The 62,312-nt window shown below is 50.2% G+C and overlaps 4 protein-coding genes and 2 long non-coding RNA genes across 6 annotated transcripts; 5 read left to right on the top strand and 1 right to left on the bottom strand.

The window, feature by feature from the left end:
* Window positions 1-24,310: 24,310 nt before the first annotated feature.
* On the top strand, window positions 24,311-31,312 carry SLC46A1 (solute carrier family 46 member 1). Its single transcript, XM_060134282.1, has 5 exons — window positions 24,311-24,538; window positions 25,927-26,779; window positions 27,906-27,989; window positions 30,138-30,294; window positions 30,833-31,312. The coding sequence occupies exons 1-5, from the start codon at window positions 24,311-24,313 to the stop codon at window positions 30,888-30,890; spliced, it is 1,380 nt and encodes a 459-aa protein (XP_059990265.1). The 3' UTR covers window positions 30,891-31,312.
* Window positions 31,313-33,044: 1,732 nt separating this feature from the next.
* On the bottom strand, window positions 33,045-51,341 carry SARM1 (sterile alpha and TIR motif containing 1). Its single transcript, XM_060134297.1, has 9 exons — window positions 50,872-51,341; window positions 45,844-46,459; window positions 43,197-43,409; window positions 42,799-42,890; window positions 42,446-42,681; window positions 40,262-40,364; window positions 39,996-40,185; window positions 35,129-35,250; window positions 33,045-35,039 (listed from the first exon to the last, which is right to left on the bottom strand). Exons 1-9 carry the CDS (start codon window positions 51,339-51,341, stop codon window positions 34,910-34,912), a joined length of 2,172 nt encoding a protein of 723 aa, XP_059990280.1. The 3' UTR covers window positions 33,045-34,909.
* On the top strand, window positions 33,051-35,777 carry LOC132511258 (uncharacterized). The gene is made up of 3 exons (XR_009537569.1): window positions 33,051-33,369; window positions 33,534-33,758; window positions 35,231-35,777. It is a non-coding gene; the product is annotated as an uncharacterized LOC132511258 (long non-coding RNA).
* On the top strand, window positions 46,272-49,488 carry LOC132511259 (uncharacterized). The gene is made up of 3 exons (XR_009537570.1): window positions 46,272-46,419; window positions 48,265-48,870; window positions 49,329-49,488. It is a non-coding gene; the product is annotated as an uncharacterized LOC132511259 (long non-coding RNA).
* Window positions 51,342-52,891: 1,550 nt separating the features above from the next.
* VTN (vitronectin) lies at window positions 52,892-55,921 on the top strand. The gene is made up of 8 exons (XM_060133990.1): window positions 52,892-53,166; window positions 53,260-53,379; window positions 53,456-53,803; window positions 53,881-54,020; window positions 54,280-54,436; window positions 54,603-54,755; window positions 55,168-55,503; window positions 55,732-55,921. Exons 1-8 carry the CDS (start codon window positions 53,103-53,105, stop codon window positions 55,842-55,844), a joined length of 1,431 nt encoding a protein of 476 aa, XP_059989973.1. The 5' UTR covers window positions 52,892-53,102; the 3' UTR covers window positions 55,845-55,921.
* A 1,266-nt stretch (window positions 55,922-57,187) lies between these two features.
* SEBOX (SEBOX homeobox) lies at window positions 57,188-58,095 on the top strand. The gene is made up of 3 exons (XM_060134721.1): window positions 57,188-57,218; window positions 57,382-57,542; window positions 57,715-58,095. Exons 1-3 carry the CDS (start codon window positions 57,188-57,190, stop codon window positions 58,093-58,095), a joined length of 573 nt encoding a protein of 190 aa, XP_059990704.1.
* The last annotated feature ends 4,217 nt before the right edge of the window (window positions 58,096-62,312 follow it).

A 62,312-nucleotide genomic window follows, 5' to 3' on the forward strand; every position in this document is an offset into this window, starting at 1 on the left:
GGTTTATTCTAGGCATGCAAGACTGTTTCAGTATTTGAAAATTAAACAATGTAATGCATCATATTAACAGGCCAAAGAAGAAAAATCACATGATAATATCAATCATTGCGGAAAAAGCATTCGACAAAATTTAATATTTATTCATGATAAAAACTCTCAGAAAAATAGGAATAGAGAGGCACTTCCTCACCTTGATAAAGAACATCTACGGGGCTTCCCTGGTGGCGCAGTGGTTAAGAATCCACCTGCCAATGCAGGGGACACGGGTTCGAGCCCTGGTCCGGGAAGATCCCACATGCCGCGGAACAACTCAGCCTGTGTACCACAACTACTGAGCCTGCGCTCTAGGGCCCACGAGCCACAACTACTGAAGCCCATGAGCCACAATTACTGAAGCCCGCATGCCTAGAGCCTGTGCTTCACAACAAGAGAAGCCACCGCAATGAGAAGCCTGCACACTACAACGAAGAGTAGCCCCTGCTCATTGCAACCAGAGAAAAGCTCGCGTGCAGCAACGAACACCCAAAAGCAGCCAAAAATTAAAAAAAAAAAAAAATTAGGGATGGAAAAAGGTATTTCATGCAAATGGAAACCAAAAGAAAGCTAGAGTAGCAATTCTCATATCAGACAATATAGACTTTAAAACAAAGACTATTAGAAGAGACAAAGAAGGACACTACATAATGATCAAGGGATCGATCCAAGAGGAAGATATAACAATTGTAAATATTTATGCACCCAACATAGGTGCACCTCAATACATAAGGCAAATACTGACAACCATAAAAGGGGAAATCGACAGTAACACATTCATAGTAGGGGACTTTAACACCCCACTTTCACCAATGGACAGATCATCCAAAATGAAAATAAATAAGGAAACACAAGCTTTAAATGATACATTAAACGAGATGGAGTTAATTGATATTTATAGGACATTCCATCCAAAAACAACAGAATACACATTTTTCTCAAGTGCTCATGGAACATTCTCCAGGATAGATCATATCTTGGGCCACAAATCAAGCCTTGGTAAATTTAAGAAAATTGAAATTGTATCAAGTATCTTTTCTGACCACAACGCCATGAGACTAGATATCAATTACAGGAAAAGATCTGTAAAAAATACAAACACATGGAGGCTAAACAATACACTACTTAATAATGAAGTGATCACTGAAGAAATCAAAGAGGAAATCAAAAAATACCTAGAAACAAATGACAATGGAGACACAACGACCCAAAACCTGTGGGATGCAGCAAAAGCAGTTCTAAGGGGGAAGTTTATAGCAATACAAGCCCACCTTAAGAAGCAGGAAACATCTCGAATAAACAACCTAACCTTGCACCTCAAGCAACTGGAGAAAGAAGAACAGAAAAACCCCAAAGCTAGCAGAAGGAAAGAAATCATAAAAATCAGATCAGAAATAAATGAAAAAGAAATGAAGGAAACAATAGCAAAGATCAATAAAACTAAAAGCTGGTTCTTTGAGAAGATAAACAAAATAGATAAACCACTAGCCAGACTCATCAAGAAAAAAAGGGAGAAGACTCAAATCAATAGAATTAGAAATGAAAAAGGAGAGGTAACAACTGACACTGCAGAAATAAAAGAGATCATGAGAGATTACTACAAGCAACTCTATGCCAATAAAATGGACAATCTGGAAGAAATGGACAAATTCTTAGAAATGCACAACCTGCCAAGACTGAATCAGGAAGAAATAGAAAATATGAACAGACCAATCACAAGCACTGAAATTGAAACTGTGATTAAAAATCTTCCAACAAAGAAAAGCCCAGGACCAGATGGCTTCACAGGCGAATTCTATCAAACATTTAGAGAAGAGCTAACACCTATCCTTCTCAAACTCTTCCAAAATATAGCAGAGGGAGGAAAACTCCCAAACTCCTTCTACGAGGCCACCATCACCTTGATACCAAAACCAGACAAGGATGTCACAAAGAAAGAAAACTACAGGCCAATATCACTGATGAACATAGATGCAAAACTCCTCAACAAAATACTAGCAAACAGAATCCAACAGCACATTAAAAGGATCATACACCATGATCAAGTGGGGTTTATTCCAGGAATGCAAGGATTCTTCAATATACGCAAATCTATCAATGTGATAAACCATATTAACAAACTGAAGGAGAAAAACCATATGATCATCTCAATAGATGCAGAGAAAGCTTTTGACAAAATTCAACACCCATTTATGATAAAAACCCTGCAGAAAGTAGGCATAGAGGGAACTTTCCTCAACATAATAAAGGCCATATATGACAAGCCCACAGCAAACATCATCCTCAATGGTGAAAAACTGAAAGCATTTCCACTAAGATCAGGAACAAGACAAGGTTGCCCACTCTCACCACTCTTATTCAACATAGTTTTGGAAGTTTTAGCCACAGCAATCAGAGAAGAAAAGGAAATAAAAGGAATCCAAATCGGAAAAGAAGAAGTAAAGCTGTCACTGTTTGCAGATGACATGATCCTATACATAGAGAACCCTAAAGATGCTACCAGAAAACTACTAGAGCTAATCAATGAATTTGGTAAAGTGGCAGGATACAAAATTAATGCACAGAAATCTCTGGCATTCCTATATACTAATGATGAAAAATCTGAAAGTGAAATCAAGAAAACACTCCCATTTACCATTGCAACAAAAAGAATAAAATATCTAGGAATAAACCTACCTAAGGAGACAAAAGATCTGTATGCAGAAAATTATAAGACACTGATGAAAGAAATTAAAGATGATACAAATAGATGGAGAGATATACCATGTTCTTGGATTGGAAGAATCAACATTGTGAAAATGACTCTACTACCCAAAGCAATCTATAGATTCAATGCACTCCCTATCAAACTACCACTGGCATTTTTCACAGAACTAGAACAAAAAATTTCACAATTTGTATGGAAACACAAAAGACCCCGAATAGCCAAAGCAATCTTGAGAACGAAAGAAGGAACTGGAGGAATCAGGCTCCCAGACTTCAGACTATACTACAAAGCTACAGTTATCAAGACGGTATGGTACTGGCACAAAAACAGAAAGATAGATCAATGGAACAGGATAGAAAGCCCAGAGATAAACCCACACACATATGGTCACCTTATCTTTGACAAAGGAGGCAGAAATGTACAGTGGAGAAAGGACAGCCTATTCAATAAGTGGTGCTGGGAAAACTGGACAGCTACATGTAAAAGTATGAGATTAGATCACTCCCTAACACCATACACAAAAATAAGCTCAAAATGGATTAAAGACCTAAATGTAAGGCCAGAAACTATCAAACTCTTAGAGGAAAACATAGGCAGAACACTCTATGACATAAATCACAGCAAGGTCCTTTTTGACCCACCTCCTAGAGAAATGGAAATAAAAACAAAAGTAAACAAATGGGACCTAATGAAACTTCAAAGCTTTTGCACAGCAAAGGAAACCATAAAGAAGACCAAAAGACAACCCTCAGAATGGGAGAAAATATTTGCAAATGAAGCAACGGACAAAGGATTAATCTCCAAAATTTATAAGCAGCTCATGCAGCTTAATAACAAAAAAACAAACAACCCAATCCAAAAATGGGCAGAAGACCTAAATAGACATTTCTCCAAAGAAGATATACAGAGTGCCAACAAACACATGAAAGAATGCTCAACATCACTAATCATTAGAGAAATGCAAATCAAAACTACAATGAGATATCATCTCACACCAGTCAGAATGGCCATCATCAAAAAATCTAGAAACAATAAATGCTGGAGAGGGTGTGGAGAAAAGGGAACCCTCTTACACTGTTGGTGGGAATGTAAATTGATACAGCCACTGTGGAGAACAGTATGGAGGTTCCTTAAAAAGCTACAAATAGAACTACCATATGACCCAGCAATCCCACTACCGGGCATATACCCTGAGAAAACCATAATTCAAAAAGAGTCATGTACCAAAATGTTCATTGCAGCTCTATTTACAATAGCCCAGAGATGGAAACAACCTAAGTGTCCATCATCGGATGAATGGATAAAGAAGATGTGGCACATATATACAATGGAATATTACTCAGCCATAAAAAGAGACGAAATTGAGCTATTTGTAATGAGGTGGATAGACCTAGAGTCTGTCATACAGAGTGAAGTAAGTCAGAAAGAGAGAGACAAATACCGTATGCTAACACATATATATGGAATTTAAAAAAAAATGTCATGAAAAACCTAGGGGTGAAACAGGAATAAAGACAGACTTACTAGAGAATGGACTTGAGGCTATGGGGAGGGGGAAGGGTAAACAGTGACAAAGCGATAAAGAGGCATGGACATATATACACTACCAAAAGTAAGGTAGTTAGCTAGTGGGAAGCAGCCGCATAGCACAGGGAGATCAGCTCGGTGCTTTGTGACCGCCTGGAGGGGTGGGATAGGGAGGGTGGGAGGGAGGGAGACGCAAGAGAGAAGAGATATGGGAATATATGTATATACATAACTGATTCATTTTGTTGTGAAGCTGAAACTAACATACAATTGTAAAGCAATTATACTCCAATAAAGATGTTAAAAAAAATTTAAAAAATTAAAAAATAAATAAATAAAAATAAATAAATAAAAGTAAAATTACAAAAAAAAAAAGAACTTCTACAAAAACCCTATAGCAAACACACTTAATGCTGAAAGACAATATTTTTCTCCTAAGACTGGGAACAAGACAAAGACTCTCTACTCTCACCACTTTTATTCAACAAAGTACTGGAAGTGCTAGCCAGTTCAATAAGACACGACAAGGAGATGGAAGACATGCAGATCAGCAAGAAAGAGAAAACCGTCCCTATTTGCAGATAACATGATTGCCTGTGTAGAAAGAAATTTCAAAGGGATTCACAAAAAGAAAGAGAAAGAAAGGAAGAGAGAAAGAAAGGAAGAGAAAAAGGAAAAAAGAAACTCCTAGAACTAATGAATATGTATTCATTCGTACATTAGTACACTGAAATTTAAAATACAATACCATTTACAAGCACTCAAAAGAAAGAAAAAAAGAAATACTTAGGTATAAACCTAACAAAACGTATACATCATTTGTATGCTGAAAACTATAAAATGCTGAAGGAAGAAATCAGAGAAGATCTAAATGAATGGAGTACACAGAGTGTTTATATATTGGAAGGCTCAACATAGTAAAGATATCAATTCTCCCCAAATTAACGTACAGATTTAATACAGCCCCTATAAAATTATAGCAGGAGTTTTTGCAGATATACACAAGGTTATTCTAAAATTTATGTGGAAATACAAAGGAACTAGAATAGCTAAAAACAATTTTCAAACGAAAGATAAAGTGGCAAGGACAAGTCTACCCAACTTCAAGAGTTATAATATAGTAAGAGTAATCAAGACTGGTATTGGTGGGGAATTCCCTGGCGGTCCAGAGGTTAGGACTCTGCACTTTCACTGCTGAGAGCCAGGGTTCAATCCCTGGTCAGGGAATTGAGGTCCCACAAGCTCATGCAGTGAGGCCAAGAGAAAAAAAAAAGGTCGATGAACCCATAATCAATGGAACAGAATAGTGAACCCAGAAGTAGACCCACACAAATATGCTCAGCTGATTTTTTTTTTTTTTTTTTTTTTGGCTGCTCTGTGCCATTTATGGGATCTTAGTTCCCCAACCAGGGATTGAAACCCGGGACCTCAGTGAAAGCTCAGATTCCTGACTACTGGACCACTAGGGAATTCCCCCAACTGATTTTTTTATAAAGGAGCAAAAGTAATTCAGTGGAGGAAGAATAGCCTTTCGGCAAATGGTCCTGGAGCAGTTGGAGATACATAAGCAAAACAAACAAACAAACAAAAAACCTCAACCTAAACCTCACGTCTTATACAAAAATTAACTCAAAATGGATCATGTACTATGAAAATGAAAACCGTGCAACTTTTAGGGAAAAAATGGGACAAAAGTTCTTTGATCTGACACCAAAAACACAATTCATACAAGCAAAAATTGCTAAGTCGGACTTCACCAAAATGAAAACTTTTGGTCTGTGAAAGACCCTGTTAAGAGGATGAAAGATAAGCGATAGACTGAGAAAAAAATCATTTGCAAACCACATATCCAACAGAGGACTAATATCTAGGATATAAAGGAACTTTCAAGACTCTACATTGAAAAAAAATCTAATTAGAAAGTAGACAAAAGATATGAAGAGAAATCTAATTGAAGAGAATATACAGATAGAACATTTCTTACAACTGCACGTAAATCTACAATGATCTTAAAAAAGAGTTTAATTAAAAAAATTAACTCCTTCTCTACAGATTGCAAGCGTTTGCATGACAGAGGGAAGTAAAAATCCCTTTTTTAAAGACTGTTGGGAATTCCCTGGTGGTCCAGTGGTTAGGACTCCGCGCTTCCGCTGGGGGCACAGGTTTGATCCCTTGTAGAACCGGTTTGATCCCTGGTTGGGGAATTAAGATCCTGCAAGGCACGTGGCGTGGCCAAAAAAACAAAAAACAAAAACAACAAAAGACTTTGTTGGACTTCCCTGGTGGTGCAGTGGTTAAGAATCCGCCTGCCAATGCAGGGGACACGGGTTCGAGCCCTGGTCCGGGAAGATCCCACGTGCCGCAGAGCATCTAAGCCTGTGCGCCACAACTACTGATCCTGCGCTCTAGAGCCCATGAGCCTCAACTACTGAAGCCTGTGTGCCACAACTACTGAAGCCTGCGCGCCTAGAGCCCGTGCTCCACAACAAGTGAAGCCACGGCAGTGAGAAGCCTGCACACTAACGAAGAGTAGCCCCCGCTCACCGCAACTAGAGAAAGCCCACGTGCAGCAAGAAAGACCCAACATAGCCAAAAATTTAAAAAAAGAAAAAAAAAAGACTGTTAATATTCTTCTACACACACACACACACACACACACACACACACACACACACACACACACACGACTCCATTGATAAAACAGTCTGGTCAATGAATCCTTAATTAATGACCATTTGCAATGAGAATTCCCAGCCCCAAAGCCTTAACGTCTCAGAGGAATGACTCTCCCAGGGTAGGATTTCCAGCTCAAGGCCAGTTCAGGGGGTATGGCCATTTTGTCAGGAGTCTCCCACAGCCCCTAACCCCCACTTGTAAATGTCCCTGGCTCTTGATAGCTGTGGGGCCTCTGGGCCTGCCCCATCTGTAAAATGGGAATGTCTACAGGTCTCAATGAGATAATATTGTTAAGTGTTTAATACAGTGACTGCTCCTTCTGTTGGTTTGCAAACTGGTCCCTGAACACAGAGGGCAAAGAGAGTCCAAATAAAGAGACAGCCACTCCAGAGGGGTAGGTGACAGGTTTAAAATCACGGGAACTTACACATCAGGCTTGTTCTGGGTGATTGCAAGAGGAGTAGATCTCCACACCCACCAGCCAGCATCTCTAAACTTTATGTAGAGGACTTACCTGGGCTCAGTCGTATATGCCAACCAGATGGTCTCAAAACACTTGAGTATTTTAAGGCTGTGTCCTTGGGGCAGCTTCCTGGGGGGTGGGAGCAGGGAGAGGGAAGCTTCTAGAGGGGAAGGCAAGCTGAAGGCACATTCCAGGCACAGGGGAGCGTGTGAGGAGCTTCCGATTGCCCTGGTCTAGCTTGCGGGTCAGCTGGTGGTCCTGTCCTCTCAATTACCCCATCCTTCTCCTCCTCCGCCTCCTCTATTACCTCCTCTTCCTCCTTTTCTTTGAGAATAGGAACACCAATTACATGGCGATTGCAAATAGCAGTTCGTGGATTGAAGCCTGATGGGATCTGGTGAAGAAATGCTGGCAATCAAGTCTTGAGAGGATAAGAAGTCTTGTGATCAAGGAAGCCTGGGAAATGAGGTGTGTGTGCTGAGAAGGAAGTTCCTGGTAGAAGGGCATGTGATGTGTTGACAGACTAACATTTCAATAGTGTGTACTTTTCTCTCCAGTGAAAAGCCGCACAGAACCAAGAGGGCTAGTCTCTGGGAGGTCCACTGAGGCTATGGTCTGACATTTGCAAGATTCTAGGAGAGTCCTGGGGTCATGCACTTCTACTCTTTTCAATAGAGATGACTTAGAACTGGCTTGCTAGATGTAATTGTTCATATTCATACCTTTATAGGACCTGTCATTACATAAATCAACCCATTGAAAAGAATCTTCTCTCTTGACAATTATTTGTTTAGAAAATAACCTTGCTTAATCTGCTGGGTTCACTTTCAAGATGTAGAGTGAGGTCTCTATCTGCAGGTTGGGGACTTCTTTGGAGCTTGGAGAGCACCGTCATACCAGGTATGGCCACAAGGGGGCAAGCAAGAGAGCTTGGGTCAGGTCTAGAGAGAAAGTGCATTAGGAGCAGGATGCAAAGAGATAAGGAAGAGGACAGCTAAGGTTCCCAGTCACCAGGAAGCAGGGAACCTCCCAGGCCACGGAGATTGGAATTAGTCTGCTGCTGAAGCCTGGTCCCTGGTGTTACCTGTGGGGTGGTTGTCACTGAGCCTGTGCACGGTCCCTAAGTCCTAGTCTGGGCCTTGGTGGGGTCTGCTCTGAAAAGACTGGTGCCCTAGAACCATACTGACTGCCTGGCTGCTTTTAGGACCATCTGTCCCATTGCTGTGCTGTTCAGAAGAGAGCCTTGGGTAGACCCTGCTGGAGCTGGACCCAAGGTTACCCTTTGCAAACTGCACTTAATCTTTTCCATCGGGCTTCCTTTATCTCCGGAATCTATCCAAGTTGCAGCTGGGTAGAGATCAGGGTTTTCTCCTGACTGGCAATCAACTCACCTTCTGATAAGAACGTATTGCTCTGCACGCCCCACGCCTCACTGTGTGCAACCTTGGGAAAATCAGGATGCTTCTCCCATGCCAAAAGGGGCACACGTGACCCAGCCAGCCCAGCCAGCCTCTCCATTTCCTGGAAACTGGATTCTTGAGAGTAATGGAATAGGGTTACAGCTGCTTTCTCCTGACAACAGTGTCCAATAAAGTGTGTCTGATGGTTCCTGCTGCCTGGATTCCCAGAACTGTCCTGCATCTTGTCTTCATTGCGACCTGGCTGTTCGGCTTTCTTTGTATTCTGAGAGTTACCCTTCCAGGGCCTTTAAACAAATCCTTTTTAAAAGGGCAGCCAGAATATGTTTCTTTTCCTTGCAACTAGAGAATGCTAAGTGACACATGGGCTGAATCTCACGAGATGACATCAAGTGTAAGGGATACTTGAAAGGGCCTGCAAATGGGTCCCAAAACCCCTGCACGTGGGCCAAACGGTGGACACAGGAGCAGAGTGTGAGATGAAAGCTTGGGGATTCCCAGAATAACACAGCAGGAGCCAGCAAGGCAGTGAGAGTGCGCTTCCCACCCCCCCAATTATGGTTTAATTAATGAGATCAGGTAATGGGGACAAGCCAGGTGACGCTCACACGGCGTCCTGTAGAGTGATCTGTTCCTGCAAGACAGGTCACTATGGGGAGGAGTCTGGAAATCCCTTCAAAGGAGGAATAATTGGAGGAGCAGAGTTGTTCAGCCTGGAGCAGAGAAAGCACGCTATCTTAAACAATTACTTATTCGATCCTCTGACAATTATTCCTGGCATGTCAGACACGGCTAGATAAGGAGAGACACATAACTTACAGTTTAGTGCCCTGATTCGGGGGAGCAGAGCCTGCTCCAGATGGGGAGTGGGCTTCCTGGAGGAGGGGGGTATCTGAGGTGAGTCTAGAAGGATGTGTAGGAAGGAGTTATTCCAGGAAATAGGCAGGGAGGGAGTGGTGGGCATGGGAGAGGGACTTTTAGGCAAGGGCAGTAGCCGGGGCCAAGGGCTCTATGGGAAATGGGCAGAAAGTCTTGCATAGAGTGGGTGCTGAGTGTGAGGGAGCCGGCACCAGATCAGAAAGAGCCTCGGAGGTCAGGCCAAGGGAACTATTGAAGGTTTTTAAGTAGAGAAGTGACACAGTAAGATTTGCTTTGTATGTGTGTGTATATATATATATATATATATATATATATGTATATGTATATATATTTATTTATTTATTTTTGGCTGTGTTGGGTCTTTGTTGCTGTGCACGGGCTTTCTCTAGTTGCCTCGAGCGGGGGCTACTGTTCGTTGCAGTGTGCGGGCTTCTCATTGTGGTGACTTCTCTTGTTGCAGAGCACAGGCTGTACGCACGTGGGCTTCAGTAGTTGCGGCACACGGGCTCAGTGGTTGTGGCTCGCGGGCTTAGTTGCTCCGCGGCACGTGGGATCTTCCCAAACCAGGACTTGAACCCATGTCCCCTGCATTGGCAGGTGGATTCTTAACCACTGGGCCACCAGGGAAGTCCAAGATTTGCATTTTTAAAAATATCACTGTGGAGAAAGATTTGGAAGCAGATGAAGCCTAGAATGTATGAGACAAATTAGGAGTTAGTTGGAATAGTCCGAGGAGAGAAGGGGCCTGGGCTGGTGGAGTGGCAGTGAGGGCAGGGAAGAAATGGATGGGTGAGCTTATTAGGGTGGTAGAATAAGGGGGAGGAGAGGAAAAGAACAGGTCACGGAAGGCCTCGTCCACCAGGTAAGACATTAAGTGGTGAGGGTGGCAGCTGGTCTGAGAGCCATCCTGGCCATGGCAACAGAATCTTGGGCAGTCAAATGCCACTTTGTCAGGACAGCTAGACTGTATCTGGTTTTCAGAGGCTGACATGCAGTGACCAGGCCCATAAGGGACTGCCTCATAGTTCCAAATACCAATGTGTTAACTCTTCGTAGGGAATCAAACTTCGGAAAATCTAAAGAGATCTTTAAAGAGGGACGAGAGTACATGTGCCCATCAACAGGCACTTCTACCCCACTCATCAAGGGCCCTGGAGGCTGGAAGGGTCATCAGGGGTCACCAAGGGAGAAGGAGAATGATGGCGCGCGCGCGTGTGTGTGTGTGTGTGTGTGTGTGTGTGTGTGTGTGTGTATACACTGTAAGGCTATTTATGAAGACTCTGAGCAACTTGTTGGCAAGGACTGTCAACTGAGGTCTCCATGTTGCCTGTGAAGTGAAGGCTCATGTCTGCCCAGTTCAACGTCTCTCATCCTGGAGTGGATAAATTACCAACTTTCAATAAGAACCTATTGTATAGCACAGGGAACTACTCAGTACTCTGTAATGACCTATATGGGAAAAGAATCTAAAAAAGTGTGGATATATGTATAGGCATAATTGATTCACTTTGATGTACACATGAAACTAACAACAATGTAAATCAATTATACTCCGATAAAAATTAATTTAAAAAATTATCAAATTTCATCTTTCCCTTTGATCTCCATTTCCTGGATGTCTTCCTCGTCCTCTTTTGGTCCACTCTTTTCATATGACACATTTTTCCACTACAAGGAGTGCCTTATTTCTTACATCCTGCGGAAGTTAAGGATACAAAAGTTGATAAATAGATTTACATGTCATTTGGTAGAGTCCATTCGTAGAGCTCATGAATGCTATAAAATTCCATATTACATAAATGTTTATGAGTATTTTTTTACAACTCAGCATCGTTTAATTTATACACGATTTTTTTTTTTTTTTTTTTTTTTGTGGTACGCGGGCCTCTCACTGTTGTGGCCTCTCCCGTTGCGGAGCACAGGCTCCGGAACCGCAGGCTCAGCGGCCATGGCTCACGGGCCCAGCCGCTCTGCGGCATGTGGCGTCTTCCCGGACCGGGGCACGAACCTGTGTCCTCTGCATCGGCAGGCGGACTCTCAACCACTGCGCCACCAGGCAAGCCCAATTTATACATGATTTTTTTGGAGAAACATTAAAACATTGTTTTTGCAACAAGTTAATGACATGAAATAAAAGCAGACGCGGGGATGGTAGGGAACGGAGAGACTGTTCCAGAACAAAAGAGATTTAAGAGCCGTAAGGTGCCCTTAAAATGCATTGTGTGGGCTTGTTTGAAGTCTAATTCAAACACATCAGTCATAAAAAGACTTCTTTTGGAAACAGTTATTGAATACCCAGTATTAGATCATGGCAAAGAATTGTTGTTATATTTTAAGGTATGATAATAACATTGGGATTATGTGAGAAAATGTCTATATGTTTTAGAAATGTAAAACATGGGATGAAATGACAACAGAACACCATAATGTCTGGAATTTGTGTTAAAATACTTCAGCAAAGGACAAAAGTGAATGAATCTGCGGCAAGATTTTGGTAATTGCTGAATCTAAGTGATGAGTATATGGGGGGTTCATTGTGCTCCTCTGTTTTGTGTGCCTTTGAACATTTTCATAATCATAAAAAGTTAAAGATGGATTAAACAGTAGCAGCAATGAAAATTAAATTTCTAGGGTAATTTCTTATCACCCTGTTTTCATTCTCTCATCTTACTGAGGAGACACAGAAATTAATTTTAAGGTTGGGAATGAGGGCTTGCTGATGCTGATTTTTCAACAGGGATTTTGTAGAAGATTGAGTGGAAGATTGTGATGTGGATGTGTTTCAGTGACCTTTCTTGAAAATTTTCAAGAGGAAATATTAAACACTTCTTTGCTTGAGAAAGGACTCTAATGGGCTGGTTGCCTGCCAACAGTTTTGAAGATCCAGGAAGCAGCAGAGAGCAGGAGTGAGCAGTCTAGCTTTGGAAGCAGGCAGATAGGGTTCCAGTAACGTCTTTGATCCTTAATTACACAGGACTTTTTTTTTTTTTTTTTTTTTGCCGTACGGGGGCCTCTCACCGTTGTGGCCTCTCCCGTTGCGGAGCACAGGCTCCGGACGCGCAGGCTCAGCGGCCATGGCTCACGGGCCCAGCCGCTCCGCGGCATGTGGGATCTTCCCGGACCGGGGCACGAACCCGTGTCCCTTGCATCGGCAGGCGGACTCTCAACCACTGCGCCACCAGGGAAGCCCTACACAGACTTTTGATAAGTTACTCAATCGCTAAAAGCCTCAGTCTTCCCCTCTATAAACGAGAACCGTAATAACCACTGTGTAAGGTTTTATTAGGATTAGTTGAGATATTTCTGTGCTTGTCACATAGTGAGTAATCATTAACCATTAACTACTGTTATTATTCTTGCTGCATTTGGGTCACTGACATTTCTTTGTCGTTATTAATTTATTTTGTAATACGACTTTTTCAGTTTCCTAAGAAACATGCATATAGGAAAGAGTAGGGGAGATCCCACTCTCCGGAAGCAGGACGACTGCTCACATCAGTTTTTACAGGTTCTCTATTATTCATGGGAAACACCCAGGATCTCTCTGCACCACTGCTGCCTTTCCAGAAGTTGTTTTAGGATCCATAGTGGAGGGACATCTTTGCACTCGCAATTAACAGACTTAGAGTATATATGGAAAGCGATTCAGGTCCACACTTTGAAAACAGAGGAAATGGAAATAGAGTAAAGAAAAGAAAATACAGACTTAAAAAGAGATTCAGATGTACATTTTGAAAACAAGAGGAATTGTAGTACACAGGTAAAGAATTTATCTGAAAGGAGATTCAGATACATATTCAAAAAAAAAGGAGGGGGGTCACAGTATTTGCTCTGAGGAATTAGGAATTCCTGCAAGAACCCTATGTTGGTATTCACCATCTGTGTTCCAGTTCATACCAGTGATCCTAAGGTGATTTATCCTGTGCTCCAAAAAACATCTTTTTGATCTTAATCCATCCTTTTATTTTTTATTTATTTTTTGGCTGCATTAGTTCTTCATTGCTGCGCGCGGGCTTTCTCTAGCTGCAGAGAGCGGGGCCTACTCTTTGTTGCGGTGCGTGGGCCGCTCATGCTGTGGCTTCTCTTGTTGCGGAGCACGGGCTCCAGGCGCACAGGCTTCAGTAGTTGCAGCACGCAGGCTCAGTAGTTGTGGCATGCGGGCTCAGTAGCTGTGGCACACCGGCTTAGTTGCTCTGCGGCAGGTGGGATCTTCCCGGACCAGGGCTCGAACTGGTGTCCCCTGCATTGGCAGGGGGATTCTTAACCACTGCGCCACCAGGGAAGTTCCCCATCCTTTTAGAGACATCCCATTTCTTCATGTTTTAGATACACCCCTGGATACACAGTCCCATCATTTCACAGGCGTTCTTTATTTTTTTTCTCCCAGTTTTATTGAGATATAATTGACATACAGCACTGTATAAGTTTAAGGTGTACAGCATAGTGATTTGACTTACATACATCATACCATGATTATCACAATAAATTAGGTGAACATCCATCATCTCATATAGATACAAAATTAAAGAAATAGAAAAAAATTTTTTTCCTTGTGATGAGAACTTTTTGGATTTGCTCTCTTAACTTTCATATATAACATACAGCAGTGTTAATTATATGGCTCATGCTGTATGTTACATCCCTAGCACTTATTTACCTTACAACTGGGAGTTTGTACCTTTTGACTGCCTTCTTCCAATTCCCCCTCCCCCTACCTTTGGGAACCACAGATCTAATCTCTTTTCCTTTGTTTGTTTTTGAAGTAGAATTGACCTATAACACTATGTTAGTTCCTGTTACACAGCATAGTAATTTGATATTTCTGTCCATTTCAAAATGATCATCACAACAAATCTAGTTACCATATGTCACCATATAGAGATATTACATAGTTATTGACTATATTCCCTACACTGTACCCTCCATACCCGTGACGCATTTATTGATATTTTGCAACTGGAAGCTTATACCTCTTAATCGCCTCACCTATTTCTTCCTCCCTCGACTCCCTCTTCTCTCTGGCAACCACTGTTTGTTCTCTGTATCTATAACTCTGTTTCTGTTTTGTTAGGTTTGTTTGTTTGTTTTGGTTTTTAGATTCCACATATAAGTGAGATTATACAGCATCTGTCTTTCTCTGTCTGACATTTCATTTAGCATAATACCCTCTAGGTCTATCCATGTTGTTGCAGATGGCAAGATTTCATTCTTTTCATGGCTGAGTAATATTCCGTTGTATATATATACCACATCTTCTTTATCCATTCATCTATTGATGGGCACTTATGTTGCTTCTGAACATTGGCTAGTGCATATACGTTTTCTAATTAGTGTTTTTGTTCTTAGGATAAATACCCAGGAGTGGAATTGCTGGATTGTATGGTAGTTCTATTTTTAATTTTTTGAGGAACCTCCATACAGTTTTCCGTAGTGGCTGCACCAATCTACATTCCCATCAACAGCGCACGAGGATTCCCTTTTCTCCGTATCCTCACCAACGCTGGTTATTTGTTGTCTTTTTGATGACAGCCATCCTGACAGGCGTGAGGTGACAGCTCATTGTGGTTTTGATTTGCATTTCCCTGATGATTAGTGATGTTGAGCATCTTTCCATGTGCCTGCTGGCTGTCTGTATGTCTACCTTGGGTACATGTCTGTTCAGAGCTTCTGCCTATTTTTCAATCGGATTGTTTGTTTTTTTGATGTTGAGTTGTACGAGTCACAAGTCTTCTTTTAAAATATTTAATTAATTAATTTATTATTTGGTTGCGCCAGGTCTTAGCTGCGGCAGGCGGGCTCCTTAATTGTGGCATGTGGGCTCCCCAGTTGTGGCATGTGAACTCTTAGTTGCGGCATGCCTGTGGGATCTAGTTCCTTGACCAGGGATTGAACCTGGGCCCCCTGCATTGGGAGCGTGGAGTCTCAACCACTGTGCCACCAGGGAAGTCCCACAAGTCTTCTTTTAAATTTGCCCTTTTCTTTCACTGCTGAACACCTGTCACTCACTCTCAGGGCAATGAGCTCTCACCTTGGCCCAAACCCATTGCTCTCAGGTGCCTGGTGGCGTTCCGTCTTTTATCTGAAGTATATACTGCAACAGGGTCAGCTCAGGGTTTTCCCTTTTCCCATTCAGTCTTATAAAATAAGGGCAAATGTCAACCAAATGTCAAAATAACTGCATAGAAAAGCTAAGAATGGGGAAGGCTAGTGAGACAGCCTGAAGTGTTGGTTTGGGAGGGCTGTGAAGGTGTCCCAGATTAGCCTCTGACAGCCGACCTAGAAGCGTTGGAGTGTTTAAGTACGAAAGGGTCAGCGCTCGAACCGTGGCGGGCAGCTGTCTGCCTTGACAGGTTACGCTGTGGGGATGGGAGAGTGCGTCTGCTGCTGTCATGAGCGAGCCGGCCAGGGTTGGCTGGGGTTGCACCTTTTGCTTTCTCTCCCCCACTGACTGGGTTTCAGCCTCAGATATGCTTCCCTGAAATTACATCGCTCTCTGATATCAGGCCTGCCTGTCCCTAAAGCTTCAGTCCCACTTCTGAAAGAGGAGCTAATCTCACCCCAGATGTGTTGCATCTTGCTTGTTACATTCTCTAAGGGTGAGCTTATCAAGGGCCACGTTTGCTTCATTCCTTCGTATTAAATGCCCGGCCGACCTGTCCTTAACCCACTGTGATCTGACTTCTACCCTTCCTGTGGAGCCCAATATCCAGGGCACAGGACAAAAATCTCCAATAACCGAGGCCCCATAGCAACTGTTGCCATGGGCTCTCCTGACCTAAACCGGACAGCCCCCAACTCCATATTAGGTAAAATAGTCACCATGTAGCATCCTGACCAATCACCTAATGCCATCCTGCCAGCAGGAATTTTCTTTGTCTTGAGGCTCTGAAAGTTGGCTGCTGGCCCACAAAGGGGGTGGGCTCTCCTTTGTCTATCAGGAAGCTGGCCCGCTGTATTTGCAGCGCCCCTCACTAACACTGCTCTTTGCTCTCAATAAACTCTCTTCTAAAATACTTCATGTCTGGAAATTCTTCTTCCAACCCACGCACAGATCACAACACTTCCCTTCCCTTGTCTCACCTGCTGAAACTTCTGGGGCACCCAGCACTGACGTATCCCACATGTCACCAATGTCAGCTGCAAATTCTTCCCTCTTGGCTTCCTCAACATTCTCTTCTGCTTCTCCTCTTCCTCCCTCTCTACCTACTCCTTCTTCCTCTGTCCATCTGAACTCATTGTGCACCTCACTGCCTCCTGCCCAGGCTCCTTGTCACTTGTCCTGTCCTCTCAGGAGGGTCTGTCCACCCCCATGGCTCTCTCTATCAGAGGCGGCTGACTCCCAGCTCTGCCCTTCCTCACGAGCTCTGGGTGCACCTGCCCGTGGAAGCCCCCCTCCACCAGGATGTCACACACAGCCACCTCGAACTCAGTAAGATCCAAACTGAACTCCGCAAGGGCATCATCTGGCCCCTGCTGACTTCTCTGGCTTCACACTCTCTCCCCTTTGTCGTAAGGTGTAGCAATACCAGATTGTGGTGGCCTTACAGCTAATTAAATCAACAAAGTATGGGAGGAAACAATATTTTTCAGATCCTTGGAATAGCAGCTTGACATAGTATCACAGTGATTCCATCTGCCTTCTGTTCAGAACCCATCAATACAGGCCCCAGAGAGACTGGGATCCTGTTCCCAGACAACGGCAGAGCTCGGTAAAGGGGCTGCAACCTTGCTGGCCTACAAGGCCAGGTGTTCTTTCCGAGTGAAGGTGATGGCAGGGGAGTGGTGAACTGGTGAACACACACCCCACCTCAAAACAGGGGACAGTCTCTTTCTTTCTTTCTTTCTTTTTTTTTTTTGATGGGATATTAGTTCCCTGACCAGAGATCGAACCCGGGCCCACAGCAGTGAAAGCACCAAGTCTTAACCACTGGACCACCAGGAAATTCCCAAGAGATCATATTTGTTTAATGGGTAGCACAGAGCAGTTCCCGAAATGGAAGCCACTTATTACTGTATCATCACTATTGATACATCTATGAAAAGAGCATGTTTATATGGTCAGCCTAGGAAAACAGGGTACATGAACACCACCAAGGAAGGGAAGAGCGAGCCTGGTTGATGGTGCCACAATCACTTCAGTCCCCAGACAGCTGTTCTCAGTGGTGGCTTCCTTTGTGCAGGGAGAAGATAGCCTGCCCCCAACCCCTCAACCATCCTCCTTCCTTTGGCTCTGATTCCTGCTCACCCAGCACCTTTCTGATCAGTAATTCCATCACCCATTTCCCTGTACCGGGAACAGGCAGCCCTAGATGAGCAATGTGGCCAGTACAGTCCGTGAACAGCCTTCTGGTTGGCCCCCCAGTCTCGTGTGAGTTCATTCTCTGGTGCACTCAGAAAACCAGGTGCTTGAGACCATCACCGCTGGGGTTCTGAGCCCAGAACTGAGGAAGGGCCTGAGCAAAATTGTCCTTCCTCTGAACCCCTAGACATTACCCTCATGGTCACCCCCCCAACTGGGTCAGCCATGAGGAACTCCTGCAGGGCCTCCCAGAAATCAAGAAGCCTGGGTTCAGTTACCTTATTTGAGAATCCAGGGAAAATAAAAATGAACACTTGTCAAGACAGGTTTTTTGGTTTTTTTTTTTTAATAGCTTTATTTATTATTATTTTTATTTTTTTGGCCGTGCTGCACGGCTTGCGGGATCTTAGTTCCCCAGGCCCTCGGCAGTGAAAGCACAGAGCCCTAACCACTGGACCACCAAGGAATTCCTAAGACAGGATTTTTTTGTTTTTTGTTTTTTTTGCGGTATGCGGGCCTCTCACTGCCGCGGACTCTCCCGTTGCGGAGCACAGGCTCCGGACCTGTAGTCTCAGCGGCCATGGCTCACGGGCCCAGCCGCTCCGCGGCACGTGCAATCCTCCCGGACCGGGGCACGAACCCATGTCCCCCGCATCGGCAGGCGGACTCGCAACCACCGCGCCACCAGGGAAGCCCCTAAGACAGGTTTTTATAGTACATTTTTTTTTTTTTTTTTTTTTTTGCGGTACGCGGGCCTCTCACTGTTGTGGTCTCTCCGGTTGCGGAGCACAGACTCCGGATGCGCAGGCTCAGCGGCCATGGCTCACGGGCCCAGCCGCTCCGCGGCACGTGGGATCTTCCCGGACCGGGGCACGAACCCGTGTCCCCTGCATCGGCAGGCGGACTCTCAACCACTGCGCCACCAGGGAAGCCCCTATAGTACATTTTAAACATTTACATTGAATAAATTAACACATTTTAAGACACACAACAGAATGCTGTTTAACTGTGCTATTCACGGGATAATTGCATGGACCTGCCTTTCCCAGGGCGCAGAAAGCCCTTCTCTATTTCTTCTCTCTGTTCGCCTGGTGACTCCATTTCACCACCTCATGCTTCAAAATTCAGCTCCTCTGCTGTGAATCCTTCTTTGACTTCCTTGTGAGGACGTTCTCTGAACGGATTTATGCAACTGCATACTTTTCTTATTGTAATTTGGAAGTGGTAGTGCTGCCTCCCACTGGCCTGGGAATTCCCTGAGGGAAGGGATTGTGTAAACGCTAGTATGTAACCCCAGCACCTGGCAGTGAGCTTGGCAAGCAGTCGATGCTAAGTGAACCGGATGGAGGGATGGAAAGATGAGAAGGTCCTATCAGGGACAAAGTGTTTAAAATGAGACCAAGAGCAGGAGTCCCAAGACAGGAAGTGGTCTGGGGAAGCTCCCCAGTCGGGTAAGTGGCTGGGGAGCTGTGCCTGCAGCCCTGCACCTCTCTGGATCCTGGACAGCCTTCCTGTCTAAGGCTCAGCTGGTCCCCTCACCTGGGACAGCCTCACTTCTTTCTGGTAAAATCCCTGCCCATCTTCAAGCTCGATTCAACAGCAACCACCATCCGTGGCCCCTGGACCCAGTCACACAAAGTTCAGAGTTGGCATGTGAGAAGCAACAACTCGAAACAGGAAATGTCTTTACCCTATCTAAAAACAAGAACAGCTCTCCAGAAGCTGTGGTTGGCCACTTGTGAAAAGGAAGCAGAGACTTTGGGTGGAAGTCATGACAAGACTGCCATTTGGATGAGGAATCTTTGCTGCAATCATCTCTTTCACAGTGGTTGGTTGTAAGACAGTGCTCTACGGGCATGAACCAACTGGGAGTGAAGAAACCATTGTAGCTTCCACGGGCTTCCCCAAAGCTGGTCAACAAAACTTACTGAGCGCATGGCCCAGGGCTAGACAACACTGTCATTAGATACTTTTCATTCCTGAGGCCATGCAGACAGAACTAATGGATCACATGACTCCTTCCCACCAAGCCAGAGAAGTAGCCCATCTCAATGTTGCAATCCAGGCAGCTGCAATCAATTGACTGAGGTTGGTGCATGCCATCAAATCTATTTAACATTTCATTTTATCGCGTGCCAGGCCCATTGCTAGGAGATGCAGAGATGAATAAAACAATGTCTCTGGCCTCAAGTCTGGAGGCAGGATGTGGGTAGGGGTTGGGAAGAGACAATCCTGTGAACACGTACTTATAACCGGGTGAAGTCTAAAACCAGGATTAGATGTCTGAATACAGTCCTGTGGAAGCACATACTAAGCAATGATTAATTCTGCCGGGAAGTACGGTCCAGAGATGGGTCTTGAAGGATGAATAGGAGTTGACTAGGCCAAGCAAGGCGGGAAGGGTATTCCTGGCAAAAGGACTAACATATACTAAGGCTTGGGATCCAGAAAACACTGGAGTGGGTATAGGGAGAAGGAAACCTATACCCAGGGTGGGGAGGACTTTTCCCTGCATCTCTCTAAGCCACAGATATGACATCTGTGAAAATAATAGTACCTACCTCATAAAGTTGTGGTGAGGGTTGAATAAGATAATACGTAATGCCCCCACACAGTGCCTGGTTCAAGGAAAGTCAGCTCCTTTTTTTTTTTTTGGTGGTACGTGGGCCTCTCACTGTTGTGGCCTCTCCCGTTGCGGAGCACAGGCTTCCGACGTGCAGGCTCAGCGGCCATGGCTCACGGGCCCAGCCACTCCGCGGCATGTGGGATCTTCCCAGACCAGGGCACGAACCCGTGTCCCCCGCATCGGCAGGCGGACTCTCAACCACTGCGCCACCAGGGAAGCCCAAGTCAGCTCCTTTTGATGTCTCCAGAATACCAAGGGGCAGAATTCCCTGGCAGTCCAGTGGTTAGGACTCCACGCTTTCACTGCTGAGGTCCCAGGTTCGATCCCTGGTTGGGGAACTAAGATCCCACAAGCCTCCTGGCATGGCCAAAAAAAATAAACCAGAATACCAAGGGACATGAAGTTGATCTCTGCCAACAGAGCCAGGTCAGGTTTAAAGTAGGAGAACATCATATTTTTTTAATGTTATATTTTCCATGACGAAAATGCATGTTTATATTAGAAGAGTTGAAAATATTTTAAAAAGAGAAAGAAGAAAAAAAAAACCAGTCTGAGGATTGTAACCTGGGAGACAGTCTTTCAGAAAGCTCTGAGGACTGTTCTACCTGTTATAGAAGCTTTTGAGACAAAAGGTTCTACATCAAAGTAACATATTGACAGTTTCCATAGTCCAAGAAGGCGAGTAGTGGGTTATTTTGACCTCTTTACAGGATTGAGAAAGAAATGTCTCCTAAAGAGTTACCTTGCTTGTGCCAGGAGAAAACTGCTTTTTTTTTTCAGGGGGCGGGGGGTGACTAGGCATTGCTGTGTCTTCTCAGGGGATCTAGTTAATGTATCATACAGCTGCTCATTGCACACTAAAGGGAGGGGGTGGTGGCTCAAATGGGCAGAGAGAGAATTTTATGGTTAAAAATGGTCTTGTCCTGCCTTGCAAATATTCTTATTTTATTGGTTAGAAGGGGCTTCTCGCTACGTGGGCACCGCAGGCTCCAGCTCTGGGATGAGCCACACCCTGTCCCATTCCCAGAGATGGACCTTGGCCTTCCATCTCTCAGTCTTAGTTCTTTATCTAGGAAATGATTCTAAGATTTCAGCTGGGCACCCCTTCCTCACTGTAGCTGACCTAACTGGGCCAAGCTTTTGTACAGATAGGGGGGAGGGAGGGGAGGGAGCCAACCCAGGGGCTTGTACGTTTAATGTGCAATTTCCTGTCTCTAGGAAGACCACAGGGTGGTGATGGCTGTGGGGAGCTTGGGCATCCTTCAGTCCACTGGTATCTAGCCAGCATCTACCTAGTTTGAGGCTCGGACTCCTTTTGGCTCAGGGGAGGGGGGAGAGTCAATAAGCCAGCAACAAGCCCATGCACAGCCATGATGGCCAGAAATGGAGCTCTCACCACCCCAAGAATCAGGCCTGTGGGTCATGGCACAAGGCTTGCCTCCAGAAATCCACTCAGCTGCCCCCTTGTCAGGGAAGGCAGCCTTTCTTGGCTCTGCTCCTTCCAGACCAGGCCAGGCTTCTGAATTAGTACCCTCAGAGTCCCACACTCTTCTCCTTTAAAGGTCTTTCCGCAGTTGAAATCTTAGTAGGATTTTTTATTTTGCTGTACGTGGGCCTCTCACTGTGGCCTCTCCCACTGCGGAGCACAGGCTTCGGACACGCAGGCTCAGTGGCCATGGTTCACGGGCCCAGCCGCTCCGCGGCATGTGGGATCCTCCCGGACAGGGGCACGAACCCGTGTCCCCTCCATCGGCAGGCGGACCCTCAACCACTGCGCCACAAGGGAAGCCCTAATAGGATTCTTTGATGTCTCTCCCCGACCATTCTAGAAACTTCAGGGCTTGGTTGAGGGCTTTGTTTCCTCATTGCAGTCGACTTGAAAAAAATGCACAACATAAGAGCTGTGAGTTGAGTTTATTCAGTTTCTCACTGAGCTCTGAGAAACTGTTCCGAAGAGGTAACGGAGGAGCCGGGATATATATATATATAAATTTTTTTTGTATGTCTGGGACCATGCTGGGGGGGTGGGAGGGGCTCTGGAAACACAACAGTGTAAAGAAAGAAAATGTTGCCTGTCATTCCAGTTCTACAAGGATCAAGCCGTTAGCCACTGCAGTCGCCCACCCAATGGAAAGAAAAACACCTAGTCGAACATAACAAGATTACTGCTAACCACAAAGAACAGGCATCTTAAGTTAATGATTGAGTACTTTTCTATGTTTGGGAAGACACAGGAATCTGGGGTCATTGAATTTTTTCTTTAGATGTGTCTCTTAACTACCTAGGGGCGTTGTCCAAAGCACAGAATTTCCCTCAGGTGCACTGTGGGTGGATGGATGGCGGGGGGACCGCAGCGGCTAATGGCTGATTTCCAGAGCCTCCCCTAGGCATTGTCCCTGACATACAAGGAGCACTCAACAAATGCACTGATAAGGGAGAAAGCCAAGTAATACCATTCCCTTTTACCGGCAATAAAACTGGCCCAGACAGGAGATCCAACTGCTTTATGCCCCTATTTCTATAGTAGGAGGACCAGGGAGCACAAGCCCATACCTAAGGGCCTCCCAGGTCCTCCACCTTCTTCTCCTCCTCCTCTGCTCCTCCAAGGGCACTGCAGAGCCAGGCCCCAGCCCCAGAAACAAGACAAGCTTCCCAGGGAAAGATCCTGTGGCAGGAGGGGAGCAAGTGACAGCCTGTTTATAACAACAACAGCACTTACAATGTATCAGACACTTTTTCCACAGCAACTCTTTGAGGCAGGTTCTATTAGCACCACCATTTTAAAGGTGAAGAAGTGGAGGCACGAAGAGCTAAGTGGCATGTCCGAGACAGTAGCGGGGCCTAGGTGATGGAACTGAGGCAGTAGAGCTGGAGGCTGCACTCTTATCCACTGAGTCGCCCCTGTCACAGCGCAGAACATCAGCAGAGACATCGGAAGTCATGTGTTCTCGGGCTTCCCTGGTGGCGCACTGGATAAGAGTCTGCTTGCCAGTGAAGGGGACATAGGTTCAACCCCTGGTTCCAGGAAGATCCCACATGCTGCGGAGCAGCTAGGCCTGTGTGCCACAACTACTGAGCCTGTGCTTTAGAGCCCAAGTGCCACAACTACTGAAGCCCCCGCGCTTAGAGCCCGTGCTCCGCAACAAGAGAAGCCCCCGCTCTCCACAACTAGAGAAAGCCCTCGTGCAGCAACGAAGACCCAATGCAGCCGAAAATAAACAAACAAAAAATTTTTTTTTAATTAAAAAAAAAAAAGTCGTGTGTTCTTCTAGCTCAGCCTTGAGTGTCCGATGTCCTTGTTTCTTCATGAGTCAATTGAGATCCTTGATAACATCTAGCCAATAGAGTTGTTGGGACATTAATGCACTTAGAGTTTAGTACAGTGCCCAGCACATAATAAGCGATCAATGAATGTTAATTATTGATATTCTTGTTACTGTTATGGGTGTTCTGCGCCTGAGGAGTGCAGGGCTGCATCCTGGCACGGTCTGCAGTTGAGGTCACTCTGTAAACCAGGGGTACGGGGTCCCTCGCCTCCCCTCCCCAGCCCAGAGAGGGAGAGGCCGAGAGGAAGGGGGCCCACCACTCCTGGCCCCGCCCCACCAGGCTTAAAAAAAAAAAAAAAAAAAGACGCTGGGCGCAGGCGCAGAAAGCCGAGCTGTAAGCCTAGCGGCAGCTCAGCATGGAGCGGCGCGCGAACTCTCGGGGCGAGCCCCGCGCCTGGCCCGCCGGGCCCGTGCTGTGCCGCGGCTGCGTGGAGCCTCTCATCTTCCTTGCCAACTTCGCCTTGGTCCTGCAGGGCCCGGTCACCACGCAGTACCTGTGGCACCGCTTCAGTGCCGACCTTGGCTACAACGGCACTCGTGACAGGGGCAGCTGCACCAACCATAGCGTGGACCTCACCGCGCAGGTAAGGGCGGCGGGGAGAATCGAGGAGCGTGCCAGGGGCGGGCCCTGGGGGCAGCGGAATGGGCGGGGCCTGCGTAAAGGTTGGGGGCAGCCCAGTGGGTTAGGATATTAGGTGGTGGGCGGGGCCGGAGCAAAGTTGGGACTTGACTGAGAAATGCGTTGCGGGGATGCTTAAAGTTGATCTAGGTAAAGCGAGTTTGAGGGTTAACAAAAGAGGGTGTCCACTGAAAAAAAATGCATAAACTGAGGGACTTCCCTGGTGGCGCAGTGGTCGGGAATCTGCCTGCCAATGCAGGGGACACGGGTTCGAGCCCTGGCCCGGGAAGATCCCACATGCCGCGGAGCAGCTAAGCCCGTGCGCCACAACTACTGAGCCTGCGCTCTAGAGCCCGCGAAGCCTGCGAGCCACAACTACTGAGCCCACGTGCCACAACTACTAAAGCCCGCGCGCCTAGAGCCCGTGCTCCGCAACAAGAGAAGCCACCACAGTGAGAAGACCGTGCCATGCAACGAAGACCCAACACAACCAAAAATAAATTAAAAAAAAAAAAAAAAAAGCACAAACTGAAAGTTGAGAATTATGTTTTATTTGGCAGACTTTCTGAGGACTCAGGCCCGGGAGGCAGTCTCTGAGATAGCTCTGAGGGACTGTTCCCAAGAGGTAAGGGAGGCGCCAGGATATATAGGAGTTTTGCAATAAAAACCAGGTAGTTGGAACATCAAAAGATTACTGTTAATTGAGGAAAACCAGACATCTCAAGTTACTGGACTTTTTTTTTTTTTTTTTTTGGCTGCACCACCTGGCTTGTGGGCTCTTAGTTTTTTAACCAGGGATTGAACCCAGCCGTGAAAGCACCAAGTCCTAAAAATTGGACCACCAGGGAATTCCCACAAGTCAATGAATTTAGCACTTTTCTAAGTAAGGGAAGATGCAGGAGCCTGGGCTTATTGAAATCACTCCTCTGATATGCACCTTAGCTCTCTAGAGCCAGTATCCTCTTCTGTCCCATCCTGGGTCTGTACTTGGGGCTGGCTGCAGTGGCTGAGGGCTTGGCTGTCGGCAGCCTGTTGGTCTCCATCCTGAGTTACATCAGGGCTCAGCATCAGGGGCGGCAGTAGTGGCTGAGGGCTCGATGGCCGCAGCATCCTTTGTTTGCCGATGCGGCAGGCAACAGTTTTCATTCACAGTGCTAAAAGTAAGAGAACGGATCTTGCCCATTTCCCATACCCCTCCAGTGTCAGTTTTTAAGAGTTGTACTAAAATTCTCTGAGGTTTAGGGTTCCAAAGAAAGTCCTCATCCCTGTATCTCCCAGGTTGGTGATGGTGTGGGCGATGGGCAGCCCAGAGTGAGGAACGGCACCCTGGTAATAAGACTCTTGCCTCCGCAGAAAGTGGAGACGCTTACCTCCCACTGGACCCTCTACATGAACATGGGCGGCTTCCTGGTGGGACTCTTCTCGTCCACCCTGCTGGGTGCCTGGAGTGACTGTGTGGGCCGCCGCCCGCTGCTGGTGCTGGCCTCCCTCGGCCTGCTGCTCCAGACCGTGCTGTCCATCTTTGTGGTACAGCTGCAGCTCCACGTTGGCTACTTCGTGCTGGGCCGCATCCTTTGTGCCCTCCTCGGCGATTTCAGCGGCCTCCTGGCTGCTGGCTTTGCCTCCGTGGCAGATGTCAGCTCCAGCCGCACCCGTACCATCCGAATGGCCCTGCTGGAAGCGTGCATCGGGGTGGCAGGGATGCTGGCGAGTCTCGTTGGTGGCAACTGGCTCCAGGAGCAGGGTTATGCCAACCCTTTCTGGTTGGCCTTGGCCTTGCTGATTGCCATGACTCTCTATGCAGCATTCTGCTTTGGTGAGACAGTGAAAGAGGCGACACCCGCCCGGCTCTTCACACTCCGTCACCACCGATCCATCGTCCAGCTCTATGTGACCCAGGCCCCGGAGAAGTCCAGGAAGCACTTAGCCCTGTACTCGTTGGCCATCTTCGTGGTGATCACTGTGCACCTTGGGGCCCAGGACATCCTGACCCTCTATGAGCTGAGCACACCCCTCTGCTGGGACTCTAGGCTGATCGGCTACGGTTCTGCGGCTCAGCACCTCCCATACCTCACCAGCCTGCTGGGCCTGCGGCTTCTGCAGTACTGCCTGGCCGACACCTGGGTGGCTGAGATCGGTCTGGCCTTCAACATCATGGGGATGGTGGTCTTTGCATTTGCTACCATTACACCCCTCATGTTCACAGGTAAAGTGTGTGTGGGTTCAGGGACCGTTTGTCTCAGAATTGCTGGGTGAAAACTGGGGACTGGCCACCTGCTGCCGCCAAATGTAGTTCATGCCCATGTCTTCGGAAACATCACTGTGCCCAGACAGACAGACAGACAACTAAGAAACCTCATAAAAATGCCATCTTTGTTATACAGAAAATATAGACCTTCAATAGCCAAAGTAATTCATTCACATTACCAGCCATAAATATTGTTAGTAAGATAGAGCCAAAGACAAAAATATGGCTCTTACACTAATTGCTCCACTCCTTGGCCTCCCACAGCCTATATTCCTGGTGCTCTTAAGCAAAGTCCAAGCCATTAATGCCTTAATACTCACTTCTCTGATAAGAATCACAGGACCTATCTCAAATATCCTTGGTCAGCTTCTTTGGGTTTTTAAAAAAGCCAGTCTTCTCAGACCGCAGCTATCAAATTCCTGCTTGTGTTAGTTCTTCTTTTCTTTCTTTCCTTTTTTTTTTTTTGGTGGGAGGGGGCAGCTGCGAATGAGGAAGTTAACTTTCCTGAATGGACAGATTTATTTTAATAGAGCCCTAAAATGTGTACAGTCAGCCATTCTGTAATCACAGATTTCCTAATGTGGCCGCTCGCCTGGACAGTGCTGACGGGGACCAGGTACCTTTTTCTCCTGCCCACAGCATCTTCCATGGACTCGGTGCTGGGCTCAACGCCTTCGGGGGTGCAGAGATGATGAAGACACTGTCATTGCCCTGGGATTTGGGGGCCTTTCCCCTGAAGGGGCCCTGGGGGGCCTCATTGTGAATGCACTTCACAGGCACCACTGTTTTTTAGCAGTTTGCAGTTTTTGTTGAGGAGGTAACAGTTGCACAAGGGAGAGAAATGGTTACAAAGGAAACAGTGTAAGCCTGTGAGTAACTAAATGTCAAGGGAAAAGGAACTTGCATTTACTTTGTGCTTGCTGTCCCCCATCATTGTCTCCTTCCCCGTCAGGGAAGTTCTTCCTGTGTCCAATCCGAGTCCCTCATGGGGCAGATACATGGGGTAGATACAGCTCTGCTACATCTCACTTGGGCACCCCTCTCCCCAAGCCCATTTCCTTAATGATTGTTTCTTTCCTCACAGGGTACGGGCTCCTCTTCCTGTCGTTGGTCGTCACGCCTGTCATCCGGGCCAAACTCTCCAGGCTGGTGAGAGAGTCAGAGCAGGGTGAGTATCAGGGTGAGCCTGTGTCTGGCTCCTCATGCCCAGTGTTTCCTGAACTGCGCAGAGGGTAGCCACGGGCCAGGAGGCAGCTTACCTTCCTCCCTCCCACCCTGGAGAAATAAGTAGCCAAGACAACTGCATTGCTGTCACAGCGCCCAGGGCTGGCAGACAACCACAGCGATTTGGATTTTCAGACCACAGCGTTGGAATTTGCAGTCAGCAGCGTACGATTATGTTCTTTTGCATAAGCCAAGCAGAGGATTTACTCTTTCCAGACTTCAGCTTTTCCATCTGTAAAATGGATGTGACGATGCCAGAGTTCCCTGCTTCTCTGGGGTCAGAGTGTCCAACTTTGTGATGTAGGTTTCACTGTCTCCACATAGCAGATGAAGCAGAGGCCCAGAGGGTTAACTTCATCATCTGAGGTCACTCAGTAAGTGGTGGAACTAGGATGCACACCCAGGTCTCTTTCTAAGAGCAGCAGGTCTGGGAATCTGGGTTTTAGTCCTGCCTCTGTCACAGTGGCTCTGTGATCTGGGCCTGTTTCCTCATCTGTAACACATGTGAATTGCTCTGTTTTTGTGTGTGGGGCGGGGAGGGGTTCTTTTATAGTTTTGAAAATTTAATTAATTAATTTATTTATTTTTGGCTGCATTAGATCTTCGTTGCTGCACGTGGGCTTTCTCTAGTTGTGGCGAGCGGGGGCTACTCTTCGTTGCGGTGTTCAGGCTTCTCATTGCGGTGGCTTCTCTTGTTACAGAGCACAGACTCTAGGTGCACAGGCTTCAGTAGTTGTGGCACGAGGGCTCAGTAGTTGTGGCTCGCAGGCTCTTGAGTGCAGGCTCAGTAGTTGCGGTGCGCAGGCTTAGTTGCTCTGCAGCATGTGGGATCTTCCCGGACCAGGGCTTGAACCCGTGTCCCCTGCATTGGCAGGTGGATTCTTAACCACTGCGCCACCAGGGAAGTCCCGTGAATAGCTCTTGATGACATCTGTAGGCCCTTTGAGCTCTGACAGTCTGATAGTTTAATCTCAACTTCCGTCGGGCTGTTGATTATTTTGCAAAATTTGTGTTCTGCTGGCATATCGATTCTATTTATTTTAAAATTTTTGGCTGCGTTGGGTCTTCCTTGCTGCGCACAGGCTTTTCTCTAGTTGCAGTGAGCGAGGTCTACTCTTTGTTGCCGTGTGCGGGCTTCTTATTGCAGTGGCTTCTCTTGTTGCGGAGCACGGGCTCTGGGCGAGTGGGCTTCAGTAGTTGTGGCTCGCGGGCTTAGTTGCTCCGTGGCATGTGGGATCTTCCCGACCAGGGTTCGAACCCATGTCTCCTGCATTGGCAGGCGGATTCTTAAGCACTGTGACAGCAGGGAAGTCCCATGCTGTCATATCTATAAAGAATAGCTTCTCAGGCCTCTTGGTCTTTAGATCCCAATCTGGAAACATGTGGCTCATCCACTTTTTCCCATTTGCCCTGGAAGTAGGATCTGGTGATGGCAGAGACTCTGGTGCCATGTTTAGCCCACCATGGGTTCTGTTATCCTCAGAACCCATGTGCCTTCATTCATTCACTCAATAAGCATTTTTCTAGCACCTTCACTGTGCCCAGAGATGCCAAGGGGAACAGGAGAAAAGAACAGCTCTTACTAACTGACTGCCTTCAGGAGGCCAGGCCCTGTGATAGGTGCATTACATGCGATTATAGTGTCACCAACAATCTATGAAAGGTATTATCCTTATTTAACAGAAGGGGGACAGAAACCCAGAAAGATAAGCGTCTTATTCGGTGATCACACAGCTGATAAGTGTTGAAACTGAGAATTAGCCCAGAAATTTATCCTAAACAGGAGATGATTCCAAAGGGGTAAACCTAAAACCATTTTATCAGACTTTATCAGACTTTTGCTAGGAGATATCACATGTACTTGTAATATAGAGATTTAATAACAGCCATTTGTTTTTGTAGCACAGGTGCTTTCCATGCATGACCTCATCGAAGCCTTATCACAACACATGATGTAGGAGTCATAGCTGAGGAAGGTGACACTCAGAGAGGTTAAGTGACTTGCTCCAGGTCACACAGCTGCGAGGTAGTGGTGTCAGGATTTGCATTTGGGTCTTTCAAATTCCTGAGTGTGCTATTTATTTCTTCACAGGTGCTCTCTTTTCTGCTGTGGCCTGTGTGAATGGCTTGGCCATGCTGACAGCCTCCGGCATCTTCAACTCGCTCTACCCAGCCACCCTGAACTTCATGAAGGGCTTCCCTTTCCTCCTGGGAGCTGGCCTCCTCTTCATCCCGGCCGTCCTGATTGGGTAATGCAGGGCCCTGACCCAGGCTCAAAATGGACCCCTTCACCCTAAAATGTATCCTCTTCTTCCTCCTCCTTCCAACCTCCTCAGTCCTGGAGCTCTTCCCCTGTGGGTGTCTCAGTCCCAGCCTGACTCTCGCCTTGCAGCTGGTTGCCTAATCGTCTGGGAGCGATTCCCCGGTAGCAGGGCAGAGGCTGGTAGGGGAAGGGTCAGGCTCACAGTGCTTCTTGGCAAGGCTATGTTCTCGCACCCAGTTCCCCTCATCCGCCTCCATTCCCATTTTACAGATGGAACTACGGTGGCAGAAATGTGCTAAAGGGAAGCCTGGAGAGCTTCCTCGGCTAGCTGTGACCGGGCCACATGCTAACCTGACCCACTTGTTTCTTCCCCCAGAGCCCTCTGTCTCTGGACATTGTCTTCCACCTCTCAGCTTGGGGAGGGGGATACCTGGACCAGCCCATCCGATAAAGCCTGTGTCACTTCTCCAGGAGTTGAGGGTCCCCCCGTGTTAAATCTGAACTCTCTCTCTGGTCTCTCACAGGATACTGGAAAGGGCTAATCATTGCCCTGAATTCCAGCAGTTTTCCCAGAGCCCCTGATCTGCCTGGACCAGAGGGCAGGGGGCGAGAGGAGCAACGTGAACGCCAACCAGCTGGAAGTACACGCCTCTGGGTCCCAGTCCTCAGCAGCAGCGGCAGCTCCCCTCAAAGGGCAGTGTTCACCTTGGACCAGGTGGTCAAGCTAGACCAAGGCCCCCACCTCATCCACGCCGTGCCTGCCTGTGATTCTAGGATCTGGAATTGTAACCCAGACAGTCCCACTCAGGGCGGGCGGTGTGGGAGCCATTTGGAACAGGCATCTGTTAACCCTTTAGTCCATCAATCACGTAGAACCCTCCAGGGGAGAGGAGAGGTCCTGATGGAGGGACCAGTTGAAGCATGAGGGCAGCACCTCTGCTTCCAACCCAAACTGTGCAGCCCACCGTGCTGAGTTCACGGCCAAGCAGCTACCAGTCACTCCTTAGTGATGAATACGGTACCACTGGTCAGTGCCAGCTCTGGGGGAAGGGAGGGTTGTGGGAGGGACTTGGTACCACCTGGAGGGAGAGTGCTGCTATCTCTGCGTGGGAATCAATCCCCTGGGCTTAGCAGTGCCAATCATAATAAGAAATCTGTATAATCACCCTGGAATGAACCTTCCGGCCCCCAAGGCATTGGGCTGTGGGGCCTTCTGTTTTCCTGTTCCTAGTTTGCCCACTGTAGGTCAGATAGCAGTGGCTACTGGAAGGGACAGGGGCCCCTGAGTTGCCATGGGATTGGTACTGGGCGTGGCCAGCTCAGTCCTCATCTGACTGCCCATTCTCTTCTCCGGAGCTGCTGGGAGGCGAAGGGCTGCCACGCTTGCATCAGGTCAGCAGAGAAGCTCCGGGCAGAGCCCTGGACGCTCATTCCTCAGGGTCAGAGATCTCCCTGAAGACACCTTGCTCTGGTCTTCCTGGCTACACCAAACCAAGCAGAATCAGTTTTTGTTACCACTCAGCCCTCTAACACCTCCCATTGCTGGGCATTTCAGCAGGGCCATGTGCTGACACCATCCCTCGAGCATCTGTAGCTCAACAGGAACCTGGAGATGGGCCCGACTCCCCAGAGAATGAGGGGCCCATTTCTAGGGCGTTAGGAAAGCCTGGACCTGAAGTTGAAAGGCAGAATGGGATTTGGTATTAAGGCACTGGCTTTGATGAGGGCCATAAGCCCCCAAACAAATCAGATGACACTTGACTCTTCAAAACAGAATTGGCCACAGGGCATGGCCCCCTGCTGGTATTTTTACCCTCATTCTCTCTCACCTGCCCTGCTAGCCAGTTTTCTGGCTAGAAATCACGCAGGTAAAACGTGGCCCAGGGCAAACTAGGGTCAGCTGTGGCCCTCTGTAGCCTGGGCCTGTTTCCAGATTACCATCTCACTGTCCCCTGTCATTGGGAGATCAAGCAAGGAGAGACCCCCTCCACTGACTGTCCCAGCAGTGAGGGTGGTAGGAAAAAGGCTCCGGGCTGGCCTCAGGCCCAGGCTCTACTCCGGGCATTGCCTCTGGTTCGTGTGTGGCCTTGAGCAAGGCCCTCTATGAAGGGTTAGATCAGCAATGCCTCTAATTGTCTGATCATGGTTGGACAAGTTAGGAAACACTAGATTAAATACTGTTTTAAGATCCTTCCTGTCTCATACATTCTAGAATGGAATGCATGCCTCTATTCATGGACCTAGGGGAAGGATAAATGAGTTGGAGCTGGACTTTTGACTTTTGAGTGTTTCTTGGTCGGTCATGAGCAATTCTTGGTCTTGGCGAGGGGTGGGGTGAGGCTGACTCAGCCCCGACCTGGGAGCAGCAGCTACAGCCCAGCCAAGCAGAAAACCCTGACCCCGCAGACCAGGCTGCAGTGCCAGACCGGCTGGGGGGCGGGTGGTGAAAGGCTGTCTCTCAGCCCTTTGTCTCAGGACCGGCCCTGTGAGACCACGCCTAGGTGGAAGGTGCGGGCCAGGGTGCCTGCCCTGGCTGCGATCTGGGCAGTGTTTGTTACGGCTGGGGAGGCTCGTCACTTCAGCTGCTCCGGTGGGGCCCGGAGGCTGGGCTGTGATTCCCCAGAGAGACAGGAGGCAGGCAGCAGTAGAGAGTATGCCAAACAGAAAAAGAAACAGTGCTGGGCAACCTCTCTGAGTACTGCCCATGAGGGACCTCAGGAGGAAGTGGGACTGATTGGGGACAAAAAGACAGAAGGCTTCCCCTGGAGGAGACTCATCACACTGTATTGTTATTGTCTCTGCTCTTGAGGGCAACATCCAGTCTGCCTCAGTCACCGTCGTATCCAGGACACCGGTGGGCATTCGTGCAGCAAGAAGGAAAAGGGTCAAGTGCAGTCAGAGGACCGGCTAGAGGCAGTATCTTTGACAGGGAGGCGAGTGGAAGGAAGGAGTTCCAAGCCTGGAGTGAGACCTTTGACTTTCTGACGATGTGGCCCAAGAGCTCCGAGGGGCCTGGCCAGCACCTGCAGGAGGTGGCTCTGGGAGCTGAGCCAGCCTTCAGGTGTGAACCCACTGCCCTCAGGAAGGGAGGGGAGGGGCAGGGCAGGTGCCCGCTGAGCCCATTAGCTGGAGCCTGCATTTATTGGAAGGAGGATGCTTTCTTGCTCTCCTACCCCGGTGGAGGAAGGGGCCGAGGGACACTCCTGCTCGGTTATTTCTTTACAGCCCCTGAGTCAGCCTTCTGTTGTGAAAGCCTGTCCCCCCACGGCTAGATTCTTTGGGGCAAGAGGGAAGCCAGCCGTCTGTGGAGCAAGCTGTCTGATTCTCAGTCCCCCCCGGCAGTGGACTGAGCGCCAGGAGGCCAGGTCTGCATCCTGGGGCTGCCACTGGTGACTTGGGAAACTGGGCACGACATTCAGTTCCTTCTCTGTAAGATGGAGATAATACCAGGTAAGGCTGCTCTGATGATTAGAGACCATGGAGTGAAGGGTCAGGGAAATGGCAAACGTTTGTGAGGCATTTGTGTTTCAGTCTTGCTTCCTAAGGTATCATTCCTTGAGCACCAGCTTCAGCCCAGGTGGGAGTTTGTGAGAAATGCAGGAACTCGGGCCCCACCCCAGGTGTCCTGAATGGGATTTTAACAAAATTCCCAGGTGATTCGAATGCACCCCATGCCCTTCCTCAGGATCTTGCCTCTTCCCAGGGAACTACAGGTTCTGCCCAGGCTACTGCTGCTGCCACAGGGGGGCTGCCTCGCCCCAGCTCCCCCTGAGCCAGTTCGGGGGCAGCCTTGGACGTGTGAGGGGCTGAGGAAGGGAGCTGGGCCATGATGGGCAGAGGCGTGGCACACAGCACCAAGGCCAGGTAGGGTGGCTAGCTGCTCTTCGAGAGGCAGCGTCCCCTGCTCAGCCTCAAGCAGGGGGCTCCCGTGCACCGGTGAGCGCAGGCCGCGGCTGCAGACCAGCCAGAGCGAGGGCCGGCTCAGTCTCACCCTGACCCCAGATGTGGCAAAGGAGGATGCACATCAGGAAGGCTGGGAGTGGACCTGGGACCAGGCCAGGCCAGCTAAGGGCACTGAGTGGTTACAGGGCAAGGCCACAGGATGGCAGGAAGTGGTGAGCCCAGGGGCCAGGCGCAGTCTCGGTGGAGAGCCGTGGCTAGCCTCTCATCCCTAGCTGGCTCCCGGGCCCAAGCCCTTGCTTGGTGGTGAGGGTTGGCCATTGCACTGAGCCCTGCTCGAGGCTGCCTGCCTTCACTCTACTCAGCCTGGCTGTTGGCAGGGCAGCAGAGGGGTTAGCGTGCAGTGCACCCTCATTCTCCAGTCTCCAGAGCTGAGCAGTGACCCTCCCACGCCCGAGACAGGACCTGGGGGCAGGGGCTAGGGGAGGTCTTAGCACCCCCAATGCCTGGCTTCCCTTCCCTTTCCAGATACTGAGGAAGCTGGGTTTGAGGTGGACAGTGAGGGTCGGGGGAGGCAGAGAGCCATTTCCTGAGAAGAGCCCAGGCTGTCTCAGCCCAGGGAAGCCGGTTTGAGGAGCTGTTCCATTGGGGGGGATGATGGAAATGGGGAGTCACGGCAGGGCTTGGGAATTAGGGACTGGTTAAGCGGGGCCCAGGGGTGCAGCACCCTCCAAACTGGTGTCAGAGCCCGCAGATGAGTCCCGGGAGGCGCGGCCCTGCAGGAAGCGGATGATCTTCTCGATGGTGGCCTCCTGGTACTCGTGGGACCACCTGTGGGTGCAGAGGCTGGTGGGTCAGAGGGCTGGGCAGAGGGAGCTGCTGGCTGGGGGCCTGTGTAACCCGCCCTGCCCCCTCCTCACTTGATGCCATTGAAGGCGAGCACAGCCTGCATGTCCTCGGGCAGGGCCTGGGGCTCTGGCCACTGGAATCCATCAATGACTGGCACGATGTTCTTGCCACAGTTCAAAGCAGTCACAATCTCCTAGAGGAAGAAGAGGGGAAGAGGAGGACACGTGGAGCCCCATCCAGGGACCTCGGGGCCAGGCTGAGCCCAAGGGGGGATGTTGGCCGTGAAGTCCACGTTGACTTCTCCCTCATCCCCTGTGGTATGATAAATCTACATTTGCCCTTTGTTCCAGGTTCTCGGTACAGAGCTCCTAAAGCCCTCTCGCATGACCTGGCGGGGTGGGGCTGTGCCGAATAGCTTCAGGATGGGGGCTGGTGGCCAGGAAGACTAAGCTGTGATTAGAGGGTTGGAACTTTCAGTGCCCCCCTCACCTCCAGGGAGGGGAGAAGGGCTGGAGACTGAGTTCCCTCACCAGTGACTTAATCACGCCTACATAATGAGACCTCCATAAAACCCCTAAGGACTGGTAGGTTGGTGAACACATCTAGGTGTGGAGAGGGTGGCCCGGAGAGGGCATGGAAGCCCCGCCCACGCTCCCACCCACCCTTATTTTGCCCTGTGCATCTCTTCCATTTGGATGTTCCTGAGTTGTATCTTTTAAAACGAACCAGTAATAGTTAAGTAAAGTGCTTTCCTGAATTCTGCATGTCATTCTAGCAAATTATTGAACCTGAGGGGGGTGGTCATAGGAACCCCTGCATTTGTAGCTGAGTCAGACAGCAGTGCAGGTGGCCTGGGCCTTGCGACTGGGTCTGAAGTGAGGGCCGACTTGTGAGACTGATCCCTTAAACCACGGAGTCTGACACTGGCTCCCGCTGGGTAGTTAGTGTCAGAACTGAACTGAATTGTGGGACAGCCAGTTGGCGCTGGTGAAATGGAGAACTGGTTGTTGGTATGGGAAAAAGCCCGCACAAATTTGGTGTCAAGAAGTACATCGCACCCCCTGCATCCAAACTGATCCACCCTGAGCCCTGCCAGTTGTAGTCCTTATTTATTTCTCAAATCCTCTCATTTTTCTCCACCTCCACTCCCACCAGTGCCCTGCTCCAACCCCGTATTACCACTAGCCCCTACCGGGTCTCTTCTCATCCATTCTTGCTTCCTCTAATTCATTCTCCATGTTGCCCCTTCACCTAGCTACTCTTTGCAAAATGCAAATCTGATCATGTCACCCCCCCCTACTTAAAACTTCACGACTCTACATGGCTCTTTGAATAAAGTTCAAGGCTCTGTGCGGTTGGCCACAGCTCACTTCTCAAACTCTATCCCTGCGCTGTCCTCCCAGCCACACAGACCTTGCAGTCCCTTAGATTTGCTACCTCCCTCCCCCCACAGGGCCGTTGCACATGCTGCTTCCTCTGACTAGAACACTCTTCCCTGCCGTTTCACCTAGCTAATACCAACTCATTTTTCTGACCTGAGCTCCGTCAACTTTCCTAGGGAAGTCTTCCCTCACTTCCTGACCAGGTCAGATCCCCTGTTACAGGTTCTCATAGGCTCCACATCACATGCTACACTTACAAATTTAAATTCACTAATGAGTAATTTACTTAATATCTGCTTCCCCACCAGACATAAAGGTGGGAACCATGTCCAGGTTTCACTCACCTTGTATCTCAGGATCTTTCACAAAGCCTTGCCCGTAGTCTGCCTTTGCTAAATACTTAACGGCGGACAGGCTGAATGAATGAATGAGACAGCATAGCATTTAGGGGTTACGCTCTGGAATCATCAGATCTGGGTTCACATCAAGTCTCTGACACAGGCTCTGTCATTTGAGGCAAAAACAACAGGCTCTCAAAGCCTCTGTTTTCTAATTTCTAAAATAGAGTTAATGATAGTCCCTATCTTGCAGGATTGCTGGGAGAAATAACTGTGCTATCCCATGGCAAGTGGTTAGGCTAGCGACTAGCATGCAGTGTATGCTTTAAATAAATAACAAGTGTTATTACTTCCTCCTCTGTAAAGTGGGGATAATAAAACTTACCTCACTAGGTTGTTCTGAGGATATTCCTATTAATGGGTGCTCTGGTAAGTGCTTATTGAATGTTTTTTTCCTTTCAAGGGGGTACCACAAGGACTGGATTTTTTGAGTGCAGTTCACTTGTGGTTTTCCATATTGATTACCCACTAAATGTGGCTTTGAGGAAAGCAGTTTTAAAACCAGAGGCAATTCAGTACTAAAAACAACCAAGGAGGAATGATGGAGCCTTTGGGACAGGTCCAAGGCAAAGGCTCCCACCACCTGCCCGCTCCTCCCTCCTTGCAGTTGGCTGGGACAGTGATGGACGTCAGGCACCCTCGTGGAGCAGAGCCTTCCTGGGGAAGGAATCTGCATAACTTCAACCCTGATTGGCTTCTGGGGCACCTCTCCATTTTACAACTGAGAAGAAGGAAGCCCAGCGAAGGGGAGGGACTTGCTCCCAAGTCACATACATGCCCAGCCCAGGAGGGGGCCAGGTCTCTGACTCAAGCATTCAGATTCCAAGTCCAAGGCTATTTCAACCAAGCCCTCTGCCTCTCTGCTGAGCACTTGGATGAATTCTGGCCCTGCAGCAACTTATGTGGGAACCTTTAGACATTTGTTTCATCCAGAATTACACAGAAGCAAGACAGCACACTGCTCACTGTACCGATTCAGAGGCTGGCCAGTCTGACCTAGTAAACCTAGTAGATACGTATGTTTCTCCCAGTCATCTCAGCTTCATCAGAATCACTCATCTATTTAATCATTGATTCAATTATTCTAAAAACTCTTCAAGAGCCTACTTTGTACCATGCATGGTTTTAGGCATCAGGGATGCAGCATGAACAAGGCAAGGTCTGAGCTCTCACGGAGCTCACAGACACTCCTCCCTTTCTCTCAGAAGGCCGCCTGCCACCTGCTCTAAGCCATGATCCTCCAGGGTGTTTCTCTGACCCAGCATCCCCTCCCCAAACCAAAACCAGTATTCAGACCCTCCTATATGGCCTCTGGGGCCTGACCCTCTTCCCCACTGTCAATCTGGGCTGCACCCTAGTGTGAAGCCTTCTCCCTAAAACCCACTGGTATGACATCACTGCCCTCATGGGATCCCTTTTGCCAGTGCTTTCAGCACAGGTCTTCTCCCTGCCTTTAGGAACCCCATAACCTGGTTTCTTAGTTCTTATCCAGCCAGTGGTGTGCTGGTACCTGTTTAACAACTAGCTCTCCAGAGGGGGAAAAAAACAACCAAACAAATAAAATCCTGATTTGTAGTTTTTACAAATTTCTTTAGTGTAACTACTCCCACCATGGCTGATTTCAAGCTACTGGCGTGACATCACTGAACTCGGAGTTGGGAAAAGATGCAGTCACTCTGGTGGCAGCTGATTCCAATCCTATCTTACCACCTCCCCTCCCACCCTTCAGATCTGAGACATAGGACAAAGCTGGATCTTAAGAAAGTGCATGGGCTTTGGAGTCAGACAGGAGGAGTTCAAAGCCCAGTTCTGATTTCTGCCCAGGCAGTGTGGCCATGGGAAGAATTATTCTACTTCTCCGAGCCTTGGTTGCTTCATCTGTAAAATGGAGAAGGCAATACCAGTGATAATGCAGGTTTCTGGCACCCTTCTCATGCCTACTTTTTTTTTTTTTGTGGTACGCGGGCCTCTCACTGTTGTGGCCTCTCCCGTTGCGGAGCACAGGCTCCGGACGCGCAGGCTCAGCGGCCATGGCTCACGGGCCTAGCCACTCCGCGGCATGTGGGATCTTCCCGGACCGGGGCACGAACCCGCCTCCCCCGCATTGGCAGGTGGACTCTCAACCACTGCGCCACCAGGGAAGCCCCTCATGCCTACTTTTCTTCTTTGCTCCTGCTGTTGCCCTGCCTGAGATGCCTTCTCTTCCACTGGCCTAAATTCTTAAGACTCTTCTCAAGTTCTGCTTCCTTCACGAAGCCTCCCCGGATTATTCCAGCCCTTGATGTTTTTTTCCTTTCTCCATATTCTTATAGCAAGTAAGAGGTTCGCCTACCCGGCTTTACGTTGACACCAATTTATGTATGATCTAGTCATTCTGGGCATATCCTTGTCTCCTTAGGTGCTTTAGGACAAGGGCCCTATCCATATGACAACTGCTTCCCTTTGCCCTGGCCCCAGTTCCTGCTGACTAACGAGTAATGATTAATAACCTACAGATGTGATATATATCCATCCATCCATTCTACAAGTTCCCAATGAGTTTTTACTATGCGTTAGGCACTCAGGATACAATGGGGAATTAAACAGTGGTAGTACTCACAAAAATTCTATTAATAATCGTAATTGCTGCCATCATACAGCAGTTCTTATGTGCCAGGCATTCTGCTAAGCACTTCACAAATTTTACCGCTTTTAATCTTCCTAACACTATCCTAGGGAGTTAGGTACTATAACTATCCCACTTTCCAGTGGTAAACATGAAGCTCATTAGGGTTAAGTAACTTGCCCAAAGCCAGAGCCAGGATTTAAACTCACAGCTTTGTGCTCTTAACCATTCCACTGTGCCTGTCACTATGCTCTCCTGCCCCCCTTCCCTCACAGAGGTTATTTTTCAAAGCATGTTCATCCTTCTCTGACCCTCACAACAATTCTACGAGGTGAACAGGACAGGTAAGTTACCCCCTTTTTGTAGATGAGAAAACTGGGGCTCGGAGAACCTAAGTAAGTTGCTCAAGTCCTATTACAGTCAGAGCCATGGCTCCTGACTTCCAGCTGGGCTATGGAGGTTGCTGGAGTATATGCAGGTGAGAAAGAATGAAACGGGGACCTTGTGCCCTGGGCCACAGGCCAATGCTGGGACCACAGAGGCCAGCACTTACCTTGTGCACCCAGTCCTTGCAGTCGTGGTCCTGCATGCACTTGTCCAGAGCCCCAGCCGACAAAACCAGCACAAAATTGCGGGCACCCATGATACTCTGAATGAGCTTGTCCTCGAACTTGCCCGCTTCCAGCTTCTCCACATCAATGAAGACACTGAAGCCGTGCAGCTGCAGGTGCACCTTCAGGAGGCTGCAAAGAGGTCCTGTGTCACTGCCGTGGTCTCCCCACAAGGCCCCAGGCAGCCTGCCTGTCCGCCCCTCCTCACCTGGCGAGCTGGGAGCCTGAGTTCCGGCGGTAGCTGATGAAGACGTCTGGAGTGTCCCCGCAGGGCTTGCAGCCCGTGCAGGGCAGCGGGGAGTGTAGCATTTCTGAAGCAGACAAGAGACGGTTTGGTGAGGGTGGGCCTTCCCCATCATTCACCACGAGGTACATCATCTCCTGCATACCCAGCCCTCTCAGCCCAGCCCAGGCAGGGTGGCTTGCTCCATAAAGGGTCAGAGAGGTGGAGAGATGGGGCCTACACTAGAGCTCCAGACCTGCACAGCCAGCTGCCCACAGGTACTCCAAACCCAACCCATCCCAAATCCTCCCCAGACCCCACTTCTTCCTAGTCTCCCACCAAAGCCAGAAACCTGGGTATCAGCCTCAACTCCTGCCTCTCATTCATTCATTCAACAAATATTTACTAAGTGCTTTCTGTGTGCCAGGCAGTATTCTAAGTGCTTGGGATACAGCAATGAACAAAACAAACCCTGCCCTCATGGAGCTGACATTCAATGCTCAGGGTCAGGCACCATGCTCTGTGGATTCTGCCTACCAACATCCTGGACTCCAGCCTCAGGGCCGTCCCTGTGTCCAGGCCCTCAACTCCAGCGTCCTCAGTGGTCTCTCCAGATCCACACCTGCCCAGTCTAATCTTTTTGCCGCAGGCACCAGAGAGCTCTGCTTAAAATCCAAATCTGAGTGTGTCATTGCCCCCACTTCAAAGCTGTGCATGGCTCCCTACTCCCTACAGGAGGTGTTTGTAAGCTATTTTTGCTGTAGCACCCTCTTGTTTTTAAAAAATTAAATCTTGGGGATTTATTGGGAGCTGCAATGTAAAAATGATAGAAGTTAATCTGCTTTGGTTGAAGCAAAAGAATGGGGCCAAAGCCCAGTCCCTTGTCCCCTGTGGGAGCTTAGTACATACTTATTGAATGCATGCATGCATGAAAAGAACCCATCTTATAATATTCAGACAACAGTCACAGACAACGTTTGTCTCTTTACGAGGTATAAAGGCAGAGGGTGAGATCCCAGTTCTGTCATTTAATGACTTATAACCTTACAAAATGAATTTAAATCTCAGTTTCATCATCTGTAAAATTAACACCCATGATGGAACTGTCCTTTATCTTTGATTATGATGGTGGTTACACAGGGGTGTATGTTCAAAACTGTTCAAACTGGACACTTTTAAGTTAAATTATACCACTTTTATTCTTTAAAAAGTTTTAAAAGCTGACTTTAAAAAAACAAACACTCGGGCTTCCCTGGTGGCGCAGTGGTTGAGAGTCCGACTGCCGATGCAGGGGACGCGGGTTCGTGTCCCGGTCCGGGAGGATCCCACATGCCGCGGAGCGGCTGGGCCCGTGAGCCATGGCCGCTGAGCCTGCACGTCCGGAGCCTGCGCTCCGCAGCGGGAGAGCCACAGCAGTGAGAGGCCCGCGTACTACAAAAACAAAAAAAAAAACAAACACCCACTGCACAGAATGGATGTAGAGATTAATGAGATAATATCTCATTAATCATAATATCTCATAATCAGAACCTGGCCTCTAGTAATTGACAATAAATGTCAGTCAAATAGTAAATTAGTAAATTAAATTAATAAATCAAGAGGGCTGCTAGAGCCCTAGGATCCACTCTGCTCTCACGACCTCCCTAAAGCACCCATACTTTGTCAGCTGTGGACTAACAGGATAAGCCCTCTGTCTTCCCGCCCACATCCCCTGTACCCAGCCCCCATGCTGTCTCACCTCCACACTTGCATGTACGGCTCCCTCTGCCTGGGCTGCTCTTCCTGCTGCCACCACTCTTTTCCCCACCCCCAACACATCCTTCAAGACCTGGTCAGGCATCCTCCCCTCTCCAAAGCCTAGGCCTGAGTGGACAGGGTAGGTGGTGCTTCCTCTAGGCTCCCACTGGAGTCCTGGGCATGCCAGCTCCTGCAGCCACGTGCCTGTTTATACATCTGCCTTCCTCCCACCCTCCTACCCACCTCAGACTGGGAACTTCTTGAGGGCAAAGTGCAACATATTCATCTGCATCCTCAGAGCCCAGTGCAGCACAGCCTATGTGCTCAATCAACCCGCAGTGAGGCTCTGAGCGCCCCCCCCCCATGTGTCTCCCCTCACCCCTCCAGGGCAGGGGCAGGGGCAGGGGTAGGGGCCCAGGTGGGCAGGCTGACCTCTGGCGGCCGTGAGGATGCGGGCGCGGTGTACGCCCAGGTGGATGCCGCAGTCCTCCAGGAGCTGCTGCTCCGACACTCGGTGCAGCAGGGAGCGGTCCAGGCCGCAGCTGACCAGGCCATATGTGTATTGACGGAAGCGCGGGTCCAGGCTGCCCAGCCAGTCAGCCAGGTTGCTGCGGTCGCATGTAGCGTAGTTGGCGAAGGTCTTGAGCTCCGTGAGCTCCCTAAAGAATCTGCACCCAAGGGAGGAGAGGATGCTGACATCTTGACTGGGCACTGGCTAGAGGCGGAGGGGGCGTTTAGTTAGACGTGCCCGGGGCGGGGGAGTATGCGGGCTGGAGGCTCCGTACCTCTTGCGGGTGAGGCCTGACTTCATGCCCAGGTCGGTCTGGAGTTCCTCATCCGTGAGCCGCAGAAGCAGGTCTCCATCCACCTGCTGCTCCTGGAGGAGGGGTCAGATGTAAGGAAAGGCTCCCATCCTCAGCATTTGCACCCCACCCAGCACAAGATCAAGAGCAGGGACGTGGAGATGGCGGTAGGGGAGGCGGATGGGACCCAGATGAGAACCGAATGACCCCGAAAAACACTGAGTACAGGCTCCCCACCCCCAAAAGTCCACCCTGGTGCCGCTGGCGTGCTGCGCCGGGATGGGGCGCGGTCGCCTGTGTGCAGGGCGCCCCTAGCGGCCACGCGGCCCTCTGGGATGCGGCTGCTCCGACCGCCGGCCGGCGACCCCGTGCGGCTCTACCCGGAAGCTCTCGCAGTACTGGGAGAAGCCGATCTGCTGCAGCCATGTCTGGACCTCGGCTTCCTTCCAGCTGGCCACGCTGGGCAGGATGGGCCGCGGCACCTCCTCGCCTAGCAGGCGCAGCGCGCGCTTCGCCAGCGCCGCCGTGGTACCGTTAGTGGAGTAGGAGACGAGGCGTTTCAGGCTCTGGATAGCACCTATGTCGCTGAATACCTGGGGAAGTGCGGAGAGCATGTCTTGGACCCACCAATTCACCAGCCGCCCCCAAACGTGCATGGTCCCTTCCCTCGCCTCTTCTCACCGCTGAAAACCCCACCGTCTGCCCTTGCCCTGCCTTTATCCAATAAATCACCAGGTCCTGTGGATTCCCCCTCCAGAAGCTCCTTCAACTCTTGACCAGGTAAGTCCCTCTCATGCCTCCCCTCTACAGCTTCCATCTGCCCTGAAATCAAGTCAAGTTCTCAGTATGGCTGCCAGGCCTGGCACAGTGCAGCCCCTGCCCACCAATCCCCGCTCTACTCCCCCTTCACCAAGCCACCCACCCATGGAGGCTCTCCCACCTCTGGGCCTCACTCAACCTGTGGTGTTTCCAGACGCTTAGTTCTTCTAGCCTGCTTGTGGGAATCCTGCTCATCCATTGGATCCAAATTGATTGGCACCTCCAACATGCAGCCTGCTTTGATTGCCCCACAGCTTGGCCCATACCTCCAGTTAGGCCTTGTGCTACACTCTGGATGCTACTGTTGTTAATTGATAGTGCAATTCCTACTGGACTGTAAGCTGAGGTCATGTCTTAGTCACCCCTGGAGTCCCATAAGTGGCACACTGCAGGGCACAGAGTGAGGGCTCACCATGTCTACATTGAACTGCGCTCACTTGGCCTTGCTGGGAAAGAGGTGCCAGAGCTGGTGGTCATGGCTGCTGCCAAGACCCACTCCAAGGGGTCCTCACTCCCTACTTCCCTTTAAATCCCTCCTCCCAAAACAGAATGGCCTGTTTTGTAAAGCCAGTCCTCCCATGGCCCAACTCTGGGGTGCAGAGAGGAGAATCAAAAGCTCCTAGAACACTGGACCTTGGAAGAGGCCTCAGAGACCCCCTAACACAACAGTCTCTTCTGCATCTATGGGGACACACGTGATGGGTGACAATCACCTGTGAGACACGCTCCTCTGATGACCCCTGTCCAGCCCCAGATGACCACTGTCGCACAGATAGGGTGGTCCATGCAGTGTGTACCGCTCCTTGTGCACCAGCGGTCACTAACCCCCCAAACCTCCAGAGGAATACAAAGGAGGGAGAGTGACATTATTGGATAATCTTAATTCTGTAATATTTAAAAAACTAACACCAGAAACTTTCGATAATTTAACTATTACTAGTCTCACATCCAGGGTAAGAACTGCTGCTGTGGTCCACTCCTTCAGTTTTCCAGAGGTCAAAAGTGAGGCATATAGGGACTTCCCTGGTGGCACAGAGGATAAGACTCCGCGTTCCCAATGCAGGGGGCCACGGTTTGATCCCTGGTCAGTGAACTAGAACCCACATGCATGCCGCAACTGAGAGTTTGCATGCCACAACTAAGGAGCTCACAAGCCGCAACTAAGGAGCCTGCCTGCTGCAACTAACACCCAGCGCAACCAAATAAATAAATAAATAGTAAAAAAGAAAAAAAAGAATATCCCACATTAAAAAAAAAAAAAAGTGAGGCACATAAAGGCCCAGAGAGGGGAAGCCAGGTACCCACAGTCACACAGCAATTTAAAGCAGAGGGCAAAGGCTGCATATCAGGTCCTGAGATTGGGGACCCTTTGGGACTTGGGTGGGAGTTATCTAGCTGACACATGGATGTCTTGCCTCTGTTTACTCCATCTCCTTTTTGGACTCCAGACCCAAATGACAGAATGGCCCACTGGAGCACCCCAGGTTGTCATCCCTCAGGCACTTCAAACTCCATCTGTCCCATTGAACTCACTTTCTCTCCACCCTCAAACTATCTCACCCAGTTCACCTTATCTCAGTAGCACTGTCACCAACCACTGGGTTGTCCAAAGCCAGGAGTATCCTCAGCTGCTCATCTTCCTTCACCCAGCCACCCACCAAGTTCTAACTCTGTCTCTTCAGTACCTCTGGAATCTGCTTCTCTCTGCCTCTGCTGTCATGCCCTGGTCCTCACCTCCACCATCCCAGCTGCTCCCTGCCATGGCCTTCTATCTGACCCCCCTGCCTGCAGCCTCACCCTTGCCTACCCCATCTCCACGCAGCAGTCAGGGTGATCTTTGTAGAACACAGAGATCATGCAGAGATGTATGTCCCCTACATAAAACCTTGGTCTTGCCTTCAAGGCCAGAATGATGGGTCCCTCATCTTTCTCCTTGTTTCACCTTTCATGTGTATTTCAAGTCCTAGTTTTTTGTTTGTTTTTGTTTTGTTTGTTGTTTTGTTTTGTTTTTGGCTGTGCCACCGGCATGCGGGATCTTAGTTCCCTGACCCGAGATCAAACCCGTGTCCCCTACAGTGGAAGCGTGGAGTCTTAACGAATGGACCGCCAGAGAAGTTCCTCAAGTCCCAGCTGAATGTCATTTCCTCTGGGGCGCCTTCCCAGTTTCTCTTTAACCCCCTCCCCACCCAACCCCACACCCGCACCCACCTTGGTCTTGCCCTGCAGACTCTTGATGGCAGCCTCGGCACAGAGGTAGAAAGCCCCGATGCACTGCGCCTCCAAGCGCGACGAGTCAAGCAGCGGCACAAGGCGCTGCAGGTCGTCAGGCCCGCGGCCCTGGCTGGTGTCACTGGCGTCCACCAGGCAGCGGGCGAAGCGGCCAGGGTCCAGTGAGGCCACTAGCGGCTCCACGAGGGCCAGCGTGCCCGAGCGCTCCACCTCGCGCTCCACCTCCTTGTTGGTGGCCAGCACCGCCACGGCGAGGCAGGCGTGCAGTCGCAGCATCTCGTCCTCGGAGAAGGCGAGCGGGAAGAGCCACTCGGCGGCGCGCTTCTCCACCATGCGCCTCTGCGCCGCCTGGCCCCCGTGCAGCGCGCAGTTGGCCAGCGCCAGCGCGCAGTGGCGGAGCAGCGGTGGGTCGGTGCGGCGGCACCAGTACAGCACCGCGTCCAGACCGCCGGCCGCCACCAGCCGCTGGCACGTCTCCTCCGAGTGCTTGAACATGTGCTCCAAAATGCCGGCCACGCTCCGCGCCAGCTCCACCGGCTCCCGCTCTTTTGCCAGGTTCAGGATCACGCCCAGTCCGATGCGCGCCACTCGGTCTCTGCCGAAGGAAAGCGGGAGGGAGGAAGTGGAGGTGCCGCAGCCCGGGGTGCTTATCTTAACCCAGGGCCTCGTTACTTATGCTTTCTGGGCCTCGCTAGCGTCAAATAGTACGAGTCTGGTCCTTCCTGCCTCCTCCACCTCCCTCATCTCCTGCCCTGGGACAACCAGACTTCTCTGATTATAAGGGTGCTCCATCCTGGCCACACCCATTTCTTCCCAGACACCCTTCCCTGGAGAAACAGCATGTGTAGTGGTTAAGAATTCTAGCTCTAGAGCAGATCTCCTGGGTCCTGGTTTCTTCTCTACCATTTTCTAGCTGTGGGACCTTGGGTACCTTCCTTTATCTTTATTGGTTTCCTCATCTCATAAATAGGATAAAGTGCATACCCACCCCATAGAGTTATTACGAGAACTAATGTAAAAATGCATTTAAAGTGCTTGGCACAGTTCCTGGCACATAGGAAAGACTCAATAAATGTTCATTTCATCAAAATTCTCTGCACTCTATGCTGTGTGACTGGGGTGTATTTATTCATTCATTCAAAACACCATTTATTGAGGCCTTACTGTGTGCCAGGCACTGCAGTAGGGGCTGAAGATAAACAGTGCCTAAGAGAGACTGGAGCTAATAACAGCTAATATGGAGACAAACAGTAAGCAAGTAAACAGCGAATGAACAGGATAATAGTTATCTGACCAAAACGATAGCAAAACCAGGTGCTGCGATGGAGAGTGCCTGGGTGGAGGGATATGTCTGAGGCAGTGACATCTGCGAGTTAAATGTCCAGAGACCCCTGCTTGCCAGTATCTGGAAGGAGAGCATAATAGGCAGAGAGAACAGCAAGGACAAAAGCCCCGAGGGCTGATGAGCTTGGCACGTTCCAGGAAAAGAAAGAAAGCCAGAGATGTTTGCAATGTCTAAAACAAACAAGGAAAAGTATAAAATCAACGAGGGACTCATATATAGAATATATAAATACATATTCAAATGAACAAGCAAAAGGCAGTAAATCCAACAGAAAAGGGGTGAAGGACACAAATGGGCAATTTACCAAAGGAAATTCAAAACGTTAATAAGCAAATAGAGATACTCTAATTCATTAGTAATCAGAGAAATAAAAATTAAACCAGCTATCACTTTACACCCATTAAATGGGCAAAAAGCAGAAGCTACTTCAAGTGGTTGAGGTGGAAGTTTCAAGGGAAGAGTGAGGAAAGAGTTCCTGGGGGCCGTTTGAGCCATCTCAAAGCATTTGGACTTCATCTTGTTGGCAAATGGGGAGTCACTGAAGGGCTTCAGGAAGGGGAGTGACCTGGTTAACACATAGGTTTTAGGAAACTCGCTCTGGCTGCTGTGGGGAGGACAGGTCAAAGGGAGAGAGCTTGGAGGCCAAGAGAGGAGACAGGAGAGCTGCCACACTCCAGGCAGAGGTGAAAGTGTCCTGTCTTCCTGACCTCCACCAGTGATGTCCCTCAAAGACTTATAGGCCCAGCCAGCTATGGAGTCCTTGCCCAGTGAGCACCACAGTGACCACAGTGCTTATGACTTTGTGTCCACTGCAGGGCCCAGCTGAGCCCAGAACATGGCCTGAGGCCAGGACAGCTTTGCTGAGCTGATCACTGAACTTCTCTGTAGCCCAAAGGAACAGATGGGTTCTAATCATCCACTCGGGCAGACGGCACTGCAATTGTTCCTTTAACCAAGGAGAAAGCCAAGGCTCAGAGAGGTTACGTGGCATGCCCAGGTTACACAGCTGGTGAGAGGCATAGCTGGGATTTGAACTCACATCTGTCTGTCTCCAGGGCTCAAGATCCTTCGTCTGCACTTTGTGTGTCCAGAACAATCTGACTATATATACTCCAAGAAGATCAGAACCAGGAAGTGCTTAAGAAGTCATCTAATCCAACAACACCCCGCCTGAGGCTCAGTGAAGGGAAGGGCATGTTCAGGAACATCAATTCAGAAAGAGGACTTTATTCACATTTCTTTTTTTTTTTTTTTTTTTTGGCCGCGAGGCTTGCAGGATCTCAGTTTCCCGACCAGGGATCAAACCCAGGCCATGGCGGTGAAAGCCCGGAATCCTAACCACTAGGCCACCAGGGAACTGTGCAATTGTGCATTTCTTGAACCCCAGCCCTCACCTTTCCCTATACACTTGGCACCTTTATAGAGTTGAACTCTGTGCTAGTTGTGACATTTATTCACTCAATTCTACAGTCTGAGAGGCTGTGGGTCTGGGATCAAATCACAGCTCCGAAAGAGGGGTAAATTGTCCATATATAAGCCTGTATATGTAATATACACATATATGCACGTGCTTGTTATATGCAGAGACTCTCTCTTGGAAAGATGTACAAGAAACTTGTTTCACCGGTTTGCCTCCAGTGAACAGAAAGAAGAACGTTTAAGTGTGTATCACTTTTGTACTTTGCACTTGAATTTATGTGCAATGGTTGTTTCTTTTTTTTCCTTTTCCTTTCTTTCTTTTAAAAACCTGTCGCCTCCACTTATTCACTGTGTATTCTTGGGAAAGCCTTTTAACCTCATTATGGTCTCCTGAAGGGGGCAGGCTGTGACTTTAGAGGGCTAGCAGTAAGAGTGTGGTGGGACCAGGCTCAGAGCGCCCTACCCTGTTGGGCTTCTCCTGGTATTCGAGGGTCAGTGGAGCTGTGACCTAGGCTCCCGGGCAGTGAGTGTGGCAGCACCCAGGGAAGAAGAGAGCTGCAGGAAAGGGAATGGCAAAAGGAGAGGGTGCACTGATGGAAGAACCTTCTTTATGAGGAAGTTGGTTGGTGGAGGAAGGAAAAAATTTCATAGACACAAATTCTCAGTGTGTCATCACCCTCTTCCCTTCTTGCCCTCCCAGCCTCCTCTCGGAGCAGTGCAGAGGTGTGGGGAGATCATGCCTTTCTCTGGAAGGATTTTGATCGGGACCTGGCTCGCTGGGTTCTGTCCTTGGTCCTGAAGTGATGCCAACACCAGCACGTTGTTTCTTGGGACCAGAGACACCGGTTAGTGCGCCTCCTTTCTCAGTAGTTCTGAACCAGGTGAGGATTGTTATTTTCAACATTGAAAAGTATCAGTTCTATTTGCATCTTGCAGCCCTCCTCTTCTTAGGGTGCTGGCTGCACCCATTCTCCAGGAGTTCTAGTTATAGCTGCCCTATCCCACATACCAGGCCTACAGGACACGCCCTTCAATGCTAGCCCACCACATCCAGTGAGCACCCACTCCATTTGCTAGCCCTCCACATTCACAGCCCATCCCCAACAGGACACCTGTTGTTAGATAGAAGATTAATGACTTACTGAACAAGCAGAATCCTAACTGGGCCTCCCAACTTAAATTGCTTCATTCATGCACTTTTGAAAGTTGTATCATTTCCACCATCCACAAGCTTATCTTTACTTTTTGAAAAGGGCAAGGAAAACGCCCCTAATCCATGCCCATCACACCTTTGAGAGCTTCATAAATGGAAAGTGGCCCTTCCAAAACCCTTCTAAACCTGAAGGGCCCGAGAATTCAGCATGAGACTGGAGTGTGACAGCCTGGTCTCCTCCGGCATTAGAGGGGCAAGGAAGTGGGTCAGTGGTCCTCATATTCCAGGGGAGATCCCAAGAGGCAGGGAAGCATAGCAACCAGCCTTCAGTTGGACCCCACCTACTGTATCTTGGCACGTGTGGGGAAGATGTAGGGAACACATACTCTGGCCCCTGCCTAGCTCCACACCTCAGTTTTCTCTTCCCCCACCATCCATCCCAACTGAAAACACCCATCGTGTTTCCCATGAGCAGGCACAGCATGAGATCATGTCTGTCCTGTTACATGAAGCAAAATGAAAAAGGAGGAAGCAGGAAGTGGACTGCTGGGGGTGGCATGAAGGCAGCAGGTAACCTTAGGTAAGCACTCATTTCAGCCTGGGGGAAGAGGAAAGGGGTCCCCCCTCCTATTTTCTGAGCAATGTGTTCTCTTTCTCTTTTAGTGGGAGTGAGACGGTATGGCAGAGAGAAGGTAGCACGGAAGGATATCCAGGCCCATCGGGAGGAGGGCTGTGGGTTTAGAGGGCTTGGGCAATGGGATCCCAGCTCCATCCTCAGAACCAGGGACAGATTTCTGTCCTGCTACTCCATTCCTCCCCTCTCTCATTTCTCACCCCACCAGCTCTGGGAGTGAATCCTGGCTGCACCATTAGTTCACTGTGTGATGCTGGGCAAGTCACTAAACTTTCCCAGGGCTCAGTTTCCTCATCTGTAAAATGGACACGCTGGTCCCCAACAGGGATATAATGCAGGGGTTTGTGAGGTGAGGCAGAAAAGGCACAGTGCGAGGCACACGGGAGACCGAGGCACTCGACCGCCCTTGCGACCCTACACCACGCGGCGCTCTCCGCCCCAGCCCGGCCCCCTCACCGGTTCTCTGCCACCAGGATCTGCTCCAGCAGGCGGGCAGCCTGCACGCGCGTCTCCAGCTCCGGCGCCTGGAGCAGGCGCAGCAGCAGGTCCAGACCACCGTCCAGGCGGATGGCGTCGCACAGACCCTGGGCTACCTCGCGGCCCATGGCTGGTAGCAGCCAGGCCTCCTCCACCAGCTGGAAGACCTCGGCTAGGCTGGCTCCCACGGCCCGCACGCCGCCCGCCTGCTTCAGAGCCGACAGCGCCTGCTGCAGCTCGGGCAGCGCGCGCTCCAGGGCGCCCTGCACCTCGGTGCTCGCCCCTGGCGACACCTCGCGGGGCCCGCGGCTGCCCGCCGCCCACCACGGCCCAGCGCAGCCGCTCCCGTCCGGCCCCGGCACCGCTAGCCGCTCGGCGCCCGACCGTGGGCCCGACATGGCGAAGAAGCGGCACAGCTTGTAGGCGGAGAGAAGCAGCGTCAGGACCATGGGCACGGGGTTTCAGGGGACATCCCTGGAGAGGCGGGGCCTGGCGGAGCGACCCAGACCTTGGGAAAAGGAGGAACCAAGAGGGGACCAGGGGGAAGATGATGCAAGAGGGAGGGTGGAGAGAAGGGTAACAGGCAAGGGCACCGACCAGAAGTTTGGGGGAGGGGTAAGGGCAGGATATAGGACGAAGAAGTTGGGGAAGGGGATGCAGGCCCAGATGCAGGGGACAGGCGGGAGGAGACAGCGGGAAGGCGAGGAACGGACCCAGGGGCCAGAGGGTCTAGAAAGCAGCAACCAGAACAAAGAGCGGTTCCAGTCTCGCCTAGGTTCGCAGGGATGCTCTGCAGGAGCCCCGCCCCTGAGAAGCCGTGGTCGGGGAGCCGACGCCCCGCCTCTCGGTCTCGCGGGGCTCCTCCCTTGCCGCCTGCGTAGCCCCACTCCCAAGTCTTCTCCAGCTACGCCCACACGCTGGCCGGGCCTCTCCCCCTAGTCACGTTCCCTGCCTCCTCTACTGGTGGCAGGGGAAGGAGGTGGGAGGCGGAAGGACTGCTTCGGTTTTACGTCGGAGACACTGGGATGACACTGGAATGTGAGGGCAACACGGTTGAGTGTGCCTCTGCCCTACTAGTGGTTAATGCAATCATAATAGCAACGCTTGAGACGCTTTATGCCTGTTTCTCAAGTAAGTCTTACATCGTGCCTACGAGGTAGCAATTACTGCTCCCGTTTAACAGCTGAACCGACTGAGGTCCATGGAGAAGATTCTCCAAAGTCACACTCCCCTCTGATTATAGAACAGAAAAAAAGCATCGGAATCTCTGAGGATCACTCCCTCCAGGTGGTGGGAGGACTTCCAGAGGTATGTGAACCCCCGAAAGTGGGCACAAAATCAGGCGTTGTGGGCCAGTGAGCGTTTTCTAGGTAGAGGGATCCTATTTCTCACTGGAGCCTAAAAGTGTGGGGAACTGGGCCACTTGTTACCGATGGGGGAGGATGAGGGTGGGGACAGGGAGTGGCCTGTTGAGAAGCAGTAAATTAGTGGAAGACTCAGGAATCACATCCAGTCCAAAGGGTTAATATTCACCCAACTTACCGTGCTGTGAAGACCAGCTTGGGGACATCAATGCACCCTGGAGATGAACCCAGAAATGAAACTTTGTTCTTTTATGATAAAAAAAAGTGTCCCCAGCTCCTACCCCCTCTTTCACCGCCCTAAATACACAAGGGGTGGGTGAACCACCCAGCCAGGGATGTGCCTGATCAAACAGGTCACAGGTCAATAACCACTAATGGAGAATGAAGTTGGAGCTACTCCAGGAGTTGGGCATTTTGTCTGCTTTAGCTCCCAACACCCTGTGAGGCGAGTATGATTAGTCTCATTTCGCCAAAAAAAAAGAACTAAGGCAGGTAAAGCAGTTTGCCCCAAGGTCCCACAGCCCGTGAGCGGCAGAGTGGGACTTCTTTCTGCCCTCCAGATTCACTGTGCTAGTGCACTTCAGAGATGCCCCTGAGCTTGGTGAGGATCCTATTTACAGCTCTCCCAGGCCCGGAGTTCCAGGAACATGACCCTCTGCTGCAACAGCCTCTGGGGTCGGGTCACTGGGGGCTGGGCTGGGGGTTGAGCAAACAGAGCAGTAGAAAAGGCAGCTCCTCTCCTCTGGTTCCCCTCCTCCTTGTCTTGCCACTCCCTCCCTTCCTCAGGCATCAGAGCAGAGACCGCAGAGAACCTACTTCACCAGGCTCGAGGCTGGAGGCCCCGCCATGGCATCCCCAAGGCCCCTTCTGATGCTGGCCCTGCTGGCATGGGTGGTTCTGGCTGACCAAGGTGCCGGAGGGTGTTGGTGGCCATTTGAGTCAATGTAGGGTGGGCAAGGGTGGTCTGGGCTTGGCCGTGCCAACTGATACCCCCTCCCCACAGAGTCGTGCAAGGGCCGCTGCACTGAGGGCTTCAACTCCGACAGGAAGTGTCAGTGTGACGAGCTCTGCTCTTACTACCAGAGCTGCTGCTCCGACTACGTGGTCGAGTGCAAGCCCCAAGGTGCGTTCAGAGTGGCTGGGCGGGCCTGGGGTCCCCTCTGCAGCTGGAGACTCACTACCACCCTCCCTGCCTGCAGTGACTCGTGGGGATGTATTCACTCTGCCAGAAGACGAGTACAGCTTCCATGACTACCGCGAGGAGACCAGATCCAATACCAGCGTCCAGGCACAGCCAGAGAGCCCCACCCAGACCTTTGTCCGGCAGGCCCAGCCTCAAGAGACTACTGAGAAGGCACCTGTTCTGAACCCTGAGGAAGAAGCCCCAGGACCTGGGCGGGGGGACTCAGAGCCTGAAGTGGGGACCGTCATGCCCGAGACTGGTAATCTAGGGATCTCCGAGTCCCCAGCAGAGGAAGAGCAGTGCAGTGGGAAGCCCTTCGACGCCTTCACCGACCTCAAGAATGGTTCCCTCTTTGCCTTCCGAGGTGACCTGAGGGGGAGGTTATTGGGGTGGGGGTCTGCCCCAGGAGCATCCTCCCTCACACAGCCTCCCTCCCTCTAGGGCTCTACTGCTATGAGCTGGATGAAAAGGCAGTGAGGCCTGGGTACCCCAAGCTCATCCGCGATGTCTGGGGCATCGAGGGTCCCATTGATGCTGCCTTCACCCGCATCAACTGTCAGGGGAAGACCTACCTCTTCAAGGTGCCAGACCCAGGGGCTGTGGGTCAGGGCCGAGCGTATCTAGGCAGAGGTTGAGGGCTGCTGTGCCCAGGATCAAAGTAGGCAAGAAGGCTGGATTCTGGCCTGTGGTCCCTGGCTGGGGCTCTGTGAGGACACAGAAGCCCAAGGCTCCAGGTCCTGGGTGACAAGCCTGGAACTAGGGCTGCCGCCTTGGGCGGGGACTCTGCCTCTGTGCACAGCCAACTGCCTCCTCACCCTCTTCTCCTTCCCGACCCCTTAGGGTAGTCAGTACTGGCGCTTTGAGGATGGTGTCCTGGACCCCGATTTCCCCCGCAACATCTCTGAAGGCTTCAGGGGCATTCCGGACAACGTGGACGCAGCCTTGGCCCTCCCCGCTCATAGCTACAGTGGCCGGGAGCGCGTCTACTTCTTCAAGGGTACTCGGGAGGTGGGAGGCAGGGTGCGCACGCGCTGCAGCAGTCTTGGTCTTCTTTAAACTTCGCTGGCGACAGGCCTCAGATTATCCCCACCCCCCTCGCCAGGAGCTCCTAACTTCCGCAGCCTCTGGGCTTTCCAGCCTTGCTCATGGCCACCCTTCCGCAGGGAGACAGTACTGGGAGTACGAGTTCCAGCAGCAGCCCAGCCAAGAGGAGTGCGAAGGCAGCTCCCAGTCGGCCGTGTTCGAACACTTCGCTCTGATGCAGCGGGACAGCTGGGAGGACATCTTCAGACTTCTCTTCTGGGGCAGTTCCTCTGGTACAGAGGGAGGGCAACTCTTGCGTCCCCATCCAGAGGGCTGGGATCCCCCAGGGTAGAGGTAGGGCTGAGCTGGCCTGAGGGGCTGTGACTGTGCATCTATCGGTCAAAAGCTGTTTGCTCAGGCCAGACTTTGCTTCTGTTGACCTTTGTAGGGGAGGCCTGCCTCCACCCGGACCCCACACCTTGGACTTTGCCTAGCACAGCCAAGAGCACAGCCAGCAGAAGGAGGAGCTGTAGCTGAGGCAACCGGGGAGGGAGATGGTGGAGGGAGGCCAGGGGAAAGCATATTGAACAGGTAGTCGGAAGGCTGGGATGCTGGGCTCTGCCATTAACTTGCTGTGTGTCCTTGGACAAGGCATAGCCCGTCCTTGACTTCCAGGGCTCCCCATTAACCCCTTCCTTGCCTCAGGTGGTGCTGGAAAGCCCAGGTTCATCAGCCGGGACTGGCATGGTTTGCCTGGACAAGTGGACGCAGCCATGGCTGGCCACATCTACATCTCAGGCTCAGCTCCCCGCTCCTCTCGGACCAAGATGACCAAGTCTGCGCCTCGCAATCGTAAACGTTACCGCTCGCGCCATGGCCGTGGCCGTGGCCGCAGACGCAGCCAGAACTCCTACCGGCAATCTCGTTCCACCTGGCTGTCCTGGTTCTCCAGTGAGGAGTTGGGCCTGGGAGACTACGAGATGGACTGGCTTTTGCCTGCCAACTGTGAGCCCACCCAGAGCGTCTACTTCTTCTCAGGAGGTGGGAGCCCTCGCCAGCCCTGTAGTTGGTCTAGCTGGGTCATCCCTGCTGTCCCTGGTCCCCATGGGCTGAACACAGCCCTTGAGTGGTGACTCCAAAATGCCAGGCCGGGAGTCCTCTGGTGCATTGTGGATGTTCACTTACCCTTCCAGGAGAGACCCAGGTCTTAGGGCAGGATGGGCAGGGCCAGGCAGGGTCTCATGCACCCTCTCCCAACCTCTCTTCCAGACAAGTACTACCGAGTGAACCTTCGCACGCGGCGAGTGGATGCTGTGATCCCTCCCTACCCACGCTCCATCGCCCAGTACTGGCTGGGCTGCCCAGTCCCTGCCCACGAGTAGGAGTCCGAGTCCAAACAGCTGGGCCTCTGCTGCTCCCTCCTCCAACATCCTCCTCAATAAAGATCCCTTGGCCCTGAGTTTAAGACTACTGTCCTGACTGGGGTGGACAGGCAGGAGGCAGGGATCTGCCTGGGTAAAAGAGGGGACCTTGGGCAGTCAGGGTGACTTGGGGGAGGGGACAGAGAAGATCCTTCTTTGTGTCCACCCTGTGTTGGGCTCAGGCCCTCTCCATGAGCCAGAAAAGCTGTGGGTTGGGAGAGCCTCATGAGAGAAAGCCTTCCTCGCACACGGAGCAGCCCCCAGCAACCCACCAGCAGCTAAGCAGGAGCTTGGACCCCTCTGAGGACGACAGGAGTCACCAAGCTACCCTACCCAGCCCTGGGTTTGTTTTGCCCCTTGTCATTGACTATGGTCTTGGAAGGGGCAGGGGGGCAGGAGGTGGTAGGTTCCAGCTCAGCTTTTCTGCCCATCCTGGACCTGAAGTGCTGTTAGCTCAGACCCTTGGGTCCCTGGGGAAGTGGTCACTGTGCTCCCCCAAACCTATCCCTATGATAATGGGCCTTTGAGGTCTCTGTCTTGGGTCTGGGGTGCAGAGCACTGAGGCAGGAGAGACAGGAAGGGCAGGAACTGAAAGGAAATTCAAATGCACCTATTTCTCTTAGAAAAGTGGCCCAGAAGACTTCCAAACGATGAGTACACTGTAAAAACAAACATCTTTCTCAAAACCCCTCAAATGTACTTGTGGAACCTCCTCCGGTTCCACGTTCCCGGACTGTAGGAAGTCCATCTGGGCTCTTGAAGGGCCAGGGACAAAGGGCTAGGTGCAGGCAAAGCTCTAAAGCAGAACTGAGGGTGATCTGGTGGCGACATCTGCTCCCAGCCCTGCTGAGGGGAGGGTGGCTGCCGCTTATCTGCTGTCCAGCTTCCCCAGCCCCATCCTCAGTTGTGGGATAGGACTCCACCCGCTCTCCCCCAAGGCAGCCAGCACCAGAGCCCCAGGAGGAGCATCTAGAAGGGGATCTCGTTGGCTTCCTGGACGGAGCCCTGGGAGGATTTTCACAAAGTACAGGATTTCAGACACAGACTGCCAGAGTTTGAGCTTTGAGGAGGGGGGCTGGGGCCAGCTTCTTTTGTGAAGCCCCAGAGGAACAGGGTTGCCCCACCCATACCGCTGCAAGCCACTTTTTCCTCCGGGGCTTCTCAGCCCTCCTCGAGCTGGATGCTAAACCTCCCGCCTCCTGGAGGCGGGGCCAGCCTTCTGAGCAGGATAAAACTCCACGCGGAGGGGAGCGGTGTGGGCACAGCCTTGGCATGGCCATCGGGCTCCTAACTGTGCCGGCCCCATGGCCAGTCCAGTGGACGCGTCCCCTGCAGGTGATCTGGTGGGGAAAGGATGGGCAGGGTGAGGATGTGGGGAAGGTATGATGGGGAAGGTTGAAGAGGGGTGGGGAGTAGGAGCTTCAGGGTCTGTTGGCTTTGATGCTGCAGTGGAGGCTCTTGCAAGGAGTCCTGACTTGACCCCCATCCTGGCCTGCAGGCCATGCCAGTGGGTTGGGTCCCCACCGGAGAAAGAGGACTACCTTCAGCAGAGGGCAGCTGCTGGAGTTGGAGCGGGTGTTTGCAGCACGGCCTTACCCCGACATCGGCACCCGTGAGCACCTGGCCCGGGTCACCTGCCTTCCTGAGGCCAAGATACAGGTGAGCTGTGCCCCTCCCCCCGACCTCAGGGTCGGGGTGCTCTCACACAGCAGATTTCTAAGCTTGAGTCACAGTCCCTTCTCTCTGGATAGCCTGCCTCCAGCTTCTGCTTTCCCTGTACCTGGGGGGAGGGGATGCTGGCACCGGAAGAGACTCCTTCTTTCCTTACCAGGTGTGGTTCCAGAACCGCAGAGCCAAGAGAATCAAGAATAGGAAGCCAGGAGGCCTGCGCCCCAGACCCGAGCCTCCCCAGAGATCCCCTTCTCTTCCGGACACCATCCAGCAGTCCTGGGAGCCCCGCACCCTCGGCCAGCCTCCACCCTCCGACAGCACAGCTCAGTGTGCCTCTGTGTGTCGACATGCCTCCTGTCCAGCTCCTGGCTTGGGTTCAGGGCAGGGCTGGGTAGGGGCTAAAGCTACGGCCCCATGGGGACCGGCTGGGGCTTCAGGGGTCCACGTCTCTTCAGAGCGAGCTGCTCCCCAGACCTCACTGGGCAGCCTGTCTGACCTCATCTATGCCTCGGCAATTGTCACCAACCCAGACCACTCCTAATCTAGGTCTAGAACTTGCAAGTCCCTTCCTCTGGCTCCTGTAGCCCATCCTGCCCCTTCAGACTGAACACACCAGAAGCGGATCCCCTGCCCTCTCCTTTTACACGAGGCAGTTCTCTTATGGGAAGAAAGATTAGCTCAGGGATCCCTCTCTCCGCTGTCTTCCAGGCCAGCCTAGACGCGGGTGCTATGGAGTGACAACGGCCTGGCTTCTGCTACCCAGCACCTGCCCCTCCAGGGACACCTGCCCATCATCTTGGCAGGAGGTACCTACAGAGGGATGAGGTGGGAGCCCATGTTTCCCACTTCTCCTGCCAGGCCTGGTCCCCAATTCTTCTCATGCCAGCTGACAACACGTCCTCCCTCTAAAGGAGAATGGGCAGCTGCCCCTCACCCAAGGGCCCTTCGGGCCATTACCTAACTGACTGTCAAGCGAGCTAGGAGAGTGCCGATCCTAATTTACAGATCAGGGCCCCCTCTCCTGTCCTCCTGCCACCTGGATGAATTAATCACAGCCATGGATCTGAAGAGGGAGTGATATTAAAGTAATAAAGTAGAGATAGGAATGCAGGGCTTACGTTTATTTAATTTTCACAAATATCAGATTGGCTGCCCTCTGACCTGGGACTGCGGAGACAACCTGACAGATTTCGGGATGGGGTGGGTGTGGTGCATGTGGTAGCATTGGGTTTTGATATCACTGTCGTCTGTAATACCAACTAATCTCCAAATAAAACCCAAACTCTGTACCTTAATCTGGATTGTTGTGTGCTGCAAATGAATTGGGACGACGGGGGCCGTTTGCTTTTGAAATTTATCTCCATCACCTAATCCCTAAACAGGGCCAGGTTCCCCGCAGATTCTGGGTGGGAGGTATTACCCAGGCTTCTGCTGGGATTGGTTAGAGGGAGAGTTAATCGAAGGGCTTAGGGCTCTGGCTGACAGACCCTGGAGAGATGGGAGCCTCAGCTGCATCCCCTGCTCCCGGTCCCACTTGTTCCAGGACACTCCAGCTGCCTCCACTCCTGGAGCTGCTCTGCCTCAGAAAGAAAATCTTGGGATCTGCAGTTGGTCTGTGCCGGATTCAAATCCTGGCTGCTGTGTAGTCTTGGAACTCTGCAGAAGTCTATGAACCCGAAAAATGGGGATGATAATACTCATCTCCTCTCTGTGTTGGGAACGAGAAGCAATAATGTAGGTGAAGGGCTTCACGTGGTGCGTGACACGTTGCAAAAGCTCTCAACGCACGCTAGTTCCCGCTCACTCCCCCTACGGCGGGCCATGAGAAACTGGGAAGGTCCCAAACTTCTTGCTCCTCTGGGCTCCTGCCAAGGACTCCCCTTTCTCCCTGGGAAGCCCTGGACCCAGACTGCACTGGAGAACGCATGGTATAGTGAAACAGAGGGAGTGGCTGGGGCTGAGAGCAGAGTTCCCTTCTCTGGGATGAGAACTAGAGGACGGGTCACCTGATTCCTATTTCTCATTCTGCTCTTGCAGATGGACGCCCCCTGCACCATGGCCATTTCCTCAGCAGGCACTAAGGCTTTGACCGCTTTAGTCTCAGAAGCCAGCCCATAAAGGAGCTCTATATTAATGCCACAGAAACCTATTGGCTTGTGAGTAGGGGGCTGGGATCAGGTAAGGATGCCATCCCAAGAAAGAGGAGTGTGTGGGGAATTGACTCCAATGGCATCCTGAGAAGATGCCCTGGGTCAGAAGCTATTTAAGAAGCCCTGCTCCACGGGAATTCCCTGGCGGTCCAGTGGTTAGGACTTGGCCCTTTCACTGCTGTGGGCCCAGGTTCGATCCCTGGTTGGGGAACTAAGGTCCTACAAACTGCTTGGCAAAAAAAAAAAAAAAAAGAAGGTCTGCTCTTTATCTAAAATTTGGAAGTCTTTCACCCTGAATCCAGGTACATGGAGGCTGTGAAAACTTGAGGATATGTGGGCCCCCCGGCCCACGGAGTTTAGCACAGGTAAGTACAGCCATGACTCTCCACAAAGCTTCAGTATAAGCTTTTTTTTTTTCTCTCATGTTTCAGGGTTGTATAACAACTTATTTTGCACAATAATATCTTTGTATAATAATTTTTATTTTAAAATGTATTTATTACTATAATCTACTTAATCATCTTACTGCTGATTTTTAAGTTGAATCCAATATAGAATTTTATTTTTTTTGGCCTCGCCGCTCAGCTTGCAAGATATTAGTTCCCCAACCAGGGATTGAACCCAGTCCCACGGAGCACCAAGTCCTAACCATGATGTCTCCATGTTGCCTGTGAAGTGAAGGCTCATGTCTGCCCAGTTCAATGCCTCTCACCCTTCTCACCCTGGAGTTGATAAATTACCAAATTTCATCTTTCCCTTTTTTTTTTTGGGGGGGTGGGGCTGCACCACGCGGCTTGCAAGATCTTAGTTCCCCAACCAAGGATCAAACCCATGCTCCCTGCAATGGAAATGCAGAGTCCTAACCACTGGACTGACAGGGAATTCCCTCCAATATAGAATTTTATTATTAGACATAACTCTGAGATGAACACTGGCATGTATTACAAACATCACTTACAGATATTGATAAATCACTTTTTTGTGTGGGTAGCTTTTATTTTTATTTATTTTTTAGGGGGGTCCTATTGAACTTTATTTATTTGGTTTTGGTGCTTTAAAATTTTTTTTTAATTTTATACTAGAATATAGTTGATTTACAATGTTGTGTTAGTTTCAGGTGTACAGCAAAGTGATTCAGTTATACATATAGATATATCTATTCTTTTTCAGACTATTTTCCATTATAGGTTATTACAAGATATTGAGTATAGTTTTCTGTGGTACACAGTAAGTCCTTGTTGATTTATCTATTTTATATAAAGAAGTGTGTATATGTTAATCCCAACCTCCTAATTTATCCCTCCCCCAACTCTTTCCCCTTTGGTAACCGTAAGTTTGTTTTCTAAGTCTGGGAATCTGTTTCTGTTTTGTAAATAAATTCATTTGTATCATTATTTAGATTCTACATATAAGTGATATTATATGATATCTTTAACTTACTTTCACTCAGTATGATAATCTCTAGGTCCATCCATGTTGCTGCAAATGGCATTATTTCATTCTTTTTTATGGCTGAGATAAATTGCTTTCTAAAAGGGCTGTTGGTATGTCTTTTTTAGATACTTATTTTTATTTTTTTATAAATTGATTTATTTTTTATTTATTTATTTTTGGCTGCCTTGGGTCTTCTTTGCTATGCGCGGGCCCTCTCTAGCTGCGGCAAGCGCGGGGGGGGGGGGGGTCACTCCTCGCCGCGGTGGGCGGGCCTCTCACTGCGGTGTCCTGTTGCCGAGCACGGACTCCAGGCACGCGGGCTCAGTAGTTGTGGCGCATGGGCGTAGCCGCTCCGCCGCACGTGGGATCCCCCGGGACCAGGCCCCGAACCCGTGTCCCCCGCACTGGCAGGCAAACTCCCAACCACTGTGCCAGCAGGGAAGTCCCTACTTTTTTTTTTTTTTTGCGGTACGCGGGCCTCTCACTGTTGTGGCCTCTCCCGTTGCGGAGCACAGGCTCCGGACGCGCAGGCTCAGCGGCCATGGCTCACGGGCCCAGCCGCTCCGTGGCATGTGGGATCTTCCCAGACTGGGGCACGAACCCGTGTCCCCTGCATCGGCAGGCGGACTCCCAACCACTGTGCCACCAGGGAAGCCCCCTACATATTTTTTAAATACCTCTTTTTGCTGATCCCTGATGTAGATCATAACTGTCCAGATATCTTTAGGTCAGTGTGTGAAATGTTTTCTCTCAGAAGAGTTGAAATGGAGGATGGTTCTATATTACTGACTAAAGCCAAAGGACAAAGTGATGATCAGTTTAATCCCCAAGTCTGTCTTATGGCACATGAGTTGTCAGGCTCCCTAATACCAAAGCTTAATGGTGACCCCACAAAAGTATAGGCAGTATTCTCCACTCTTCCCTCGAGCACCCTAAGTATGAAGTAAAAGAAAGGAGAGAGAATATAGAAAATTAGGAACTGCATCAGACACAATGAATACTTCAACCTCAGACTCCTGAAGGTCAGGAAGAGAAAAAAAGAGCTAACAATTATTAAGCACATGGTGAGAATGAGTTCCCACTCCATGTTAGTACTTCATACGTACTTTCATTTGACCAATTTTCTAACTTTAGGAAGAGACTGAATAGTGTTAAGTGTGGAGAATGGTGACAT

Source organism: Lagenorhynchus albirostris, chromosome 20 (genome assembly GCF_949774975.1).
Source record: "Lagenorhynchus albirostris chromosome 20, mLagAlb1.1, whole genome shotgun sequence".
In the NCBI taxonomy this organism is placed as follows: Eukaryota; Metazoa; Chordata; class Mammalia; order Artiodactyla; family Delphinidae; genus Lagenorhynchus; species Lagenorhynchus albirostris.

What these genes read in the sequence shown, in the direction of transcription:
- SLC46A1 (XM_060134282.1), top strand. Translation starts at nt 24,311, where the DNA reads ATGGAGCGGCGCGCGAACTCTCGGGGCGAGCCCCGCGCCTGGCCCGCC. An exon ending in GCGTGGACCTCACCGCGCAG is followed by an intron (nt 24,539 to 25,926) that starts GTAAGGGCGGCG and finishes TTGCCTCCGCAG; the next exon opens with AAAGTGGAGACGCTTACCTC. An exon ending in ATCCCGGCCGTCCTGATTGG is followed by an intron (nt 30,295 to 30,832) that starts GTAATGCAGGGC and finishes GGTCTCTCACAG; the next exon opens with GATACTGGAAAGGGCTAATC.
- SARM1 (XM_060134297.1), bottom strand. Translation starts at nt 51,341, where the DNA reads ATGGTCCTGACGCTGCTTCTCTCCGCCTACAAGCTGTGCCGCTTCTTC. An exon ending in GTCTGCAGGGCAAGACCAAG is followed by an intron (nt 43,410 to 45,843) that starts GTGGGTGCGGGT and finishes GCACTTCCCCAG; the next exon opens with GTATTCAGCGACATAGGTGC. An exon ending in TCAGGCCTCACCCGCAAGAG is followed by an intron (nt 42,682 to 42,798) that starts GTACGGAGCCTC and finishes CCTTGGGTGCAG; the next exon opens with ATTCTTTAGGGAGCTCACGG.
- VTN (XM_060133990.1), top strand. Translation starts at nt 53,103, where the DNA reads ATGGCATCCCCAAGGCCCCTTCTGATGCTGGCCCTGCTGGCATGGGTG. An exon ending in GGTCGAGTGCAAGCCCCAAG is followed by an intron (nt 53,380 to 53,455) that starts GTGCGTTCAGAG and finishes CCCTGCCTGCAG; the next exon opens with TGACTCGTGGGGATGTATTC. An exon ending in TTCCCTCTTTGCCTTCCGAG is followed by an intron (nt 53,804 to 53,880) that starts GTGACCTGAGGG and finishes CCCTCCCTCTAG; the next exon opens with GGCTCTACTGCTATGAGCTG.
- SEBOX (XM_060134721.1), top strand. Translation starts at nt 57,188, where the DNA reads ATGGCCAGTCCAGTGGACGCGTCCCCTGCAG. An exon ending in AGTGGACGCGTCCCCTGCAG is followed by an intron (nt 57,219 to 57,381) that starts GTGATCTGGTGG and finishes CCTGGCCTGCAG; the next exon opens with GCCATGCCAGTGGGTTGGGT. An exon ending in TTCCTGAGGCCAAGATACAG is followed by an intron (nt 57,543 to 57,714) that starts GTGAGCTGTGCC and finishes TTTCCTTACCAG; the next exon opens with GTGTGGTTCCAGAACCGCAG.